At 46.6% G+C, this 71,427-nt stretch overlaps 3 protein-coding genes across 3 annotated transcripts in view; 2 read left to right on the top strand and 1 right to left on the bottom strand.

Moving 5' to 3' along the window:
- Positions 1–15,146: 15,146 nt before the first annotated feature.
- LOC149341988 (arylsulfatase B-like) lies at positions 15,147–45,115 on the bottom strand. The gene is made up of 10 exons (XM_089542060.1): positions 45,031–45,115; positions 30,995–31,103; positions 28,468–28,627; positions 26,464–26,576; positions 26,113–26,223; positions 24,802–24,927; positions 22,788–22,914; positions 22,041–22,334; positions 16,240–16,676; positions 15,147–15,284 (listed from the first exon to the last, which is right to left on the bottom strand). The coding sequence occupies exons 2-10, from the start codon at positions 31,085–31,087 to the stop codon at positions 15,147–15,149; spliced, it is 1,599 nt and encodes a 532-aa protein (XP_089398186.1). The 5' UTR covers positions 31,088–31,103; positions 45,031–45,115.
- A 2,533-nt stretch (positions 45,116–47,648) lies between these two features.
- LOC149341987 (arylsulfatase B-like) lies at positions 47,649–61,434 on the top strand. The gene is made up of 9 exons (XM_089542059.1): positions 47,649–47,744; positions 51,290–51,449; positions 53,780–53,892; positions 54,786–54,896; positions 56,239–56,364; positions 56,522–56,648; positions 58,546–58,839; positions 59,188–59,615; positions 61,300–61,434. Exons 1-9 carry the CDS (start codon positions 47,652–47,654, stop codon positions 61,432–61,434), a joined length of 1,587 nt encoding a protein of 528 aa, XP_089398185.1. The 5' UTR covers positions 47,649–47,651.
- Positions 61,435–68,259: 6,825 nt separating this feature from the next.
- Positions 68,260–71,427, top strand: part of LOC149341986 (arylsulfatase B-like) — a 16,075-nt gene continuing 12,907 nt past the window's right edge. Inside the window, exons 1-3 of the mRNA XM_089542058.1 lie at positions 68,260–68,361; positions 69,375–69,534; positions 71,147–71,259. Of these exons, the coding sequence (XP_089398184.1) occupies positions 68,266–68,361; positions 69,375–69,534; positions 71,147–71,259 (369 nt within the window). The 5' untranslated portion in view covers positions 68,260–68,265. The remainder of the gene's footprint in view (positions 68,362–69,374; positions 69,535–71,146; positions 71,260–71,427) is intronic.

The raw sequence follows: 71,427 nt of genomic DNA, 5'->3' as shown, positions 1-71,427 counted from the left end.
ACCTATCATTTTTTCTTTCCATAGCTCGCTGCGTTGTCCTTAACTTAAGCTGAACCCTCTTTGTTAGCCTCCACGTTTTTGCCCCATAGGTACGTAGCTACGCAGCTTATTGTAAACAATGTTTTCACAGGCCAAATCTAAAACTGCAGAAAGTACAAAAGCCGCAACAGTCTAGCATCTTCTTGCATTCCATTCAAAAGGTGGAACACGCTCCAGCTCCCTGCAAAAGAAAAATGCTTGCGATTAAGGGCGCCAGCTGTTATTATTAATGCGAAGTGATATAGAAGCACAGTGATTCACATTCACATTCACTTTACTTCACATTTCTGCCTGTACAGAAAAAAATGCGAGGACAAGGACTGAAAGCTGCTGTGTAAGCAACTTGAATGAGGCCCTTGCCCCCTTTGATGGCAGCAGACAGCGGTTACAATCATAAAGTGAAAAGTAAATGCAAGCAATGTTTTCACATAATATCAATACTCGTTATATTGTATTAGCTCCTATTTAAAGATCATAAATATTGTTGCGGGAAAGAATATATTTACAGTTATTTACAAATAGACAAGAACAGCTGCGAGCGGCACCGAGAACACAGTCCGAACTTCGTTGTCCTCTTCTACTCTTCCCACTCGTGCCATCGCTCTTTGTCGTCGTCGTCTACCCGCATCAGGACCCCCGGCTGCTGAAACGCCGTCTCGGCGTTAGGGCGGCGACGTATGGGCGTCGTGATAAGGTTTAAGGCGACAGACGTGGACGATGTCGGTGGTGGCGCCAGAGGACGATGGCGAGGTTTCAAGGGGAGCAATTTCATAGTTCACGTCGGTAACACGGCGCACGACACGGTAAGGGCCACGGTAGTGCGAAAGGAGCTTCTCGGAGAGACCGACGCTGCGAGAGGGCGTCCAGAGAAGGACGAGTGATCCCGGGGTAAATTCGACGGCCTGGTGACGGCGGTCGTAGGCTGACTTCTGGGAAACTTGAGAGGCTTGGAGCCTACTACGTGCTATTTGGCGCTATTTTACGTGGAGATGGCGTCCCGAGCGTAAGCAGTGGTGGGGGCTGAAGAAGGCGGCAAGAGTGTGTCCAAAGGCAAGGTGGGATGCCTACCAAACAAAAGGTAGAAAGGAGAATAGCCTGTTCTGTCATGAAGGGAAGAGTTATATGCAAATGTCACATAAGGCAAGGCTGCGTCCCAATCTCGGTGGTCTGGCGATACGTACATGGCTAACATGTCGGTGAGCGTGCGGTTGAACCTTTCCGTAAGCCCATTGGTTTGGGGGTGGTAAGCTGTCGCGAGCTGGTGCTGCGTGTCACACGAACGAAAAATGTCGTGAACTACTCTGGATAGAAAATAACGACCGCGGTCGGTGAGCAGTTGACGAGGGGCGCCGTGGTGAAGGATGACGTCTTGCAGAAGAAAATCGGCAACATCGGTAGCGCAGCTGGACGGCAAAGCACGCGTGATGGCGTACCGAGTCGCATAATCAGTTGCGACAGCGATCCACTTGTTGCCGGAGAGGGACGTCGGAAAAGGGCCAAGAAGGTCGTGGCCAACACGGTGAAAAGGTTCCGGAGGTATGTCGATGGGTTGCAGAAGACCGGCAGGCAAAGTGGAGGGCCTTTTCCGACGTTGACACAGGTCGCAAGCGGCCACGTAACGCTTGACGGAACGATAGAGACCAGGCCAAAAGAAGCGACCCCGCACCCGAGCGTACGTGCGGGACACGCCAAGGTGACCGGCTGTCGGTAGGTCGTGCAGTTCTTCAAGGACAGAAGAGCGTAGATGTTGGGGTATCACGAGCAGGAGCGGAGGGCCATCGGAGCGTAGGTTTCGGCGATACAAAATGCCGTTCTGGAGCACATAAAGGTTCAGAGACGGAGATCGGTTTGCAGAACGGATGCCATCAAAGATAGGACGTAAAGATGAGTCGTGACGCTGTTCGTTGGCAATATCGGCAAGATCGGAGATAGCTAAGAGGCAGGGCAGGGTCTCAGCGTCCTCTAGGTCAGGTGGTTCCACAGGGTATCGGGATAAACAGTCAGCGTCCTGGTGATGGCGCCCTGACTTGTACACGACGGAGTATGAGTATTCTTGGAGGCGCAATGCCCAGCGACCAAGGCGACCGGTGGGATCTTTTAGTGAAGACAGCCAACAGAGAGCGTGGTGATCAGTGACAACAGCGAATGAACGGCCGAACAGGTAGGGTCTGAATTTAGCCACTGCCCAGACAAGGGCAAGACACTCGCGCTCAGTAATGGTGTAATTTTGCTCTGCGGCTGAAAGTAGGCGGCTGGCATAAGCGATGACTCGATCTTGACCCTGTTGACGTTGGGCAAGTACGGCGCCGATGCCATATCCAGAGGCGTCCGTGCGAACCTCTGTGGGAGACGACGGGTCAAAATGTGCTAAGATGGGCGGAGTGGTCAGCAAATGGACGAGGGATGAAAATGAGTTCTCTTGAGCAGGGCCCCAGGTAAAGGGGGTGTCGTTCTTCAGAAGATCGGTGAGGGGACGAGCGATACCGGCGAAATCTTTGATAAAACGGCGAAAATACGAGCACAAGCCGACAAAGCTGCGCACATCTTTCGACGACCTTGGAACAGGAAAGTCCTTCACAGCTTGAATTTTGATGGGATCTGGGCGTACACCAGAAGCGTCAACGAGGTGTCCGAGAATAGTGAGTTGTCGACGACCGAACTTACATTTCGATGAATTCAGCTGAAGGCCGGCGTTACGAAACACTGTCAGAATATTGGAGAGGCGCTCGAGGCGCGTGGCAAAAGTAGGCGAGAAAACCACAACATCGTCTAGGTAACAGAGGCAAGTGGACCATTTAAAGCCACGAAGAAGGGAGTCCATCATTCGTTCGAAGGTAGCCGGGGCGTTACAGAGGCCGAACGGCATGACTTTAAACTGGTATAAGCCATCAGGCGTCACGAAGGCGGTCTTCTCGCGGTCCTTTTCATCAACGGCAATTTGCCAGTACCCCGATCGAAGATCAATTGAAGAGAAATATTTGGCGCCGTGGAGGCAGTCTAATGCATCATCGATCCTTGGGAGTGGATATACGTCTTTTTTTGTGATGCGGTTGAGGTGCCGATAATCAACGCAGAAGCGCCAGCTGCCGTCCTTCTTTTTCACCAGGACGACTGGTGAAGCCCAAGGACTTGACGAGGGCTCGATGATGTCTTTTGCGAGCATCTTGTCCACCTTTTGATTTATGACGGTGCGTTCGGCGCTGGACACTCGGTACGGACGTCTGCGGAGAGGAGCGGAATCACCGGTGTTTATGTGATGCGTCACCACAGAGGTCCGAGCCAAAACACGGCTATCAAAGTCGAAGATGTCGCGGAAAGATGATAAGAGACACCTAAGATCGCGAGCTTGCATTGGCGGTAGGTCAGAAGCGATCATGTCGGCGTAGTCGTCGGTTGGGTTCTCAGTTGATGGGGCCGCAGGCAGCCGGCATTGCTGAGTGGAAGGTAAGCAGGTGTCCACCACTGATATCACACATTCGGCAGCAGGGCACAGCGTGGCGAGTGAGATGCCTTGCGGGAGCGGTTGGATGGATGAACCAAAGTTCCGGACCGGAAGGTACGCTCGGTTGGCCGACATTGTAACTACAATGTGTGGAAGCGCAATGCTGCGCGTCAGGGCGACGTCAAGTTCCGGAGTGACTACGTAGTGACCATCAGGTACAGGGGGAACAGATGAGAAAGAAATGTAAGTTGCGGCTTGAGGCGGTAGACGGACAAAGTCGACAGCACAAAGACGGTGTATAACTGGGGACGGCGTCTCAGCAGAAAGAGGAAGGTCAAGCTGAACAACATTAGTGGCGCAGTCAATGAGGGCTGAATGCTCAGACAAGAAGTCGAGGCCAAGAATGACTTCATGAGGGCACTGGTCCAGAACAGAGAACAGAACGGATGTATGGCGGCCGGATATGGTCACACGGGCTGTGCATAGTCCAACAACATGAGGCGTTCCGCCGTCGGCAACGCGGAGAACGGCTTTGGGTGCAGGGGTCAGTACTTTTCGGAGGCGGCGTCGTAGGGCTGAACTCATGACGGATACGTGCGCGCCTGTATCGATCAGGGCTCGCACAGGCACTCCATCGACATGAATGGCGAGCAAATTATGGTGTGCGCGAAGGGCTAATCGAGGATTTTGGGACTGGGGCTGTACTGCAGCATCACCTCCAGACACTGCAGCGTCTAGTTTTCCGCTTGCGAGCGTCCGTAGGGGCCAGGAGAGGAGCGACGGCGTTGGGGCGAACGAGACTGTCGACGCAGGGGGGACGGGGAGCGGCTGGAGCGGGGAATCTGGCCGTCGACTGAAGCACTGTGCTGGGCTGGAGGGGGCGTGTAGTGGCTGGGCTGTTCGTCGTCGCGGTGGGAGCTGAGAGGACGGTATGTGCTGCGACGGGACCAATAATTTCGACAGTGGCGGGAGATGTGGCCAATGCGGTGGCAATGGAAACAAATGGGCCTGTCGTCGGTTGTCCGCCAATCGTTAGGGTTTCGCCGACGTGGAGTGAAGTACGAAGGTCGTCCAGGAGCAATCGCAGTGATTTCGGGTGGTGGTGAAGACCGTACAGGGCTGACGGGCTGGAAACCAAGGTTTGCAAGCTCTTGGCGGACGACAGCCTGTACCAGAGAGATGGTAGGCAAGCGGTTGTCGCCATCATGTAGATGCAGGGGAGCAGGGGACATAGCTTCGAGCTCGCGTCGGATGATGCGGGTCACATTTTCTGGGGGCGCTGGAGTTTCCCGGTGTCGCAGGTCTTCACATGAAGAAGTCGCAGCCGTGTTGGGGAGGCGTGTGTACGGCTGGCTAATACGCCTGCTTTTGGCTTCCTCGAAGCGTCGACATTCCTTAATAATTCCGTCGACTGTAGTGCAGTTCTTGTATACGAGCAAGTTGAAGGCATCGTCGGCGATTCCCTTCAACACGTGGCCGACTTTGTCAGACTCGGGCATGTTGGCGTCAACTTTGTGACAGAGGGCCAGCACATCTTGAATGTACGACACATAGGACTCCGTAGATGTTTGAGCTCGGGAGGCGAGGTCCTTCTTAGCGGCAAGCGTTCGGCCGAGCGGCCGTCCAAACAATTCGCGGAGTTTCTCTTTGCACACGTCCCAGCTGGTCAGATGGTCTTCGTGCGTCTCATACCAGGCCCGGGCGGTGTCTTTTGATAGAATATTACATTTGCGAGCATGAGGGTCGGATCCCAGCGGTTGTAGGTACTCACTCGCTCGTACATGTTGATCCAGTCGTCGACGTCAGTGTTGTCGGTACCAGAAAAGGTCCCAGGGTCACGAGGGGGAGAAAGAACGAGTGATGTCATGGCCGGGGCTGAGGTTTGCTGAGCGGCGTCTTGGGTCATGATGAGGGAAGGCAACTGGCGGCCGCTGCGGAGCTCCGTCGTCGGTAGACGTAGGGGAAAGCCGCACCTCCACCAAATATGTTGCGGGAAAGAATATATTTACAGTTATTTACAAATAGACAAGAACAGCTGCGAGCGGCACCGAGAACACAGTCCGAACTTCGTTGTCCTCTTCTACTCTTCCCACTCGTGCCATCGCTCTTTGTCGTCGTCGTCTACCCGCATCAATATTCATATTATTTTGTTGCTGAAATTGCCGCACTGCAGCGCAAAAATACAGGCAAATCATACTCCATACACATACACACTAAAGCATTGTCCCCAGTCAGTACACACATACATATAAAAAAATATATACACTATACAAAGAAAACCTATGCAGCATGCACACACTCCAAAAATGAAAACAAATAGAATGAGAAACAAACAAATACATTTGTACATTTTTTTTCAAAATTCTGGAATGCACATCCCTAATCTATTACTTCATAGTGTTAAGTTTTTAAAATATTTAGCGAGTGCGGGTCTTGATGCTGTTTTTATGTCTGTGTCCATGGCTTTAAATCTGTTTAATAATACTGGAAAGCCATGGTCTACTCTATTGAAACCGTTATTAGTACGCGGAAAGGGGACTAGTCAAGTATGTTTATGTCCCGTGTGCAGGGAACTTCCAAAGAGTGTCTGAGGTTGCATATCGAGAGAAAACATGTATTTGATTTTGTCAGCGAGTTTTTGTTTTTCATACTTAGGTTGAGCTCGTATATATGTAGTGCAGGGAGTATATTAAATGTTGAATACATGTCTGTTGTGTGGCCATCATACGGTAAGCCTACAATTTGACGGATTGCTTTTGCTTTTTGCATTAAATGTAGAAGCTGTATGTTCGGCTTTGAAGTCGTTGCCCAAACTAGGCTGCAGTAACTTATATGTGGAGTTAATAAGGCATTATATAAACATTAGTTTAATCCTAGGTGGAATAAAATAACGAAGTCTGCACAGAATGCCACAGGCTTGCGCCAAGTTGAGAAGCACGTGTGTTACACGCGCATTTCAATTTAAATGATCATTAAACACTGCACCTAAGGTTTTCACCTCCGGCACTGTATATTATTTCACAGCCTACTTTTAAACTAATACTGTAATCAAGAGTCTTCTGCACAGGTCGAAATAGGACAACCTTGGTTTTTTTCGTATTTATTTCCAATGAATTACCTTTGCCCCATTCTAACAATTTGCTAAATGTGATGTTACTTAAGGATGATAGTTCCTTAACGTCGTCTGAACGAAACTCCTGCCATCGGCATAGACTACAAAGAATGCGTGGTCGTATATTCTTACTATGTCATTTATGTAAAGTATAAAAATAATAGGTCCCAATATATTACCTTGGGGCAGTCCATAAGATATTTTCACAGATTAGAAAGAAGAATGGTTTTAAGATGCAGCTTATTGCGCGCTGCAGTGACGCAAAGAACCAGTACCTAGCAGCTATAAATCGGCCACTGGCTGCTGAGTTTCATATTTTCTACTCGGCAGCGCATTGTCCTTGCGTTCAGTTCTGAATAGTGGGGTATAATGCCCCAATGGTACATAAGGGCAAAAAGGGACGTCACGGTGGAATGATCCGTGTTAATTTAGACTACCTGGAGGTTTTTAACGTCCGGCTACGTGCCATAGCACCCGGGAGCATTTTGCGTTTCGCTTCCATCACAACGCGGCCGCCGCTACCGCAAACCGCAAGTACGTTGTCAGGTTATTGGCCGGCTTGGTCGGAAACCCTTATGCAGCTGCTGATACACGCCATCTGCCAGTCATGTTAGCCAAAGTAATTGTATTTCTAGCTTGGCCAACTAGCAATTTTCCGGGCAGGGTCAGTTCAGTGACCAAAAAGGCATCTGTAGCATTATGCGTATTTAGAGGGTTGAACAAGGGAACATAATGCAAGAAAAACTTTTTAGCTCCTGTGGGCGTTAGTTTATGTCTAGCGAAGTGCCAAAGAGAAACAATTTCTTAACATTATCGACCAGCGCCCGCTAAGTATTATCTGCGTTCTTTTCACCACTATGAAATAAGGAATGCATACTGTGCGATGTCAGTGCACGTTAAAGAACCCCAGGTGGTCGATATTTCCGGAGCCCTCCACTACGGCGTCTCTCATAGCCTTAGTCGCTTTGGGACGTTCAACCCCATAAACCAACCGACCGACCGACCGACCGACCGACCGACCGACCGACCGACCGACCGACCGACCGACCGACCGACCGACCGACCGACCGACCGACCGACCGACCGACCGACCAACCATTGCCTTGCACTTTCGTTTATAATTCTACAGTGGGCGTACGTCGCGGAAGCGGCATCACACAGAAGATGTCTTGCTAAGTAGAACGAATTCAACGAACGAATTCCTAATTTTCAGCAGTCATAGAGAACTTATCCAGGCCCGGTCATTGGATATTCAAGCCTTGTATGTGGACGTTGCCGTACTCATCGCTGCGTCACCGGCCGTGGTGACACAGCGACTACTTAGCCCCACTACGCGAGATGAAGTCCTGGCACACACCTCATCCACGCTGTAAGAGAAGGGAGCAAGATGGGAGTGAAAAAAGAAAGAGAGAAAGAGGTGTTGTGGTGGAGGGCTTAGAAACAATTTCGACCGCTTGGGGATGTTTAACGTGATCGCACACCACGCGGGCGCCTTTGCGTTTCGATTTCATCGAAACGCGGCCGCCGCGGCCGGATTACAGCCCGGGAGCTCCGGCTCAGAAGCCGGACGTCTAACCACCGCCTTAACAACTGCCTTAACGTAAGCGTACTTTCATTTTTCCCAAGCACTACAACCCACTGACCACACGATGGCGCTTAATCCCGGTAGTACTGTACTCTCTCTAACATCCAACATGTGGCCGTAGCTCACTTCACAAAAAAGTTTGAGCCCCCAGTGCTTGAAATGACCTCAATAAGGAGGCGCCAGTGTATTTATTTCCTGCACTTGAACATGGATACCGCTCAGGGAAGGACGACAGCATGGCCCTTGTTTGACGCCTACTGCCGTTGTGACCCCGTGCTGCTGCCTTGTCACGATGGCAAAAGTGATTGAAGGCTATGGATTCGCGTCAAGTCAAAAGCGTTGGAGTACTACAACAGAAAGCGCTGCAAACCGTAATAGTGCCCCTGAGGGGCTAATGCAGTGTTTGGCAGCGCTTTCATTTGCTTTAAAGGGCCAATGCCTGCGCGTTACGAGACATATCTAACGTAACTCTAGCATGTTTAGCGAAATTTTGCCGCCAACGCCTCCATGGTCAAGATGGGGTGGCAGTTGTTTCATGGCTAAACACATGCCTCAGCATTAATTTCATGGCTAAACATTCGGGCCTGCGAAGCGACAACTGCAGCTTACTGCCCTTGCAAGCCTGCGCTTAATAAGACATCCCGTTTCGACTCCCCAAAACCTCCCTCCTCCTTCTGTATTGACGTGTTTGTCATTCAAGAGGCGCTTTACTCTGTGGCCGCCATTTCGATGCTCCCAACGGGAGCGTCGCCCTTAAAGCAACACGCCCACTTCGACGCGTCAGTCGTAGTCCAGGAATTTGCCAGAACATCCATCGTCTGTCAGCACGCATCCCACAGCCAATTCGTATCGAGTGGATCCCACGTGACCTCGTGAGCTCCTAAAGCCGTGCAGACTCTGCGGCACCCAGGGCGACGTCAAGTACGTCATTGCCTCGGCTCCTAAACCTGGATGACGCCATCCTCCTTTTAACGAGAAAGGAGCACCTCCGGCGTCGCACACGTGCTCTCATCCCTCCGTCTGTGGTAACCCTCACCGCGGTCTTACCCGTTAAGAGGAAGTTGAGCTCACCGGGTCGGGGTTGCCTTCACTCCTGCCTTAACTAGAAAGTGTCCTCAATTTCAAGGCATATCCCTGCCCCGGTTTTCCTGCATGCAACTCGCAAAATACTGAGACCAATATGCACCACCTGTTGTGGATTTGCCCGGCGCTGAAGCCGCCAAGAATTCGGCACCTGGCGGCAGCATGTCTCTCGCCGAACAATCCTCCATCATACATGTATATCGCTTAGATGCAGGGACAGCATCATTATTCGCTCCTCGACTTCATCAGATCGGCCAACTTTTTTGTTTATTCATCTAGTATCATTTTTCTTTCAACCATCATTACATTTCCTTTTTGGGGAAAAAATATCGCATTAAAACAAAATCTGTACTTTGCAACTTTACCGTGAGAGCAGGTTTGGTTCAAGACAGAGTTTACGGTAAGCGAACGAGTGCCAACATACTTTAAATCTAGTGCAACTCTGCATTTGTTCGAGCGCTCATACATCGATCTTTCTCCAGTCACCTGACCTTTCACTTAATGAAATAGTCAATGATCACTCACTATTCATGGGCCACTGCCTCACAATTTAGTTCAGTGCCGTTTTGTACTAGAACTGGTATTTGCACACAGCCTTAATGTATTCAGTGTTTGTATTAGCTTCATCCACGGCCGTTTGTTCAATTTATGCAATGTTTCAAAGTGTAATTTTTCTGTTCGAGATTATTCCAACTTGTGCATGTTATTCTAAGTTTTCTACCATTTTTCTTTAGTATATACATGTCATCTAGCGTTATTTCATTTCTTTTATTCTATTATATCCAATCAATACAATACTCCGTAAATCCCCGTAACCCTCGTAACAATACGTTAGCCAGTAAATATATTACACCCAGTTACCCAGCAAATATGTTATACCACATTTTAGATATTTCAAGATACATTATTTCAAGATATATTATTTTATATATTTCAAGATTTCGCTGAGAGCCGTTGCCTAGCAACCGCCGCTCGTCGCAGCGCCGCTCGCCGCGCCATTTGGCATGGCGTCAGAGGAGGAGCCGATGAAACCCCGTTGCAACAACAGAGGAGGAGCCGGCGATGCATCGTATATACAGAAGGGGCGGCTTGATGGGATCCGTCGGCAGATATGGAAAGTGAGTCGAGAGAGACTGAAAGAAGACAGGCTTCGTCGTCCGAATGAAACCAAGAGGAGGCAGCGAGCCGAGGAGACGGAAGAAGAACGAGCCGCACGCCTCGAGAAGTGTCGTCAGGACGAAGCGACCAGGCCAGTGGATTCAGATGAGGATGGTTCGTCGTCTAGTTCGCCACGTCGTGCCAGGGCTGACGACAGTACTGTGTTGGAGCCATTGAGACAGCTGCTTGCTACTTCACCGACCATCAGGTCGTCCTTGTGGCAATTGAGAAACAACAAGATGAAGACTGAAAATAAATGCGTTACACTTTAAAAATGTCTTGTCTTTAATGTAACCATAGCGATAGGTAACAACATAACCTAAACAGTGAGACGTACCAAGCTAAACGATACAGATGAAACCGTAGAGATAAGAAAGCTAAACAATAAGATTAACCATACCTCTCTCTGCGCACATCCAGGCGTAACTGAGTTAAGGCACAGCCAATTTTTTTTGTATGCTTTTCTATTCACACAGTGCCTGCCGTTGATTGGTCAACTGACTCGTCGGCAAAATTTTGAAAAAGTTGATTTAGGAATATGGTTAAGGAAAAACGGGGGTAAAGTAGGGGGCAGGTAAGGCTGACGAAGGTCTCTAAGGACTCCTGCCTCCTGTGTAGCAGGAGGCAGACTGCCTGATCATGCGAGCCTCGGACCTCCAACTGCCCACCTAGTTTTTGCAATTTGTCTAATGCCACATCTCAGGACAATGCTGTAAATAAATGACTACTGTCAAACAGAGAACATCGCATCTCCGCCCCACAGCGTGTCGCTGAGTCGCGAGCTTGGAAGTATACTCACCAACACCACCAAGAGCAGGGGAAGGAATGAGAAGAAAACGAATTTATACTCCCGTGGTGTGCACTGCGACGGTTCGATTAAGATGCTCTGTACGGCGAAGCCATGAGCTCACGCTGTGCACACGTGCGCAGTATGCCCCCTGTTTCGAAGTACGGCCGTTTCCGGCCTCGCTAAAATACAGGCTTGTGGTTCGTTTCATGAATGTTCCCTGAAACAGCTAATCATCTCGCATGCACAGCCTTATAACCTGAATGTGAAGCTTAAAATAGAACGAGAATTTTCCTGTACTTTAAATATTTACTGCAGTTTTACGTACCAAAGGTACATCCGCGTTATTTAACAATACGTTTTGCTGGATAAGTTGGAAGTAATTCATATTGTGGACCAGCGCAAAATGGACAATGGACCAAGGAAAGAGAAGCGCCCGTGTCGTCTTCTCTTTCCTTGGTCCATTGTCCGTTTTGCGCTGGTCCACAATATGGTTCCGCGTTATAATAAGCTAACCGTACTGGTGGGTTCCGTTGTAACTCAAGCGGCTTCGGATTTTAACCTCTTCGCAAATATTAGTTCTCTTTTTTATTACTTTCCGCCTTCCTTCGGATGCGGCTGCTACAGACAAGAGTCAATCCCCCGGTCGCGTTCTCAGCCCCAGAAGGCATAGCCCCCAAACAACAGCGATATGAGGTCCCTGCATAGTTTTGCGACCGAGTTTATCACACTGAGAAAGAAGTCAGTCAAGCATGCTGATCAAGGGTGGATGAATGCTAGACCATCAGCTTGAGCAAGCAGTGCGTGGACGAAAGGCTTCAGTGATCAGGATTACCTGGGGTGCACATCCATCGCGTTCTAATTGGGTGGAAGTTCGTTTGTACTAGCTTTTCCATTTCTTCATGTGGCAGATCTATGCATTCATTTCGAGTGTTATTCGTTCATTCCAAACAGAAAAAAAGTTAATGGCCTAGGACACGTGCTGTTTCGTGCGTAAAAAAAAAAAAGAAAAGTAGCAATACGTCGAGGCTGACGTGTAGAGCGAATGATATTTTATATTCTCGCTTTCCGGCCAGATGCGGTGTCAGGAACTTTCACGAGATTTTCGGGCATCCTGAAAAAAAATAGTGGACGAGAGCAGAGTCGTGACACATACTCTGCGCACTGAAGACCGACCTTACGGAATGTGGGATGAGGGCTCTGTTCGGCGTCAGCCGTTCGGCCCAATATCAGCAGAGGTCACGATTCCGGAAGGTGGGCGTGCAGGCCCACTGCTACGTCATGCTGTTAGCCTTTGCGTTTCGGCTAACCCTTGTATGCGGGTTAGTTAAGTAGTGGGCTCCGTGCAGTAAAAGTCAGTTGGGAGTGCACGCTGTGTTTGGGCCCTTTCTGCAGTCTCGCTGTGGTGCAGCATCTTTTACAAAATGTTAGGTTGGTTTATGGTTTATGGTGTTTAACGTCCCAAACCGACTATTGCTATGGGGGACGTGTAGTGGAGGGCTCCGGTACTTAGACGACCTGGGGCCCTTTAGCGTTCACGGACATCGCACAGTGCACGGGCCTCAATTTAGTCCTCTCAGCAGACATGCACCATAGCCATTGATATAAAATGTTAGTCGGATCGGGCCACACTGATTGCGAATGACACACTGATACCTCATTTTCCTTCCTCAGTAATACTAAAGACAGTTGGTTTGCTCTGAATACATTCTGGTTTCCGCAACAATCCGTGGTTTGTTTACGATATTGAGGTTATTACTTTCCTTATTCTGAACTGGAATGTACTGCTCTGGCTTGCAGTGTCTGCTAGAGATGTATATTTCCCGCCTTTCGCAAGTTTGTCTCGCGTATTCATCAGCGCTAACACATTCCTTTATTGGGCAGTAGTAAAACTGCCCATGTAAGAGGGCAGTCACTGCGACCTTGTGCATGGCGTCGTTGTTCCTCTCGCAATGTGAGACACAGATCCTTGTTCCAGGAAGGCTGTGTTAAGCCACCTCGGCTACCACACCTTTTATGGGATGAACGAGTAGGGTCGCTATGGGGCAGCGTTCCGCACAGCAAAACGCAGTTTGCGACAGTGGAGCGAAGACCACGAGGTAACGAACAGAACTGGCGTGTGTTTGAGGTATCCGCTATCCTTATGCGTCATGCTTCCTCCTCTAGACAATCGTTGCAGTAGAGGGTGGCTTAGTTCGCCCGGTTTCCAGGACTGTTGTGCCTTTCGTAGGGAGTGCTATTGCTTGAAGCGTGAGGTGAGTATTGCTCTTAGGGCGTGTTTACAAATTGTGAATGCATGCTGCCAATCTTTAGCCATTGCTAGGCGTTCAAGCAGTGACTGGAGATCTTTCCACTGAAGTTGCGTGAGAAATTTTGAGCTAAGAGAAAGTGAGCTTTGGGCTGCTACTGGCACGGATGGCATCGGCTAGAACCCTACACTGACAACACCTCCGTGGATGTGAGGGGCAGCGTAACTTTTTTATTGATAGCTACTTGCAGTTCCCACGGCAGATTGGGTCCGCAGTTGTGGAATGGTTTCTAGATTGTGTTGGCGTCGCAGTGCTATGGCCAAGTGTTGTGCACAGGGCCGTTTTCTCGAGTGTGGCTTAATCTTTACTGCAGTATTTTTGTTGCTGTTCATATTTTAATTCTACGTACTCATTTTTGAGCGCCATATTCTGAACCTTTGTTTGACAAGAAAGTTGCATGTGGCTACGCTTTTTTTTTTCAGCTTGTTGCTGCTAGAAGCAGCGCTGTAGCAGAGAGGTGGTTGCTCGGATAGACATATCATCTTTTTCACCCTCTGCCCATATTTGCGGCGACACCAGCGTGCTTCTGAAGACAGAAATCTGTCTGATACATATGACTGCTGTCATTTTGTGCATCTGCTTTGTAGAGTTAATTGCATTTTCATTTACACTCACGCAGGGAAGGAATGAATGACGGCAGAGAGAAAGGCGCTGTAGTGGAGTATAAGAGAGTCAGGAAAAGACAGTGGAGATGAGAAAAGTGGAAAGGAGGGTGCAGCTACAATGCTCTAGCGTTAGGAGGGTTATTGTGGGCCAAACTTGGCGTCGTTGGGGGCTTGACGCCTTGTTGGGAAAGAGTCAAAAGCTCGAAAACACCCCCGAAGACGAAAGTTGGTGAGTACTGGAAATCTGATTTCAACTAATTGAACAACAAGTAGAGAAATGAATTCTCAAAGCGAAGCTTTAATTATCATTTGTGACTACAAATCAGCCACGCAATCGGAGTCGCAATGCTGGCTCATACCATTCCACATCAAACGCAAGATTGCCTGTGAATTTTTTTATCTTTTGTGCTCATTGTGGGTTGAACATTCGACAGAAAAACTGAAGATGTTAGTCTCGACTAATGACTACAGCCGCCCTCACTTCCCTCGCAGGAATCGCAGCCATAAGCCCCCTTATTTTATTCTTCAGGTTGCGAAGCTATTCATCTTCGGAGTCATATATTCACCACCGGTGACAATAATTTGGCGGCCATTAAAACTAGATGCGACGGTGCCTTTCAAATCAACACAACGGCCTCTACTATGACGAGGTGGTTGTGACTTCACACACTTCGCCTTGCGTTTGATGACACTGCTTAGCGTATGCTTACTGAATATGAAAAATAAAATCACCCACTAAAAAACGCGCTAAGTAATGCCTGTATCCAAGTATAATCGCACACTATAAGAGCTTACTTCTAGCGTTTTCCCCAATTGTTCAAATTTTGCTTCAGTGGCTCCTAAAAACGGAGAAATTAAACATTTTCTTGCGGAAGTAGTAGTTGTTCCGGATGCTTCCACATTCAGCTCATTTCATTGTCATCATGTGCGGTTACCGAGGGAGCGAATAACTTAGAAGAAAAAAAAAAGAACCTTCTTTAATCGTTCGTACCGCGACGACGTATTGGCATAACAAAATGGCCGCTGTCAAAGAGGTACATCCAGCCAGGGCGCCCAGGTTCCATTGTGATACCCAGGAAAGCCAGCGGGATCCCTCGGTTCGATCAGAGGTCGTGGTGCATCAGCGGCATAAGCATAGAGGCGCTTCATCAAGTTCGCCACAACCTGTTAGAATGGGAAGCCAAAATTGAAATGTGTACAGCACGCAGGGAAAAATGGTGATCTGAAGAGCGTGAATGCCGTGAACGTGAACGTGAATAGAATGCGGCTATTATATGCATGATGGCAGCAACTGCGGATCAACCAAGCTTCTACCAAGCACCATCAAAGTCATGTTTTAAACACTGGTGCTGAACATATTTCTAAAGAGCCCGTGTATAACTTGGTTTCCTCGTTACTCTTTAGAAATTATTTGTAAGTGCCAATGTTTTATAACTTTAGGTCTTCTGAAAGTGTTCGGGCATGGTTGTACTTCATGAAACGTCCCCTACTTCAACGCTTCTAAAAGATAGCTTTCAAGAAGTCTAGTTGCCGCATTAACCTTTGAAAACCACGCTTCTTTGGATTGAATATCTGGGATATCTTAGCAATTATTTCAGTCTACATGTGCTCATAACCATTTTCTCCGCTGCTTTTAAGATGTAAAAGGCATTGAGCAGGCAACTTGTTTACAGGCCCTCAGCACTATAAAGAGTGTAGTTAGGTTTATGGGGGTATAAAGCCCCTAAGCAGCTAAAGCTATGAGAGGCGTCGTAGTGAAGGGCTCCGAAAATTTCGGACACCTCAGTTTCTTGAACAAGACCTCACGTCGCACAGTACACAGGCTTTCAGAATTTGGCCTCAATCAAATTTCGACCTCCGTGGACAGGATCGAAGACGCGTATTTGGGGTCACTTCTTCAGCAGAGGGCATTAAGCACTGAACCACCGCGGCCGCTAAACTGTGTAGTTAATAAACCGCCAGCCTACAGACTGCAGTTGTCTGCGTCTGTAGGCTGTCGTTTTATTAGCTTATTTGGGTAGGCTGTCGTTTTAGAAGTGCAGCCATTGCCGCGTATGATTCTGTCGACCCGTCATTTTCTCCTCATTAAACATTACAAAAGAGTGTACTGCCCACAGACCTCAGGGTAAGAACTGGCCAAGTTGTTCAGCTCGCAGGGATCTTTGACGACATCAAACAGATAAAGAGTGTTGTTCGTCGAAAAGTTCTCGTCTTCATTCTTGCCGCAGTTCACCGCTGCTCTTTCCCTCCATCCTTCGGGAATATTCAGTTGGCTCGTTTTGTACAGGTCCCGCAAAACATTCGCCACCTTGGATTGGGCCAGGAGTTCATCTAGGTCGTTGCTGGGTCGACTTCCTCCGGGTACGGGGTAGCGCAGGTTATGAGATCCGGTGCCATCCAGCAGCAACTTGTATCTCGAATCACGCACCGCCGCTGAATGCAGGATCCACCTGTCGTAGTTGTACAGCATCTCGACGCGAGGCGAACTCAGCCCTCGAGACAGGGCGCGCCACATGTCCTTTCCGTCCAGTTCGCCCAGGTTCGCTACGTCGCCTCCTGAAAGCAAACGCAAGGGCCTTGTGAAGGTTCGCGACAAAATGTAGGGGGTAACGCTTGACGTGGTGTGACACCACCCGTATTGTCCTCACAGGAAAGCCTGGGTGGGGCGTTTTTTATTTTACTGCCTCATCTAATCGAAGCTGTAGGCGCTAACGGCCAATGCTGATCTACGCCTCTGCAGTTTAAAAAATGTGTCAGCCGTTTATCTTCCGATAAGTTTTCTGCCCGCCGTGCGACGACTATCAAGTGGAGTTTTAGTTTTCGTACAAAAGTTAGCGCAAAACACGACACTCACAAGAAAGGTGGACAGGACAGCGCTTTGTCTTGCCCACCTTTCTTGTGAGTGTCGTGTTTTGCGCTAAGTTTTGTACGAAGAATAATGCACCAACTAGCCCAGCAACAAGTGTTAATCAAGTGGCGGCTGGTCTCTTGCTAACGGAGTTGGACCTCACAATGAGCGCATTCTATCGGAGTCTAAAAGCGCTCTTTAAAAGCTTGGGTAATTGATGAAATGACACTGACAAACGAAGCCACAAAATGTTTAGCTTTGATTATTTGTTTTCCGCTACACCCTTAGCCAGAAAAGCACAAATGATAGTAAGTGGCTTCTCCCCTAATGCACACACATTAGGAGGTTTTATTTACACCATTCATATGGAGTATTGTATTTACTCTCCCATGCAAGGTAGGTAGTTAGGAATTCAGGGGAAAACTTTTACCACCCACAGAAATGAAACGATAACATGGCGCCATGTCTATGTATGCATATTCAGGTTCATTCTCACAGCAGCGCCAGTGGCGGAAACAGAAAGGAAACTGCAAGGGCAGGTGACAGCCGAGTTTGGGCAACTGCGCTGCTTTCATGTTACCCCGAGTCACGCGTTGTTTGCGCCGTTAGCAAGTCCAGTGGCGGCAGCAGTCATCTGCTTGTTGTCTGACTGTTTTTTGCGAGTTCATTTGGTGGCTTATTATTGTAGGTAAAGCGACGTGAGCTCACAATCAATGCTCCGGAGCTGAAAAGGGTTTTCATAGAAATTTTCATCAACATGCACCCCATTAAGCTGAACAAGAACCAGAGCAGAATGAGTTGAAAGTGGGAACACCATTGGAGGTAATCTTGCATGACAGTGTTTGCTTTCATCTTCATGTCTTTAAAGTTTGATTTCTCACTATGATTGAGGAACACTGCAGCTCATCAGCTTCATCAAATTTTTGGCTTTAAAACTGTGTTCCATTGCAGTTCCATTTTTGTGTACCACACTACGCTAACCACGCTGATAAAATCTGTCACAATGAGGGCTAAGTCGGTGCTCTAACGGGTGGCTGCACGAACACATGAAGATCAGGCATGGCGGGAGCGCTCTGGAGAATTCAAAGGAGCAGTTCAATAGAGCTTACTGTAGTTTAAAAGGTGAAAATTCGACCTATGTACCGCGGAAAGCGCCCGTGAGGCACAGAAGCAAGTAGATACCCAGCCACTATGGTATACAAGGGGGCGCCACTCACCACCATCATTACACGATTAACCAGAAGTAGACGAGACGTTAGGTGGCAGTGCTGGCAGTGCAAACTTGTGTTTTCTTTTAGTTTATTGGGGACTTGAGGAGCGTTGAGGCCAAGAAACTCCATTTCAAAATGAGAGTTATAAAGAGAAGAACCTTTGCTTTTACTCCATTACCGACTGTAGGAAATAAAGTAGGTCATTTACCACATTTTTCTCCATACGAAAAGTAGATGTTTCGACAGATGGAGCTTAAATAGCTACGCCAACCATTTAAACTCTCATTTAGGTTCACTCTTGTTTACAGGTAGACTGTGCGTGTCTTTGAAAAACGATCGTGGCGTCGGAGAGCATGACATCTTCTGACATTAAACACTCCCAAAATAATTTTTTTTATGAGTCAAAACGCCGCAAAGAACAGGTGGAATACAACAGAAAAATTATATTATTTACGTAAGACCTGGTAACTAAAACTGATCTGCTTTTTCGAGGGAAGGCTCCATACCCTCTAAACACGAATACACCTATATGGGAGTAAAAAGACAGCGTGCACGCAAAAACTACCGACGTAATGGAGCGAGGACAGCAACAGCCGACTTATCTGACGTGATCCGGCGTAGATGTGTATCTGTGCGGTGCCTACGCTCTACGGCTGAGTAAACAACCTAGTAACGTGTCATATCGGCCTTAAGTGAGCAAGCTATCATGACCAATTGCTCCGCGAACTATTTTACACCAACCTTGAAGCGCCGTGGTACTAGGAAAAGTGTTGGTCAAATGTTAAGGGGAATCCTCCAAGGTGTAGCAGATTTGTAATAGGGGAGGAATTACACATTGACATCCACTCAAGCGCAGCCGTAGGGCTACAAGGAATGCTAAACAGCTTTCTCAGAAATAAGGATGGAGAACTGAGCGAGTCAGTGGGGATTCATGGTTTAAAATTTTTATTCACGGAAAGGTACCTATATATGCTATTTCATAACCCGCGTCTTAACAAGCACTAACAAAACAAAAACGAAACCAATATCGCAATCCTCTTTTTCTCATTCTGTGGAGCCACTGTCATACTAGTAGTAGTAGTAGTAGTAGTAGAAGACGTTTATTCGGCCAAAATTTACAGGCCGAGCATGTCGACCGCCTGGGCGACCAGAAGTCGCTGTTCTTCCTCCCCTTCAGCGCCAAGCCAGTCGAGCCAGGTGGTGATGGATAAAGAAGGTGGGGGGTAGGAACCCGACTGCTGAGCAGCCGGGCAATAGAAGAGGCAATGGGCAAGGTCCGCATAGATACAGGGGCAGTTGGGACAGGAAGGGTCCGATCTATAGCGATAGAGAAAGAGGCGAGACGGGGTGATGATTGCATTCATTTGAACGTGCCGAAGAAGGCGAGCCTCCGGCACTGTGAGTGATGGATGAGGGGGAGGGTAAAGGCGTTTGTCGAGGCGGAGCTCGAGGTAGACCTCTTTTATGGTGCGGCGAAGGGTGAGTCTCCCACCGTCCTCCGAGGGCTTGGGCCAGGGGATCAACGGTGCCCGGAAAAGTGTGTCACGGGCGAGCTGATGAGCCAGCTCATTGCCGTCAATCCCTGAATGCCCAGGGACCCAGCGGAGGAAAACGATGGAAGGCTGCAATGCGGAGACCGCTCGTTCGACCTCCTGTTGAAGAGAAGGGGTTAGGGTGCGTTTCTGTATGTGGTGTATAGCGGCTTGTGAGTCTGAATAGACTGTGTACTCTTGAAGAGAGGGAAGGAGGGCAAATGACTGGAGTGCATGCGCAATGGCGAGGACCTCGAGGGACAATGCATCTGGAGGGCGTAGAAACGGCCCGCTGGTGTGAGTTTCAGGAGCGGGGAGGTGGGGGTGGTACAGGGCGTAGCCGCAGGAACCTCGAGGAGCCACGAAGGAGGCATCCGTGTAAGCTACACCCTGGGTATCAAAGAGAGGGGAATGGTGCTGTGCGGCCGCATGACGACGGCCGGCGTGGAGAACGGGGGACATGTTGGACGGAAGGGGGAGGATGCGAAGATTGGGAGCCGGGGTGGGAATAGGAGAGGTAATCGGGGCGCAGGGAAGGGGCGAGATACCCGCTTGAGTCAGTAACCACTGACCCTGACGGGTAAGGGAAAGCCGGGCAATCTGCGAGTCATGATGGAGAGAGAGCAGAGAACGGAGAGGATGAAAGAGGCCTGTTGCAAAGATCTTTGCAGTAGAGGTAGTGATAGGGAGGTTGAGAGCTGCCTTGTAGAGGCCCACAAGGGCAGTCTCAAGAGCGTTAAGTTGAGTCTATAACCACATTACAGCGCCAAAGAAAAAAACCGAAAGGCCGGATGAAAAAAAATCAGGCCAACCCTCCATATTGTCGACTCGCACTGAGATATTTGCGCAAAAATTCTATCTCCCGATCGAGCAAGCCGACAGATGGTGATGCGACACACGTGTTCTCTTCCTTCTTAATCAGTGTAAAAGCAAAGGCGCCGAAAACCATTGCTGTAGGACTGCTGTACCTGCGGTACTGTGGCTTGAAGCTGTCGCAAGAAATGGCGGGAGCGATCACTGGAGTGTCTGGACTGGAAGTCACGTTATCCACAACATGGCGAGAGGGGATACCAATGTTCGCAGTCTCCTGTTGAACAGCCACATGGATAAGGAAGGTAGCGGCCAGGATGTTTTCCGCCATCTGCTGTGCGGGGACAGCGGGAGTCATGGCCTCTAGTTCCCAGCGGACGATGCCTGTCAAGTTACCTTGGTTGGAAGGCTGCCGGAATTTGCCTCGCACATGTATTTGTCGACTTTCCTGCGCAATGCCAGAGCGTCCGGATGTGAGAGATGTAAGACTCGGAAGATGTTTGGCGGCGAGATGCAATCTCCTTGTTGGCGGCGAGTTGGGGTCCGATAGGCTTTCCGAACGGTTCGCGGAGCTTCTGTTTGCACACGATCGAAAAATTCCCATCGTTTTCGTCTGTTTCAAACCAAATCCAGGTGGGATCAGTCATAAAAGAGATCACATTGCCAAGCATCAGCGTGAAATCCCGCCTCCTGTGCTTAACAATCCCGCGTGCTTTGCTTAACAAAACACGTTGCCGGGCTAGTTGGCTACGCGTTCATAAAAGACGAGCCAGTGTTCCAGATCAACGACAGCAGTCCCGCAGGATGTTCCATGGTCTCGGGGGTGGGTCAAGCAGACGGCTGGCGTGCTTGGCGAGGATGGGGCGGGCAGCTTTTGTAGGCATTGCGAAGGTGCCTAGGTGGCGGCCGCAGAGAAACCTTAGTGTGTGGCCCAGGATCTAATTCAGGCACCCCCACCAAAACACGTTATGGAAAGGGATTTACAATCAAGTGTGCCCCGAAATTTGGAGTACAACGGTCGAGACTTGATAGCAGCTGAAATGCGAGCCCTCAGCGTGGTCGCCGTGAAGAACATTGATAGCCACTTTAACGTCGAGTGGCCCAGTACCCGCACGTAACACTAGTAACAGTATTATTGTTTTTTTCTTCAAATTTTGCGACTCTCGATTAGCGATACGGCAACAGGAATAGTTTTTCGGTGGAACGGCACCGATGACCACGCTGGCATGGCGGGCTGGACGGTGCAAAAATGTGCCATGCTCCATTACTGTACCCAGCAGAGGAGCAATGGCAAGGCGGAAGCTTGCAGTGAGCCAGCGAGCATTCAAATGATTAGTGACGCAAGCCGATCCCGGTCAACGACGGAAATATTTTGCAAATCCAGAACCTAGCAGCAGGGCAAGCTACACGGGCAAAAGTGTTCGCACCACGGTCCAGCTTTAGCTCGCCCATTGCTTTACCGTGAAACTCCAGTTTCTACATAAAGTGGGAATTTCAGTGGAATGGCTGGGACACCCACCGCCTATTGAGTACAGCGTGGGCACCCAGTCCGTGATGTGCATCAGTTGATCAGACACAGTGCGGTTGCGGTCCAGCAGGGGACTCCAGATGAAGGCGGCCACCCGCGTGCCTCCTTCGTACAGTGTGGCCTTCGTGCCGCGTAGTGGCCAGTTTATACCGCGGGAGGCATGCGGGCCGAAGGGGGCACCACCGTTGTCGCTGCTGAAGACGATGACGATGTTGTCCAGCATTCCAGCATCACTTAGCATCTGAAACACCTCGCCTACAGACTGATCAAGTGCGTCCAGCATGCCTGCGATAGAAAAAAAGCGGCACACTGATTAGAGTTTTCACATGTAACTTCGCCCACTCAGCCACTGGATAGGCACAGATAAAGAGATGTTTATATGTTTGTTCATGATGACGGGTGGTGGTAGTGCTGTTTTCAAAATTTGTGGGATTAGATTTCGTCTCCATCGAAATTCGACCGCCGCGGCCGGGGTCGAACCCGGTCGAATTTCAATGGAGGCGAAATTCTAGAGGCCCGTGTACTGTGCGATGTCATTGCACGTTAAATAACTCCAGGTGGTCGAAATTTCCGGAGCCCTTCATTACGTCGTCCCTCATACCTTGAGTCGCTTTGCGACGTTAAATCCCATAAACCGACCAAACTAGCACCCCCTTATCTGGAAAAATTGTCCGGCGTCAGCATCGACGTTAGCGACCGGGTAACCGGGTAGCCGGGGGAAGAGAAACTCAAGCTTACCAGCAAATATCGTCCTATTCCGCTCTCCTATGTATGGAAACTTAGCTACATTTTCCTCTGGCGCCTGCAGTGGTGAGTTTTTTCCTCCAGAGTGAACTGCCTGATGGCTGAGTAGGAGGAACAGTGGCTGCGAGGAGAAAAAGCACAAGGAACTGCGATAACTGGTCGTCCGCTCAGCGACTGTGGCGCACTGAAACTGGGCATGTGATTGGTCGCAGGATTTATAGAAGCCGCGGCGGCCGCCATTGGGCCACAGCAAAATAGAAAGCGCGCTCGTGTATCAGATTTCTGGCAGTGTTGAATGGGCACTGAAGACAGCTATATCTAATCATTGTTCCTGAAAAATTTACAATTTCGTTATTTCTGGCTATGCTGGCGTTTGCCTGGTAGCAAAAAGCTTATTTATGGGCAAGAAAATTGGAATGCCGCCACTCGACTCGTGACGTCCTTATCGAAAAGGATGTTTTGCCGTCGTTCTGAAGCAATACCGGTGTAGCGAAGCCTCTGGAATCCGCGCACAAAAGTCGGTGTGGGCTCGCGCATTTTACTTGCGGATCGCCCTCGTACTGCATGATTTCTGTTTAGTTTTGGTTTAGTTTTTTCTAGCTTTTAAAAGCCCCCTGTTACGCAACAGTGCTCTCTTAGTGTTTACAATGTGGTACGTATAGATACACGCCAGCTCCTGTTTATCCTCATTTTTCCTTCGAAAGGATACTGAAGAAAATTGCATTCAGTTGTGGTCCTTAGCGAAAATTTATTCCCTGGATTTTTCTGGATATTATAATGCTTGTCCGCCAGCAAAAGACGGAGTTATCGGCGAGAAAACGGGTTTAAAAATCTTCCTGCCTCTCGGTCCAAATTATTGGCGTCCTTACGAAAAAAAGGACGGGCTGCCATAGCTTTGAAGCGAATGCTCGTGTACCACAGCCAATGGAATGCGCATCCAAAAATTGGTGTTAACGCGCATACATGTGTTCCAATTGTAAAATCTTCCTATGATGGCGCCGCCTGTATTTTGCTTTTTCTTCTTCATTTCTAAGTTTTTATTCGCTTAGTTTTCGGCTGTATTGGCCTCTGATTTCGATACAGTGCCTTGTCGGTGCAGGCAAACATTTATTTCTATTCAATGTCCCTTTAGGAAACCAATACGGCTCGAAATAATACAAAGCCTTCAACTTTGTACTTCGTTGCAGAGAATGTTGCTCAGAATAAATAATAATAATAATAATAATAATAATAATAATAATAATAATAATAATAATAATAATAATAATAATAATAATAATAATAATAATAATAATAATAATAATAATAATAATAATAATAATAATAATAATAATAATAATCCTAATGAACAAACCGTCATAGCATATCAATTTACAAGGCGGAAGTATATGAAGCCTTCACGGGATGTCCCGGGCGCCATTTGCGGTCAGCGCGTAATTTCAGCACTGCAAATCGTATTAAGAGGGAATGATGTCTTGTTACGTATCGCCGGCCTTTCGCAGTACTCCACTGGCAAGAAAATCGCGGCCACTATGATGGTGAGAGAGAGGGAGAGCTCTTCAATGAAAAACAGGCATTTTAACAGGCGTGAATATTCGCTGAAATGCTACTCTGTGTAGGGGTGGGAATAGGGGAGTAAAGTAGGAAGAAGGGTGCTGGAAAAGAGTGCGGTCATTGAAGAGGGTTGTAACGCAATAGTTCACTGTATGATGGCGCCTTTGGATAAGTCCGAAGTCATGTTCTGTGCTTGGACAGTGGGGTGATCGAGTGTTCGCGTAATTAAGAATTTGTTTGAAACACCAATAGCGTCAAAATAGGCAAATTGAAATATCGTTGCGCGTCGCTGCTGTCTGTAGCAGCCTAAAGGACCTAGTATAGAGTCCTCTTATGGCTTTGGTGAATAGATATATAAAGCATCCCTCACTACATAGGCTGCATGTGCTACTTTTTATACGTTTTTCAGTATGCCAGCATATTCTACGCAAGATGCTACTTCCTGTAACATTACCTTTGACTTGTTTCTGTTGGCGATGATGTGTTGCGCCCTTTCCGTGAACAAGGAGGTTGAATATTTTCCCACCTCCGACCACAGTGGCTCAGAGTTGAGCCAAAAATCAAGGCCCGTGTGATTTTTCTGGAATAAATACGATACAAGAGCGCAGCTTTGTCTACCTTAATTATATAAGAAAAAAAAAATGCTTGTTTTTCATTCCTCACACAAGCTGCCGTATATGTAGCCCGCAGTGAAACATTGGAGAAGAAAAGAGGTGAGAGGAGAGCATTTAATGAGTGTACTGTTTTCCCATGCCTCAGAAGTAAGTATAGCACTGGCCATGATTTCCTCATCCTTGTCCGTGTATGACAAAGCGACTCATAAAATTGTGCTTGATGTACCGCAACGGTTGTAGATAGTTTAAACCAGGGTCATGCGATATAATTGTCACATGCACCGTGTTTTGTGAACGAGTGTGTGACAGCTAGGTAGTATTTCCAGTATGATAGTCAGCGTGATACTGACTTTTACGTACCATTAAAGGTCATGGCGGAAAGGCGTTAGGTTCCGGCTAATCGCTAAAGCAAAAAAGCGTCCCGGGCCCTATACGGGAGACTCGTGCAAAGCGAACAAAAGCCCCCTTAGAAAGCCGAAACGTCGTTTTGTTTTAGCAATATGACAGCGCCATATATATTTCCGCCGCGTCTTGTCCTGTGCTCTCCTCTCTTCGTCCTGCGTCGTTTTGCGCGGTTGCAATATGCATTCCATTGTCAACCACCAACTAGCCCGCCTTCACTTGTTACTTGTTACTTACTCCCGGGCAGACTGGTGTTCGTCAAACCTTGGATTTTACCTTTATTGGCCATTGAACACCTTGCACCGAAACGCCCAAGTGGTGCTTGGTATGTTCCGCAGCGGAACGTAATTCACGCAACAATTCTTTTTTTTATCCGGAATTCGTGAAGGAAGTACTTAGTGTACACTACTACGTCATCACACCTGTACATGAAGTGTTTCCTTCGTATACAAGTTGCAATAACCATCTGTGCGTCACTTCGCTTCATTACGGCGACTTTGAGCAGAAGTCATTTGAAGCCATTTTCTGTTTGTCAGGCATTCGACGCTAAATAATATTAACTTCGGAATGCGTAGACTGCTTTCTTGAATGGCCGCCTCTGACAAGGTCTTTTTTAGCAAAGTGATCTGAATAAAACAACCAAATGATATGCAGCAATGCGAAGTGTTCAATGGCTGCAATCCTAGACATTAAACCTCCCTAAACCAAAAATGAAATTCTCACCAAAAAAGCTCTTTCCACATACGTACGTATGAAACCATGTGGCTGTAGTAGTCCTCCATTCCGTTGTAGTAGCCGTAAAAACTGTCGAAGCCCCGAAACGTCGGAGTCATACTTTTAGTGCAATAGCCAATGTTCCACTGCACAAAGAAAAAAAGGACTGTAACTCTTCTAACATTGCCAATCAGACAAAAAGATTGGCTGACGGGAAAAATAGCATTGGCGGCACTGTAAAAAATTTATAGCGGTCTTCTTTTCTTGCTCTGGCCCCACTGGATCCGTCACCCGTAGCAGCGAAGTAGTTTCAGTGACAAATGTGACAGCCAATCAGAAGCGCCTGCAATGACTGTTGTGACAAGGCACAGCGAACACGGGCATACCTTCCCAATTAGGTGAGACTCGTATCCCAGTTCGTTCATGTACTGAGGCAGGATCCGTAAGTCAAGAGGCAGTCCCCATGGACTGGCTGCGCTGATGGATAGGCCTTGAACGCCTACATGGCGGAGCCAAGAAGGCAATTGAGTTTCACTGTAATAATCGAAGCTAGTGTATTAAGTTGTTAGCAGTGAAAACAAAAGACATGTACCAGACATAGACGTAAGAAGGCAGCGTGACGGAAAATACTCTTCGTTGTTGTTCTTGGTCTCTGGTGGAGTGGCACATATATACCCACAGTGTGCCCGCCCCCCCTCCCCGCCCCATACCCATGTGGGTATGCGGGGGCAAATGCTCAAGTATTCAAACAGTAGTGACATTTTAACTCAATTAAGGTAGATGTGGGTGAAATTGTGTGTGTATGTAAAGAAGTTTGGAAATTGTAACTAACAGAGTAAACTCCCTGAAGCGACGATGTATTATGAATATAATCGCACACTGGCATCAGGACAAATTCCCTGGCGCTTGCCCAAAAGGAGAGAATAACCGGAATAGGAAGAGGAAGCCCTAAACGAGCGAGGCGAATCTCTAGATAAGCTCCTGGTCGTTGTGCTTGTTTCTTCTTTGTAGCTGCTCTAAACGTGTTAGAGATTAAGCTTGGCGTTCCCGTAGCTTCTTGACAGTAATTCGGTGAAAGCTTTGACTCCGTAGTTACTGAAGTATCTTTTATGTTGCCCCGAAGAAGACGAAGCTGGCAGTGGTGCGGAGAATGAGAGTTCGTTGCCTTTTCTTTTCCGTTTTTTGTTTCGGTTTTTTTTGTACAAATTTTACACTAAGATAAAAAATTATCCAAGTACGCCACTCCTTGTACGTGAGTGTGTTTGTATCCGGTATGCACCCTCGCAAGTCTCCGCCGTGTACCTATGCTGTTAAGCCTAAGGTCATCATGATCATCACTGTGAGCTTTGTCAAGCTCACAGTGAACAATTTTATTCCGCACCTCTGTTATTAAGCATGAAATGATGGCGGAATGAAGACCGTTTTTGTTAAACCGCGATGACGGCTACCGCTAAGAAATAGTAACGACATTCAAAGTGCTGGCGCAACTAATGATGTTCATGTTTGTTCCTCTTCATTAACAAAGTCAGTTTAGCTACTTATTTGTGACCGACTGCTCACGAAACCGGCCGACAGACGACGCCTGCGCTGACATATGTCGCAGGCTGAACATGCGAGGTCATTTCTAATTGACCGATCCGATTCAGAGCTGTCCGCAAGAATGTAAAAGGGGTCTGTCCCGGTGCCTTTCATGTTGGACATATCAGTAAATTGTCAAAGTGGCGGATGTGCCCAAGGCACTCGTGATTTTGCTCTGAGCAGAGGTAACTGCATAATTTAAACGTCCGGTTGGTGGCTTGATAGAGCGGCAGTATCTGTCTACTGGTTGGGCCACACCTATCGAAACATTGCAAAGGTCGGACGTGTACATTGTTTACTAGGTGGATTTACTGAGCTCTGATTCAGGAAGAAGATTCCATTATGGACATTGGCAGATGTGTCAGTGGCACAATCAACGCGCGAGGCTATTTTGAAGCGAGCATATTTCTTTAGCGGCGTTTTGACAGACGTCACTTCAAATGATTGCAGCCAGGCATTCCTAATACTGATTCACAGTAAGTATTTATTAAAAGCAATGAACGGCTGTCATTCCCAGTCTGAGTATGTAATATTCGGAGTATTGAACTCACGCCAGCGCAAAAATGCGATTGTATTACATGCCTCTAAATTCTGTGCAAGCGCATTTTTCGACGATAAATTGCTTGTGAACGTAATTTCTTTATATATCGTAATATTTCTCTTTCAAAGATGTTATTTCTCTTTGAAGGTGCTTAACTAAGGAGCAACTGCACCACCCTCACGTTCTTGCATTTGTTCACATTGTTTCCTTTTCAAAACAAAGGAAACTAAATAAGGTGGGGCCTCTGCTTATGTATCCCTGAAAGCAGCACCTAAACGCATCGGGTAAATGCCAGTCATGAGTGCCGCCCTCGAAGGTGTGCAGGCAGGCTGGGTGTAGAAGTTGTTGAGTATGATGCCGTCCGCAGCCAGGGCGTCCAGGTTCGGCGTTGGAATCTGGGAAGAGCCGTGAAAGCTCACGTCGGCCCATCCCTGCGAGAGATAGCGATGCACGCTCAACGTGCGGAAGCAGCCAAGTAGCTCCAAACTTGTCATTAAATTCTTATTCACTCACCACTTGTGCCCTCTGAGCATAAAGTCATAAAGTCATGCCTGTGGGCATGGACACAGCAATGAAGGTGTTAAATGGCGCAGAAGTAAGTATCTGTGTCTAAACTAGCAGTCTTGCGCATGGCACTAGCACCGGCTGCCTGCAGCTTTTTAATGTCAGACAGGGAAGTTCATGCAACCATCTCCTAATAACTAATGAAAAAGAGCCGACTGGAAGAGGAGTTTAGTACAACGAGTGAAGAGCACGTTGAGATTTATGCAAGTCTCTGCATTGTAAACTAAAATACCTAAAGAGAAAATGGTGGATGCTTTTGCGCGGTTAGGCCAAATGCGAATCTGGTGCGCCAGCACTTCGGTTTCGGTTCCAGGCTCGGCTTTCAAGGTCGAGCAGGAATCAATCAAAGATCGGCGAAATCGGACTTGAGCACCGTCTTAAGGGCGTGGCGTGATAGCGCCAATGAATGACCATTATGCTGCGTCGGTAATTCTGTACTTTGCATTCTTAGATCCCTGATAGTCCCCATACAAGTAGTGGTGCAATGGTGCTGCGGTTAAGCTATGCTCCACTGTCCTGCAATGACAGGTACTGCCACCTGTGGGGCTTATGAGGCGCAGGTTTCTCTTCCCGACGAACACTTTGTTATTCTTGGTTTTACTGCGAGACCAGGCTTGATACAAGCAACCACACTACGGCTAAGTTCGGGGAATAGCCAGTGTAGGTGCTAACACACTAAAATAAAGCCAAGTTATCTAACCATGGAAAGATCTAAGTGCATGCAGACTGTCTCAATGCCCAGCTCTGGCGTCAGAAAAAACATAGCAGAACACCTTATAACCTAATTCTTTCATATGATAGTCTAGACAGCATGTATTGGAAACAGTGGGCGCAACATTAACAGAGACGCATAAAGTTTGCTAAGTTAGAGTCGGGAGCACTAAGGTGGGTTTAAAAATGACATCAATAAAATAATGCTGTTTATATATACAAAAGATACAAGCAGCCGCTTTTGTTGACATCAGCGCTGCCGTTGGCAGCGTCACTAACAGCATAGCGGCTGCCTGGCTTTCTGAAAAAATTAGGAGAGACGACGAGAAGCACGGTTGAAATGTGCGAGAAAGTGTGCCACATTGCAGGAGAAAACAAATTGCAGTGCCCGAAGTTTCTTCCAGTGAAATAACAAAAATATCGCTCTTAATAGCACTCGGTCCTATTCATAAAGTACAGTAGATAAACTCCAGGCGGCGTAGCCATCTTAGCCTAATTACTTCGAGAGCGGTGAAGTTTCAACACATCACGGTTCAAAGCTGTCGGCTCTGGGCTGACTTTCGTTGCCAATTAAAAATATTAATTCCTACCAAAGCCTCGAGTTCTGGCCTCGCTAGTGTCATCCCAGAGAAAGATTTACAAGAATATGCCGACATTTTTATGCTCGTCTGATGTAAAAATATGAACTTCCAGCGGGTACAACATGCAACGCCCAGACTACAGCTACAGTGAGCAGACACTCACAAAATGAAACACTTTATTCCATTGCTTTAAATATTGCGGCACGCTAGCTAAGCTTTGTAGCGTGATCAGTACCATGCACTATGATAGCTGAGCTTCTGTAAATCGAACTTTCTTAATTCGAATTTCTTTTTAACGGAACCAGCTCTTTGATTTCAACAATTTGAAGGGGACCGAATGGCTCACTTTAACTCTCCAACTCCACGCGATTTAAGCCAGTTTTTTTTATTCACTTTCCAACTGGGCAATGTATCCAATTGAAATTTAAAAAGAAAATATAATAGCTCTTCGATGAGTTACCGCCGCAGCAGCCGGGTGGTTTGAGCATGCGCCTCGTATTTCCGGGAGGTACGCGGTTTGTTTTCCATTGCTACCTGCTAGGTACCCGTTTTCCGGTGGGTACAGTCTTTATAGTAGCCTAGTGCTTCGCTTTTCGTAGGGCGAAATGCTTTGTAGAAGCGGTCTCTGACCACGCCTCGGGCATTCCAAACGCACTATCCACGGCGCTCTTCTTCCAAGTTATGCTTGAGCCATTAAAATTTCAATCGTAATCATCAGCACTTTGATGAGTTTACTTCTTGATCACTCGCTTTGTGTACGACTAAATTTAAGGTTGCGTGACTTTTTAGTGTTATATTACAGAAAATAAAGAAGTTATTCAAAGCGAGAGAAAAACCGTCTCAACCTACTCGACTGTGTAGTCCTACTGGAGATATCGCGTTTTGAAAGTGGGCACTCGCCACCCAGCAAAATAAGGCAGGAATACAGAATGGCCCGCTCACCAGATCGTCGGCTAGGATGAACACAATGTCAGGCGCTCTTTTGATACATTGTACCAGTGGCAGCAGTAAAAGCAGAAGTCCCGGGTAAGACATGCCTACTGTCGAAGCGCTGGGAGGAAAAAAATGTGCCCCAGGCAAATAACTTTCTCATTAAGCATTTTGTCACTTAATTGAAAGGACATGATAGTCCGAGTTATCAAGTTTTCCAAAACTTGCCGCACGACTGCTTAGCTGCAGTGAAATATTAAGTTGTGGATTAAGTACGGAGAGAGTAAGACACGCAATGGCATGAACAGTGATACCTTCTGAAGATAAATACGCGAAAAAAGATACCTGCAGGTATGTTAACACCTTTCAGAAAATAGTGATAGATTTTGATCTTAAAATTTTTATGTGTATCTGCCTTCTGAGGGGCAGTTTCGAAGATTTCTTTCAATGTATTAGGCTATCAAGAATTATTAGAATTTTTTTTAACCGTACAGTAGCCCTAAATATGTATATAAGATTAACATTCATGAATTTCGATTGGAGAATGTCAATAGAAAATGGAGGGTTGGTAATATAGGTTTTCATGATCAGCCTGCGCAATGAACGAGGATATTCGCTTTGTGATGACTGCGAAGTGTTTTATCGCTAAAAAATTGCACAACTTTATATGGAGCTGTTCCAGTTGAGGCTCGTTAACTTCATACCTTATTCATGGTTCTCAATTATCCTTGTCATCCAAATAGCATATCAAGTTTCATTCAAATATTACCATATCTAAGAAAGTTACGACCGTTCCCTTAACGATGAGCATAAAAAAAAATCCGCGAAAAATAAAAATCAAGTTTTGCAGTTTGCAGTCACTCTACTGGCTTGTGTGCAAAGTCGTACAGATCTGTCCTGAAAGTAATGAGGCGCGCATGCACTAGAGTGAGAAAGCGCTTTTGGGGGAAGGAGGGGGGCCTTCAGCTTCACAATGCTACCAGATTAGTTCGCTCCGAGCAGGCGAAGCGAGTGGACGTCTTCGAGCGTGTACCCCGGCCTGTTTCGTCGCTGCGTCGAGGGAACCATGGAGCGAACGTTGAACAGCGCTACGCGGTGTAGCTTTGCAACAAACTGAGTAATACCCCTGCTACACGGGCGTTTCGAATGCCTTCCAACCGAATGTCATCCGACACGAATACCAAACCAGCGCTGCTACACGAAGTTTTTCAACGGCATTCGGTTCAGATGACATTCGAGTCGACGGAGCTACGCGGAGACATTCCAGATTTTGGAATGCCTTCGAGCCCGAATCGACCAATAGCCGTCGACGCTGCCGTCGCTTCGCCCCGCCCACAGCCGAGCGACTGCTTTCGGCTCTGTGGCTGTCCATTTCGATACCCGCTGCTCGCTTTTTTCTGCTGTTTGTTTAGGAAATAGCTCGTGCTCTGTCTGAGGGAATGCTTGAAGATAATATTACACCAACGAACATTAACCGCGTCAGCATGAAATTTCCACAGGAGTGCGCCGATGAGGACGACTGTACTCATACTGTTTACATTGTTGCGTACGAACAGCTAGAGCTCTTTTCATTACATAAAACGTAATCAGTGTTTTAGTTCTATTCAACAACCTGTTTTCTTTTTTACCAGTTGTACCCGTGCTTGTTTACGCAGTGCGACAATGTGTGGGAAGCGATGATGCGATCGCACGCTTGAGAAACACGACAGCCGGGTTGTTGACATCGAGCAGTACCGGCGCTTCTCGCTTCTTGTCCCGGCTTCCTCCGACGTGACCAGTACTTTATTTCAAACTACTTCATGCAGAAGTATGTTTGGCGACCATTCGCTTTAACTGGAACGGCCTAACTTGTTATCCACAAGCTAGCGACGACGACGACTGCTGCTGGCCGTAAAGCCCGACTCGGCAGTCTGGGTCACATCGGCGTTTGCCGTTCATCGTATACGTGCCCTGCGATGTAAGCAATAGTTGATTTCAGGTCGCTGTTGCCAAAACTACACTCGGTGACCATTTGCATTCGCCAAAGCTTGTGATTCGCTCTTCACAACCACCGCAATCACAGATCCAACCCGGCGGACTCGCTAGGCCTAGTCGTCGCGGAAGGGAAGGGAGCCGTAATTTGCCAAGCGCTTATCGCAGGTGAGCGTTCAGGTGTGCACATGTGAAATGTAGCCGTTCGTATCGCTCATTTAGAAGCGCGAACATATTCACACGGCCCCCTCATCATCGTGCTTTCGCTCAGCCGCCGTCAAGGCTGACCGTCCGCCGATCGGATTCGTCGGTGTCGTTGGCCTGACAAATCTGTCCCATTACAATGATATTATAGTAAACTAGATATTTCGCTATAATGACATGCTGCTGTTGAGCGTGATATATAGTGTCGTTGTCGTACTAGTGTGACCGCCGCCGTCGTCGTCGCTGTACACTGAAAACGAGCTGAGGCTTTCGAATGCGTTTGGAAAGTGTCGTGTAGCACCGCGGGAGTCCGTCGAGTCCGAATGTCATTCCAATTCTCGAATGTCATTCGAACGTTGTCGTGTAGCACAGGTATAAGTCACCTACCGAGTCATTCGACGTGATCAAGACCGCATGCGGGAACGATGCGCTGTCCAGGTCTGGTGTTCTAATGGCACAAAACATTTACAAACGGCCGTGAAGACGTTCACGACGGGCAACAGTCCGGACGCCCGTCGATGTCGATTGCGGACGGTAATGTTTATTGTGTGGTCCTGAACGTCTTCACGGCCATTTGTAAATGTTTTGTGCCATTGGAACCCTTGCGACCTGGACACTGCATCATTTCCACATGCTGTCAAATGTCTCAATAGGTGATTTACTCAGTTTATTGCAAAGCTACACCGCGTAGCGCTGTTCAACGTTCGCTCCATGGTTCCCTCGATGCAGCGACGAAACAGGGGTACACTTTCGAACAAGTCCACTCGCTTGACCTGCTCGAAGCCAACTGAGGTCTTTGCAGTGTGAAGCTGAAGGTTCTCCCTCCTTCCTCAAAAAGCAGTTTCCCTATCTAGCGCATGCACGTGCCACGCCGCGACTTGTCTCATTACGTTCAGGACAGACCCTGTATGTGGCTAAAACCCGCCGAGGTCGTAACAGGGCCTCTACACTTCCTCTCCTAACTTTTACGACCTCTAGTCTCTAGCTTTCACGAGTTGTATTTTTTGCTCGTTTTGCAGCTCTTCTTTTTTTTTCGAATTTGATTTTGAATACCAGTTGACTGATGGTCTGCCCTCTTCCCATGTTGCCGATGTGTGTTCACATAAGGTGTGATAGTTTTAGCTCCGGCTTTCCTTAGGATACCTGCTGTGCCTATGTTTTCATCAATGGTGTGACATACAGCATCATAGAGTCCGAAGAAAAGAATGGGCAGACTGAGGCACATTTCAGAATATGATGCCAAATAATCCCTTTGGCATACGTGCTGGCATTATGGGGTTTTCTATGCTGACGTTTGATTAAAGATTGGGCTGAGCAGAGGTCACTATACACTGGCTTCACTTTGTTGAAGATGCCATTTGGAAGGCCGCCTCTGCCCTGCAAGCGTCCCAGTGCTTTCAGTTACTTGAACGAGCACCAAAAGGTGGTACCGAGAAGTCACAGGTTGTGTCTAAGAGTTTCTTTAATTCATCGGTAGTGAAACGGGCTTGCTAGTGCGCTTTCTTCATCGCTTGTAAGTTTCCCACATTTTCCCTGATGACGGTGCCATAGGAATTCTGCAGTCTGTCTATCAGCACATCCGTCAACTTTCCTTTCGATCGAAGTCAGCGAACAGTCTTCAATTCTCTCAATCGCTATCCAACGTCCTTTTTAAAGTTGGGAGGAATGTGATAGGAAACGAACGTTTTACAGAAAACAGTGGTCAATTTTGTGGTCAGATCTTCATTTAATCATAGATATGGTTTCTGATCAAAGACGCTGAGCGGAAAACTTGTTAAAGAACCGCTTGTCACTCACATTTATGGAGTAATCAATAAATAAATTTTTAAACTGTGCTCCCTCTGTAGCGGACTGTACATACGATGCAGCCCGGTCCCACACCTCCAGCACTATATGTGTGATTTGCATGATACTGTGTATAATCTGCCTTCAATTCTTAGATGTCAGCGTTTGTGGTGCACAACTTTTTTGCAGCTTCACATGACCTGCATTTGCTGAAGATTACTTCTACATCAGTCACCTTTCCTGTGTCAACAGAAATCAGAGACAAAGCCGTTCACAGAGGAGATCCAAGTTTATGACAAGTATCTTTGCCTTACACACCGCACTCGTTACTGCCCACTACCTGACACACTTAAGCAGCGATATCGATCATTGATTTTAATAAAACATTAACTGCAGCTTTGTAGAGGCTGGATGGTACCCTGTCGTTGTGAGAATGCCAAACAGAATAAGGCATATTCATCTAACTTTCCATAACTATCTTGAGAATAGTATCAGCTTCCTGCCGGTACTGTGGAACCTGAAGCCAAAAATGTCTTTCGGGTTCAAATCAGTTAGTACACAGGTTTGGATTAACAATTAAATCTCCACCAAAGGACAGCTTGAATTGGCCAGTGCAGACATACACATACCGATCTCCTCTTCCTCTCTCCAGTCCGGGCATAAAATGCTTGAAGTTTTGCATTGATATTTATATCCGGGCGGTCAAGAAGGTTTTGAAAACATCCGTGTAGGTTAAGGCGTATTACGGTTACACACTAAGGTCGAAATGAATGAAGACAAACTCAACAACGCGCTTACCGGAAACGAGGCTACCCGAGAAGTACGAGCTAATGAAAAGGTCTTGATCGCCTCTTCCATAAAGTGAACAGTCACATGCTCTATACTTCCATCATAGCTTTCCAGTTTTCATAGTTTTCAGGGAAGTACTTGATCTTTCTTTTTCGTATCTCTGCCTCCCTGTGGATAAGCCTTGGTAGCATTTGTAGTACTGCACTCGTATCAGAATTTTCGCTGCATCATCCACTCGAGAAAAAAAAAAAACGATAGACGTGGTGTATCTCGCCGAAACTAGCGGTATACGCCCAGACAAAAGCAGGTCCGTTTGGTAGACCGAGGGGCCTCTTCGTCAAATTGAAATTTAGTGCCTGGTCACACATTTCGCAAAAATAGAATAAATACAGCCTTGGTTCAGTTGGGGTCACATTGCCTTGATCACACTGCAGTCATAGAAGCACAAAAAGCTTTCGCTGTGACGTTTCTCAGCAATTTTGGCGGTAGTGTAAGCCTGTACAGCTGCAGCATTTTATTACATGCTCATCCGTTGTGCGTCCGCCACTCCTGCTCATATAATGTCGCTCTTTTAGCGCATGTGCATGGGGGTATGGCTGACGCTTTAAAAGATATGCGGAGGAAATACCTTACATTTTAGCTGTGCAGTTATAATCATGTCGTCGATCGAAACATTTGTGTGGAAAGTAGAAAAACATTGAGGAGTGATGACAACCTCGCCTTTGCTAAACAACAAGAATTCCACGACCTTGCCTGATGCACAGCGTTAATACTACCTGACGAAAGAGATCATCCTCACTCAGCACATTCAACGACTCACAACGAATTTTTTCAAAGCTCATCCCAAATCTGCTTGAAGACAGGAGTGAGGGCGAATTGTGTAAGAGCTTGAGCAGAGGAGCAGTCCGATAATCTCTCTCCGGATGCTTGCCAAAAAAGTGTGCAGGCTGTCCTGCGGTCGTCCAAATAACCAAAAAAGTGCAATGTAGTATTCTGCGCGGCTATCGAGACCAAATACTGGTGCCGACAAAAGTTTTCGGTACACGAAAATTGCAAAAAAGCCTAATTACCGGACAGCCTAAGCAAACAACCATGACTGAATTGTGTGCTTTGTAGTTCCCAGCGCGACCTGCACGGTGAGTCCCTCAGTTCTTGACTGCGCTTGTCAGCGACGAAATCGACGTTTTTCACGATTTCGGCGTACGGAAAACTTTTGTGATTCTTGTACAACGTGGACGGAAAGAACGACAGCTTTCTCTGTGCGTTCTCTCTCTGGCGTCCCTATAAAATTTCCATTCATTCATTCATTCATTCATTCATTCATTCATTCATTCATTCATTCATTCATTCATTCATTCATTCATTCATTCATTCATTCATTCATTCATTCATTCATTCATTCATTCATTCTCTCGTCTTAGAAGGCGGGAAAGCATATCACCTCCGAAGGTTACAGAGGAAGCTGCTCATTCTCTCATCTTTTCCACTCATGAGACATCTCGCGGTGAGAGCATGGCCGAAGGATGTGAATTCTGCTAATTCTAGAATTGGCCTTCGTGTGTCTCACAGATGTTTTTGGACTCCGCACAGAAATCAAGGAATAAAAAGGTACACAGTTACCCTTCGAATGTAAATTATGCCGCCAGGGGTATATAGAGGCCTTCTACTTACCGCAGCCAGCCAAGAAGAAGGAGTACTCGCAGAAAGACTTTTCTAGTAGCTCGACTTGAACTTGTGAATATCTCCGTAAAGCGAACAGTGCTAAAATGACGTTCGTTAGCGATGCATAAGACAACTCTCGCCCGAAGAAGGTTACACGTTGTATCTCAATATTTATCGACCTTCGTTCCTTGTTGACAATTCACCCACAGGCCTGACGACCCTGAGAACTCTGAGTGCACTGGCAGCTATGACAGTCGGGACAAAGAACCATAGGCGGCGACAATAAAACTGCGTCACTTCCTTCGCACCTGGTTGTGGGAAGTACAGAAAAATGGCTTCCATAAAGGGGAAAACTTGCAAGATACTTTTTAGAATATTTCGTTTCCTAACAGCAAAAAAGCTGAGGAAACCGACATCAATCAATCAGATTAAAAATGTAATACTGACCGGAACGGTCATTAAACAAGTATAACGCTGCAGTTTGGTCCTTCTGCACCGCTAGCAAAATGTTCGACAACTGTCGGTTGCCGCCACACCCGCTCACCGGAACGACATCAAATAAAAGTTTTAAACCATATATTACTCGGAAGATAACTCATCCTCAAAAAGCGATCGTTCATGCCATATAATACCCAGGTTTCGGAATTGTCGGCTTCGACGCAGAGCTTTGTAGAGCCCTGTTCTATATGTTTGGAGCTGCAACACTTACCTGAAGCTGCTTCCATTAAAAACTAAATGAACTACTAATGCATCCTTGAGGCTTCTGAACGCACATGATTCCTCGTGGCAGGCGCTAAACAGGTTTATGAGCGCTCAGTTTATTGCGTTACCTTTCTAATGCCCTCGATGCCAATAAAAGAACTGAAATAAATGAATAAATCAAAGTGGAAGCTTAATTTTACTTTCCACGTTGCGATTTTCCCTGGATCTGGTTGATTTATGTTGGCAGTTTCTTGCGCACATTTATTTTTTTTTGGAGCGTAGCTCTTAGGCGCCCGTTTATGCGTTTCGCGGCGTAGTCATCACCGTCGCCGTTGTCCGTTGTAACCAGCAGTGGGCGCCCTTGAAGCTGCGAAAGCAATGGAGCGGGAGCTTGGAAAGGAGAAAGTAAAAGCGCAACCTCCTCCCCTCCTTAGCAACCGGCGCGCCAGTGGTGGGCGCAGCTGTACATAGCAACCATGACGTCACACAGCAGGGGTAGAACGAGCACGCGTGCGTCGGCGGTGGCAGCTACACCGCCGCTCCGGGGAAGCGATAGTGGGCTGACCACAAGGCTTTCGCCAAGCATACTTTAGAATTTCCAAAATCTCTTCGGTATTTTTTTTGAGGAAAGGAAATGCGCAGTATCTGCCTCCCACAACTGCGAAACCAATAAAGGGGGGGGGGGGGCTTGGAAAGAAGAGGGTAAAATTTGTGGAGGAAAGGAAATGCACAGTATCTGTCTCACACATCTCGGTGGACACCTGAACCAGAGGGAAGGCGTACAACTGCCCTATTGGAACAGTGGACATCTCAATCGCGCTTTAAGCTACATGGCGGTAGAGAAAGATGTGATTCACAACGTTGTGCCAGAAACGCTGCCACCTGCCAGGGTGTCAGGTTTGGTGGGGACTTTAATGTCGATATAAAGAAAAGCGAGAATTTCTTACCACTTTTGCGGGAGAGCATCCAGTTCCTCTCGCTCGAAACGACTCCCACAGCTGACAACGTCGCGAATACTTGCGCAGACCTCCATTACGAAGTAACGTAATCGTCGGTAATTTTTTTTTCACATTTCGCCTCGCGACGGAATTGATAAACCCCTGAGACTGAACCTCGAAATTGTGCCTAGTCGCAGTTGGCCGTCAATGTCGTCAGTAATGATAGTTGCATGGTCCTCACAAACAAAATGAAATGTTGATAAGCACGACGCACAAAAAAATGGCTGAGGCTTAACTTGGTTAAGCCTGGAGAATGCGAAGCATCATCGTGTCGCGTAATTTGGAGGCGCACAACCACAGCGACGGCGCGAGGTGGGCGCCCGTTTCTCCACTGTCGTGACGTCATCGTGTCACGTGGTGTGACGTCATGTATCACGTGATTTGGAGGCGCACGACCACAGCGACGGCGCGAGGTGGGCCCCCGTTTCTCCACTGTCGTGACGTCATCGTGTCGCGTGGTGCGACGTCATGTATCACGTGATTTGGAGGCGCACAACCACAGCGACGGCGCGAGGTGGGCGCCCGTTTCTCCACTGTCGTGACGTCATCGTGTCACGTGGTGTGACGTCATGCATCACGTGATTTGGAGGCGCACAACCACAGCGACGGCGCGAGGTGGCCACCCGTTTCTATACTGTCGTGACGTCATCGTGTCACGTGGTGTGACGTCATGTATCACGTGATTTGGAGGCGCATAACCACGGTGAAGGGCTGAAGTGGTAGCTAAAGTAGTATGCTTCGCATAATAAGAAGTAAGGCTGTCTATATAACAGTCCGTCCTACACTCTACATAAACGATTTCACTTTTTTTTTTATTCGAAAGCCTCCTCAAAAAGGCAGTCTGCACCAGGATCAACTTACGTTTTGGTGAACCAAACTATCCATGGGTTAAATACTAGTGTTTTAGCATAGAAGAGAACTAGACCAGAAAACCGGACGTCTTCTGCGCACGCGCAACGTCATCACGGGGCCACGTGGGACCACTGCGCGTGCGCAGCCAGCGCCCGATAGACCGGCATGCGTCAACCCCAGCACGTCTCCGCTACGATAAAACTCTGCACTGTAAGGTAGCCAAATTGCGTCGCCGTCCGCAAGCTCCAGCTTATACAATAACTACTGATCACAATACACATCATCAGCATCATCATCATCAACCTGACTACGCCCACTCCTGGGCAAAGGCCTCTCCCATGTCTCTCCAATTAACCCTGTCCTTCGCGAGTTGCGGCCACCGTATCCCCGCAAATTTCTGAATCTCATCCGCCCACTGCTACGCTTGCCTTCTCTTGGAATCCACTCCGTTTCCTTTAAGGACCAGCGGTTATCTTGCCTTCCCATTACATGCCCTGCCCAAGCCTACCTCTCCCTCCAGACACGTCCCCAGAGGCTGCAGAGGAAGCCGCCATTGCACTTGCTATAACCCGCACGGAAGCCCGGTATATTTTAACTGACTCTAAAACTGCGATTCTAAATTTTGCTCGAGGCCGAGTTCATGTCCCTGCTTTTGACATACTGGACTCGCCCGATGCACCCCCGCCCCGCCAAGTGGAGCTGATATGGGTGCCTGCGCACTCCGGGAATCCCGGAAACGAGGCCGCCAACCTTTTAGCCCGAGGTTCTTTAAACCGGGCTCAGGTGGCCTCGGATCGGGGATTCACGAAGGATCGCATGCACTCATTCAGTGAGCTGACCCAGGCATACAGAGCCTCTCGCCAGCTCTACCCACCGCCCCACCCCTCCCTAGATAACATACACGCAACACTCTGGCGCAGATTACAAACACATACTCTACCCTCGCCCCTTACCCTAACCCACTATCATCCCTCCTTCCCCACTCCTGCTTGCGCCCTATGCCCAGAACCCTTCGCTTCTTCCCTCCACATACTTTCCCTCTGCCCGGCGGACCCTCCCCCGCGGGACCTAGAGAACCTCAAGACCTGGGAGGACTGGGAGACCCTGCTGCGCTCGGAGGACCCGGCCGTGCAGACCATCGCCACCGGCCGTGCTGCCAGTGTTATGAACCTTAGGAACATAAACACTTGAGTGCGGTGGGGTCGTGCGGGGACCCTGGGGCGTGCCCCGAATTCCTGTTAAATTAAAGTTTTTCTCTCTCTGCCCAAGCCCATTTCTTCCTCTTGATTTTAACTAGGATATAATTAACGCGCGTCTGTTCTCTCACCCACTCCGCCCGCTTCCGATCTCTTAACGTTACACCTATCATTTTTCTTTCCATAGCTTGCTGCGTTGTCCTTAACTTAAGCTGAACCCTCTTTGTTAGCCTCAATGTTTCTGCCCTTAGGTGAGTACCGGTACGATACAGCTGTTGTATACTTTTCTCCTGAGGGATACTGGTAAACTGCCATTAATGGTCTTAAAGAACCAGCCATATGCGCTCCACCACATTTTTATTCTTCTAGTTATTTCCCTCTCATGATCCGGATCAGCTGTCACTACATGCCCTAAATAGACACAGTACTCCCGGTACCTGGCTACCAATTGAGAACACCTGTTCTCTTGCTAGGCTGTTGAACATTACTTTGATTTTCTGCATGTTAATTTTTAGGCCCACCGTTCTGCTCTGCCTGTCTAATTCATTGATCAAGCTTTGCAGTTCATGCCCTGAGTCACTTAGGAAGGCAATGTCATCAGCGAATCTCAAATTACTTAGGTATTCTCCGTTAAGTCTTACCCACAACTGTTCCCATTTCAGGCCCCGGAATACCTCCTGTAAACAGACGGTGAATAGCACAGGTGAGACCGTGTCTCCCTGCCTGACACCTTTCCTTATTGGAATTTTATTGCTGACTTTATGGAGAACTGTGGTAGGTGCGCAGTCGTTATAAATATCTTGCGATATTTTCACATAACACTCTTCTACACCCTAATTCCGCTATGTCTGCATGACTGCTGAAGTTTCTACTGAGTCGAATGCTTTCTCGTAATCAATGAACGCTATATATAGGGGCTGGTTATATTCTGCGGATTTCTCTATCACCTGACTGAATGAGTGAATATGGTCTATTGTCGAGTACTCTTTACGATAGCCTGCATGATCATTTGGTTGATTAAAGTCTATGATTGTCCTAACCCTATTAGCGATTACCTTAGTAAATACCTTGTAGGCAACAGACAATAAGCTGATCGGTATGTAATTCTTCAAGTCCCTGATGACTCCTTTCTTATTAATTAAGATAATGTAATCGTTTTACCAAGCTCGAGGTTATAAATCATTGCGTATACAGGATGGCTAGTTTTTCGAGCACAATCTCTCCTCCATCCTTCAACAAATATGCTGTTATATGATCCTCACCAGCTCCTTTCACCTTCTGCATTGCTCCTAAGGCTTTCTTTACTTCTTCCCTTACTAAAATATTATAAACTATGTAGTTCGCAAGTTTCTTCATGAATCGCATATGCGGCAAAACAAAAGGAGCAGAATTTGCGGACAGCAACGTGTCGACATTATGCACACGAAAAAAAAGCTGTTAGTTTTGAAACCCTAGAGAGAGAGAGAGAGAAAACTTTATTTACACATGATTCGGGGCACGCCCCAGGGTCCCCGCACGACCCCACTGCACTCAAGTGTTTATGTTCCGAAGGTCCATAACACTGGCAGCACGGCCGGTGGCGATGGTCTGCACGGCCGGGTCCTCCGAGCGCAGCAGGGTCTCCCAGTCCTCCCAGGTCTTGAGGTTCTCTAGGTCCCGCGGGAGAGGGTCCGCAGGGCAGAGGGAAAGGATGTGGAGGGTAGAGGCGAAGGGTTCTGGGCATAGAGTGCATGCCGGAGTGGGGAAGGAGGGATGATAGTGGGCTAGGTTAAGGGGTGAGGGGAGAGTGTGTGTTTGTAGTCTGCGCCAGAGTGTTGCGTGTTTGTTATCTAGGGAGGGGTGGGGCGGGGGGTAGAGCTGGCGTAAGGCTCTGTACGCCTGGGTCAGCTCACTGAATGAGTGCATGCGCTCCTTCGTGAATCCCCGATCAGAGGCCACCTGAGCCCGGTTTAAAGAACCTCGGGTTAAAAGGTTGGCGGCCTCGTTTCCGTGATTCCCGGAGTGCGCGGGCACCCATATCAGCTCCACCTGGCGGGGCGGGGGTGCATCGGACGAGTCCAGTATGTCAAAAGCAGGGACATGGACTTGGCCTCGAGCAAAATGTAGACTCTTATCTGAGTAAACTTCATATGTGGTTTCAAATTATTAACTTAACATTAAATCTGACAAAAACTAACAATATCTTCAGACAAGTTAATGCACCTATATCTAAATTTGTAAATATATAGCATGCAAATAGAATAATAAGTAGGGTTAGTAATCAAAAATTTCTTGGCGTCAGGTTCAACGGAACCCTTTCTTGAAATGGTCATGTCTCGAAGCTCTCTAAAGATTTAAGTAAACCTCTTTGATATCTCTATAACTCTGCACCGCTAATACGTGTCTTATACTTCCTATATATTGTGCTCGTTTCTTTTTGAGGTTTTACTACTGCATTCTAGTCTCGGGAGCCACGAAGAATGGTAAAACTGGAAAACATAACTTGCTCTAGAAAAAGAGCCGTGGCCAATTGAAGGATATTATGTGACATCGTTAAATTTGCGAACCCTTCCATTTTTCAGAAAACATATTTGCTAAAAGCAAAGCAGATATACAGCTTTTATCTTGCTGCAATGTGCACACAAAAATCGATTATATGACACCCCCAAAGATACCTCGACAATGAGATGCCCCTTCCGCAAAACAAAAAAAAAAAAACAGTTCCAAACATTCGTACGAACTACGGCAAATAGTGCTTTAAGTATCAGGTACCACAGACTGTGTATTTCATTTTGAAACTTAATATAGCCTCTCTGCGAAATCTTTCAAGAAAAAAATTAAGAGATATTTCATTGATACTGACCGTCATGTACCATGTTCATTTCTCAACGTTTTTTTATCCTTTGGCATACATTTGTCATTATTCTTTAATGTAATTTTACCTTCTTCATCTGTTAAGTTCCTACTCTGGACTGTAGGTGATTATCCATTTTTTTTGTTTCCAATGAAATGCTTGCTCATTAGCCATGACTTCGTTATGCTCGTAGTTTAGCGTGTGTGGTGCCTCATTCTCAATGTACATATTGTAGTGCTTCTTCCCTTGCTTTTGTGTAAATACTCTCACCATCTCCTTCATAATTTTCCATCTGTTGTATACCACTGCCACTGTTATGGGTGCCGGGACCTCGTCAGGCAAACTGGGCCTCTCTCTCGGCTCCCTCTTTCCATGTTAAAAGAAAATAAACTCCGAATATACAAACTTATAAAATAGCGGACCGCTTTATGGTCTTATGTCGTTTAACGTCCTAAAACGACCTAGGCTTTGAGGGACACCATAGGGGAGGACTCTAGAAAATTCAGACCACCTGAAGTTTTTGAATGTGCTCTGGCACCGCACAATGCACTGGCTTCTAGCATTTCGCCTCGATCGAAATGCGACCGCGAAAGCCAGGATCGAACCACGTCTTTCGGTTCGGCAGCCGAGCTCCATAATCACTGAGTAGCCGCAGTAATTATCCACGACAACATTGCTATTAAACAGCTATTTCGTGAAACGATTATTTTGCCCTGCGTCTTTCAAAATCATACCTGTGCCACAAGAAGCGGTGAATGAGTGCTCACTAATTAGCAGAGATTGTGGAACACGTGACTGTACGTGCCAATATTAAACTGGGAAAATACTCCACTCCTTATAATGCAAGGCCTGTGGTGCAGTGCTTCAAGTTTTTTTGATTTCAAGATATATTCTTCTGTCCTTCAACCACTAGTAGATACCAGTCAGAGACAATTACTAGCTTGCGATGTCAGCCGCTCGCTATGGGGGTAAAAGTAGCAATGATCAGTAGCAAAAAGGCAGAAGTAAAAACAGCTGAAGAGTGCCGAAGAGTCTTCAGCGCTTTGTTTAGCTTACTTGCTTTGACCGGTCTTTCCCTCCTCTCAGACATACCGCGAGCAGGGTGGTGGTAAGTCTACTTCTGTAGTGCAGAACAAACCTGTAACCGGAAACTTTTTTCAGAAACTTTACTTACTTGTCCCCAGTCAACTGAAGCCGGGCCTCTAGCATGGTGCCTCATATAGCCACTGAAGCGTTTCTGAATGTCTGCAACTGACACTGTCGTATCGGGCAAGTAGTAACATGGCGGTGATACGTTCTCCGACCTGATTTACGAAAGCGTACCGACATAACGACCGCGACATGGATAGAACGATTCCGTCCATAAAATGAAGACAAACACATTCAAGCTTTTCGGTGAGGCTTTTTCACCACCACGGTTATGTTTCCTATTTGTGACGTACTTCATCCCGCAGGATATGGCCTGCGACAACGGCCTCTTTGCGTATTCGTTAAATAGCCGGACGTTGCTGTTTAGCAGAAGACAATGCTGGATCGTGCTTTCGCCACACGTGTTCTGCCGGACACGAAGGATTTGCTTTGTGTTTTGCTTGCATTGTTTCCTTTATATTGCTGCCTTCCCTGTCGCAGTATTTCATTTGACTTGAATGCTAGTCAGGGCATGTGCCTGTGTGTCTCTTCCGTCCTCTCTTTTAGCGCTGTTCAGTCGTTTCCATAAGAGGTGAAGTAACTTACAAAGCCCATTTTGCTCCTATTTGGCTGAAGTACCTTACAAAGTCCATTTTCCTCCTATGTGACTAAAAACTAGCGTTTTTAATCAACGTTTGCGCTTGACAGCACTTCTAAAGAGAGAGTCGATAAAAGCAAATCTCATTCCTTACTTGCCTTGTTACGCAGCGAAATAACAATGAGCACTAATGATACGGCTGCATTCCCTTGGCCTATTACTGACTTTCCAATGCTTTTTTGAGTCTGCTGCGTTCGGGTTTGCTGTTTGGCATCCTGCTCTTTCCTCTTCCCAGCCGCTGCCAGCGTAGCGTGATGTTCTTCACTTTCCTTTTCTCCCACCTCAGGTAATGAAGAGGTGGTTGGGTGAGCAATAACTGTCATTCGGCTACTGCTCTGCCCCGGGCGCTTAATGTGCTTTGGCCATGGAGCATTTGGCGAGATCTTGGGACTCGTTGTGGCGGCCCAGCACTGCATGACCGCCTGAGCGGCGTCCAAGAGAAGCTGCATCCAACGCAGTGAAAGGTGCGTACGCTACTGTTCCTATCTGCCGGTCCCTATGCTTTTGGACCAGTGCATAGTCATGCTCGCCAGCACATGGTCCTGTGCCTACAGCCGCTCGAGCCTCTCTAGCGGGGTTCAGTGGCCTCCGACAAGCTTGTCCACACACTCTCTCTAGATTGCTCGCTATCTCTCTCGAACAGGCCCACTGGTTACCGCGACAGCCTTTACTCCTGCAGCGCCGTGCTAGCGCCGCAATTGCTCTTGTCGCTTCGTGCTAGCATCGGATCCTTGCTACTGAGCTTCCTTGGGATGGGGCGACTGTGAGAGTGTGTGCGTGTCGCTGGAGGATGGCGTGAGTAATCATCTCGTTTGTAACCTTGCGGACTGTCTGGGGAAGAAGGTACACGAAAGAGACTGATTAGTGGAATGGAGTTTATGCAGGAAAGACGGCAAAAGGGAATACAGATTTCAAAGACTACGATGTTTTCTTAAAATGTGCAAAACCAAAGCGTGCCAAACACTACCAAATGCCCCTCTGAAGTCCAGAGAAATTAGAAGCACAGGAATTTTGTGTTGTTTATAACTAAGTAACTACTCCCGCAAAATATAGAGAGACTGAACTGAACTTCGGCCGTGAGTAAAACCATACTGATTTGTGTGGATCAAGTTTTTTTGGAACTGGAAGTAATACAGCCGACCATGTAGTAAACGCTCGAGCACTTGACCAAAAGATATACCGATCGGTCGGTAAGGTGCTTTGGTCTATTCCGTTCGGGAATAAAAATAATCCTGCCACTTCTTCATGTCTGAGGAAAGTAAACCAAATGCAAGGCAGAATTAAAGATGGAGACAAAAAACAAAAAATGAGCGTTAAACAAGGCGACAACAAAACGAGGAGAAATAAGATCAGGCCCCGGAGAAGGCGACAAATATATTGACTTGATTACAGCTTCGATCTCCGCAGCAGTTAACAGTAAATCTTGAACTGAGTTATTGTAAGGCTGCGCAGTAATGTCCCGAACGTGAGTATGGAAAGGGCGGTCAAGGTAAGACCGCAGATTTTAACTGAATCAGGTTCTCCACGTTTCTCTCGGATCTCAGGACGGCGATATTTACATTTCGCCTTTGTAGGAATGCGCCCGCCACCGCAGGGTGCCGCGTCCACGAGCACATTCTCGGCAGCCGCGGTAGCCACTGATTTACCACCGGGGATCACACAGAGTAAAACGAGAAGCCAGCAGCAGCTTTGTTTCTCTACGCTAGGAAAGGATAGGACCTCTTCATCTTAACGATAGCCGACATGTTGCCAACATAAATCTTGACGCCGCATTTTTCTGCTTGTTTCATGTCATCTAGCAGCGCAGCTGAAGGAACGACATGCTGGTGATGGGAAGGCTGGTTTGTTGAGCTGTTCTGTTCATTCCACCTCCAGAGCTGCAGTAGGGAGGATGCTGTGTCTCCGGCTTCTGCTTTCGATTCTTCCGGTGGCTCTGTGCTCTCCGGCTCAGCCTCACATCGTGTTCCTCCTAGCAGACGATATGGTAAGTGCCTGATTTTCATGCGGTGCCTCGCCTGCTCTATCCATCACTCTATCACTCTCCAGCGCGTATGACGGATGCGAAGAACCGAGAGGCCCGTGTACTGTGCGATGTCAGTGCACGTTAAATAACCCCAGGTGGTCGAAATTTCCGGAGCCCTCCACTACGGCGTCTCTCATAGCCTGAGTCGCTTTGGGACGTTAAACCCCATAAACCAAACCAAACCAGCCTCTGCTCTCAATGTATGATATGCCATAGCTTTCCGTCCACGAACGAAAAACTTCGGCAATTAACGTTTGTCATACTTTCGTAGTGAGGACAGATAGTTTTTTGAGACAGAGCTGCCGTGGCTGGAGCAAATCTAGATCGCTAAGAAAAAAAATTAACTCGGTTGATGCGACTGCTATCATGTCGTAATCGGTGTATCTAGCCTAGCTGAAACAGAAGAACCGCAAGGAACGTCTCAAATCATTTCTTCGAAAATAAGTGATTGCTATGTAAAAGAAAGTTAAGCGAAGTGGTCGTCTCAATGATGATTCGCGCTAGCCTCGGGCGGAAGGCTGCTTTAAACGTAATTCGAAATCGATTGCATCTTTTCTCGCGCTGCCGCCGCGGTGGCTCAGCGGTTATGGTGCTCGGCTGCTGACCCAAAAGACGCGGGTTCGATCCCGGCCGCGGCGGCTAGAATTTCTTTGGAGGAGAAATTCTGGAGGCCCGTGTACTGTGCGATGTCAGTGCACGTTAAAGAACCCCAGGTGGTCGAAATTTCCGGAGCCCTCCACTGCGGCGTCTCTCATAGCCTTAGTCGCTTTGGGACGTTAAACCCCAAAGCGACTAAGGCTATGAGAGACGCCGTAGTGGAGGGCTCCGGAATAAACCAAACCAAACCTTTTCTCGCGCTGCGGCAGAGTGGAATGTTGCTGAGTGCACTGTTATGGGGCTCGCGTTTCCTGGAAGGCAGCCAAACATCGATACACGCACCACCGCGATGCAAAAAGCAGGGCGACATTTAAGCTCCGCCTTTAAGCGCATGACGCGACAGTGGTAATGAATCCCATCAGCGGTTCCTTTTGCCAGCACAGACACGAACACTCTTTCATTTTTCAGAATCGCAATCATTATGCAAAGGACTACGTATATTGTTATTGGCGTGACATCGACTACTCCGGAAGTAGGAGCGAAACGAGGAGGAAGTAACGCATGTTGGTTTTTCGTGGGCTAGAGTCTTGTAGCTCCTGTCTGTGCGCGCCTATGTTTAATTGTAACGTTACAGACGTTACAATATAGAACCCCGCTTTAACCAAGACGTAACAAAATCCTGCTAGGTCTAGTGATATCGTGTCTAACTCGCAACCGGAAGGTTAGGGTTCTATTCCCAACCAATTACCCCAATTTTCTTTCTAGCGCAGTTCATTTATATGCTTACCTGCCCTAATGACGTTCGTGTTAAGTTGCGCCATTCTGATCATCAGTTTTCTGATGGTCAATTTTCAAATCCACCGCTCCTCGTGTGACGTGGACATCTTTTCGACCAATCGAGAACTTTCGCTCACGGCGACGCGACGACGAGCGTCGCCGTGAGCGACGCGACGACGAGGACACCGTACATCCTGCAGAGCGTGATTTTACGCTGTGGCGGAAAATAGCAAGACACCATAACAATATTCACTATAGGCATGAAAAAATAGGAAAATTTAGAGTCGAAACAGATTGCAATATCGAACGAACAACTCCTAAGCGAATAGCTGAGATATTTAAACCATGTACCATGAAGTGTTGTGTTCAAAAGGAAAAATGAATGTCTTGGCGTGACGGGTTAAAGTTTATTGTAATGAAGAGTACGGCAAATGCAATATTTGTTGCAGTTTAAATGGCAACATCTATGACTGCCTTAATTGCGGTTACAGTTGTCGAGTAAAACAGTTGAACTGTGCCCGTGCACACAATACCATTGCTTTATATAAGACTAGAAAACAATGGTTATCAAGGCTAATTCATTTTTAATATGGGCTCCGGACGTCTTATGTCGAAAAGTGATATCAGTTAATCGTTCTCATAAAGAAAGTGAGAGACGATCAATGCGTTCGGTGCTGAGGGGTATGCTAATGCATACCTTGACGCAGCAGCCGCCGTTAACGAGTTATGCAGAGGGTTCAAAATCAGGTTTTACATAGTCAAAAAAGCACGCACGGCAGCTAGTACACAACAGTGATTATTGTAATTTGGTTATGCGCCCAGGCGGACACAAAGAGTGTAATCGTAGCTCGAGCCGTTAACTGAAATTCCTTAAATCCTTTTTATTCACTGCAGTTAGCGTGCATATTTATACTGACAACTTAGAGGCACTGCCATTCAATGACTATTCTATTCTTTGCAATTCTAGTAACGCGCCTCGGCCCTGAGAGATGGACGGCAAAAATTTCACCCCAAACTGTCTAATTACGCACCCGAGACCAAAACGCTCGGCATGAAGCTCATCCCTGATGAGATGTAACTGTTGCGAATGGCGCTTCGCCCCGATATTCGCGAGCCTTAAGAAGACGCTGTTAACTATGAGCTATTTTGACTGCTCGTACACTACGTGGCCCGTAGCATGGGCACCGTGGCATGGGCACCGTGGCATGGGCGCCAGCGGACAGAGTATCACCAACTTCCGGCCGTTCAGGGTATTCGACAGAAACAGTATATAAAACTGCATTTCAAAACCTATCAATTATTTTGAGACAGATGGCGTACGACATTGTCTCGAGCGTTGAAGCCCTACAGAGGCAGAAATATTCGCGTGGTGATAAATATCAGGAGGATAATAATAATATTAACGAAAATAAAAATAGGAAGAAATGGGCTTGCCCTGCCCAAGCCCATTTTTTCCTCTTGACGTCCTAGTCGAAATCAAGACGAAGAAATGGGCTTGGGCAGGGCATGTGATGCGAAGGTAGGATAACCGATGGTTCTTAAGGGTCAAAGACTGGATTCCAAGGGAGGGAAACATAGCAGGGGGCGGCATTAGAAAGTCAAGTTGACAGATGAGATTAATAAGAAGTTTGCGGGGATAGGGTGGCCGCAGCTGGCACAGGACAGGGTTAATTGGAAAGACATGGGAGACGTCTTTGCCCTGCAGGGAGCGTAGTCAGGCTGATGATGATGATGACGATGAAAGATGAAACCACATCGTGTGCTCACAGCAGCATGAGCTGCTAGCGTTTCTACCAAGGTTTTATATACAATATCTTTTGTGGGAGGGTAGACGCAACTTTAGAACGCTCAGCTCTTAACACAAAACAATTGTAGCTAGTGCAAATGGCTTTGGACACGTTCGTGAAAAGCAAGAAAACCTTCAAGACGATGCTCCTTCATACTTATTGGCTGCAGCAACACAGGGCAGGCGCCACAATCGCAAAACGCGCCTTGACAGCCAAAAATGGTTCCGTTCGTCGGAATAAACTGAATCTAGCTGTATAGATATCGAATGCGAAAGCATTTTAAACGAAGACTGTTTTATTTTTGCGCTCGTCGGAGCTCTAATTGTATAATTTTTTTTTTTGCAGGGGTGGGACGATGTGAGCTTCCACGGCTCCTCTCAGATCCCCACGCCCAACCTGGACGCCCTGGCTGCTGATGGAGTTATCCTGAACGCCTTATACGCCCAGCCTTCCTGCACCCCTTCAAGAGCCGCTTTCATGGCCGGCCTTTACCCGATACGCACAGGTGATCTGTAAAGAAAGAAACAGAACGAATGCTGAAGGCGCTGAAAAGGCTCAGGAGTATGAAAGAGCCCTCTGTAATGCTGCGAATCAGAAGTAAGGTACAGACTTGAGTAATGTGAACAAGACAGTTCACACACATCCCTAGATTTAATTTTGGTCGTCTATCAAATTCGCAAAAGTAATGAAGAATTGTTCGGCTGGAGCAAAACTTGCAAAAAGAAAACAGAAGGTATAATCAATCCTCCAAATTGGGAAAAAATGATGAACTGCAGCGAACTGTAAATGTGTAACGATCGCCCTCTGTTGTCTTTACCTTCATTTCATTGATTGCATATGCTTGCTTTAGTTGGTTGTTCGTTTTGTGTAATATCTACTATGCATATATAAATGTACACATTTTTTTATGTTGACGCCTGGGTACGCTATTTCATGCACTTATTGCATGTGCCCGCACTAGCAGCTTGCTAAGGGCCCAGATGCTTTTATCACTCTCTTTTGTATAGCCCTCACCCAAAATGAATAAACTGAAACTAAACTGCATCCTAATAAAACATTTGCTTTCTAATTGCTTCGATCGATATCAGGTGTGGGACACTTGTAAAAATATAGCTAACGATTGGAAGCCTACAGTAACTTTCAGAGTGGCATGCACTGTCAGATATGTCTTGCTGTGGTCTTCGGTGTTAACGCTTGATAAATGCTCTCTATTAATAAATCAATAAACCAGACTCAGTAAATTAGTAATAATGAACCGAATTTGTAGTTTCTGCCAAGGTAAAAGTGATTTTCTAATTCCTTTGCTGCTGCGTCATAGTGCTTATGCGAGTGGTAGACTAGGATGCTTGCATTAATCGCATTATAAACATCGCCAGCTCCGTGTGTCTTTGTCAGTCTAGCTCCGACATGTTTCAGTGTCTCGACTCCTTCAATTGTACCATGAAGAAAGTATAGAGGAACATTTTTAAGTTACCATCGCGAGGACACGGAAACACCGATGATGGCTAAGATAAGGCGCACTGCGCGAAAGAATGCGTTATTATTAAAGGCTTTCTGCGACCTCGCTTACTCCTTGTCCCATGTTTATGGAGTAATTCGCTCGGAAGGGTGCATCAATGCCACGTGCTTGAAGAAATGCTTGACGTTCTTTCCAGTGAGGAATCCGAAACTACGCTCAGCCTGCGCTTGCAGGTATGTTTGTCATAAAGTATTCGCTACACACTCGGAGCGATAGCAGTTGTAATGGAGGGTTCAGGACTCGCGGCGAAGACTAACCGCTGCCTTCTGCATGCTGTTCTCCCCATACGTCGCATCATGAGCTCAGGGGAAGGATACCTAATAAACTATAGTTCGTGTATTGCTAGAAAATCTTGCTTTTCTAGGTTTCTTGGAACTTAGATTACCCAGACCCCCAAAATCCAGTCTTCCAATAATCTGTACGTAATCTGCTAATTAGCTTTCGTGGTATCGCGTGAACCCCTATCGCGGGGTGAGATAGGAGTCCCGACTTCAGGTGTGATTAATATTTTCTGTACTTCTTACTTTTGTGTGGATAAGACTGCAGTTTCTCGTCGTGAATGCAAAAGTGGCAAAGCAGTGACGCGAACGCTGATGAAAGCGTATAGTAAAATACTCTTTGCAGCGTCATCTTCCTAGCTTTAGAAAGAACGGCGTGATTCTAAAACAACTACCAGTCGCACACAAGCATACACTGTCCGCAGTGAACAGACAGGAAAGACGTGTCATGCTTGTGCCAGTTATATGGTCGCCAAATGATGAAGGTCTTTTTGCCGGAATCCTTGAACGTTCACTGCAAAGTTTATCCGTAATCACGAAGTTTATTATTATATCTGGTTGTTAGTATTTTTAAAATCTCACCATTTTTTACACTTTAGTGTACGTTCTATAATTCGATCATGATGTATGACCAGGCTTACATGTACGCTTCGTTTCATACGTATATCTCACTGTCACTTTATGACCGGGCTGCGAATTTCTGTAAAGCCTCTTCTTAGCGTTTTGCTGGTTCTTTGAAGATTATTATTGTTATCACATATTTATTTTTTGTCGTGTTGAAATAAAGTGACGATCACGGACGCGATGGAGTTTAGAAGCATGCCATTGAGAATGTGCAATTGATATGGCATTCTGGAGTTTTAGTGAAAAAAGCTATAAATGTCTTTAACATACGAAAGACATGACACGCATAAATAAAGTTTCGTAACCGAAATTAGGAACCTCTGCTTAAGTCAATCTGCGTGTTGCTAAAGAGCATTTTCGCAATCCGGTTCAGCGCCAAAAAGTGAATATTGTCTCTTAGACTATCGTTTTCAGGCATGCAGGGCATCCCTCTTCAATTAAGTGAACCCTGGGGACTGCCACTGGACGTGCGGATCCTGCCTCAGTATCTTAAGGATCTTGGTTACGAAACTCACTTGGTCGGAAAGGTAATATACTGTATATGCTATTATATATGTTCTGAAATGTGAACGGAACAGTTCCGTATCCTTAAGTTCTTGTTTTGCAAGTTGAAATCATTTTATTATTATAATACAGCAGCGATGTCGACAAACTTAGATAAACTATATCAACTAATCACTACAATGTCAAGCTTAAGATGTTTGGATTTATTAAAGTTTGCAAGTAACCGAAACCGTTCAGACGATAATCCGGTATGTCTTCGTTCAATTTTCTTCTCTCTAAGCAAAACTTTCTGTGAGACTTTAGGTTGGCTAACATACCCTGTTTTTCTTATTACTTGGATGTCTTTATCATGCGCAGCAACACAGTATCCATCAGGTCATGTCAATTATCTATGTAAAGCTGTAACTTCTTCAACTTTCGTTAGTCATGGGTCATCTTTAGTAGGATACACTTTAAAAAATAGCAGTCGGTAACACTTGCCGCGGACCGTGGCGTCCTGTATTACTCCGCTGAGCAGTTGCAAGTGGGAACGAATACAGCTTTTAATGACTGACTCTGTCAAATTAGTCCGGGAAATCTAAATTATTGAGCTGATAGTTTCGTCTCATAATTAGCTTCTCGTTTATGTAACAAGAAAGCCTGAACTTTGGTCGACTTTTTGTCATGAAGGAATTTGGTAGGTTTGAATAATTGCTTTCGTCTCTTTTTAGTATTTCGACGCATAACTTGTCATTTATTGGCTAGCCTTTTATCACTAACGCCCTTGAATTAATTCTGCTTATGCCCTAATCCTAACAGGCATCTTTTCCTTGCGTTCCTACCCGATGTAAAAAGAAAGCCTTGACGGTTTTCGAATAAATAGACTTGTTGCCTCTCTCACATATTTCTTTCTTTATGAGCGTTGGCCTCCTTACAGTGGCACCTTGGCCATTACATGGAAACTCTTACGCCAACGTTTCGGGGCTTCGACAGTTTCTACGGTTTCTACAGCGGGGAAGAGGACTACTACACTCACACAGCGACTTACGTGCGTATGTAGAACGCCACAAGAAACGTTGGCCCACATTTTGAGTTCGGTCTTCGCGAAGGTTGCCTCTCGACGATGCGCGCGATCAAGTCAAAACAGGCGCAGCTGTTGCAGCGTCCAGTTGCGGTATGAAGCGTTGTTGGGACAGCCATCAATGGAGCGATGCAAGCTGAACACTAAAGCCATAATGCTCACTCTGTGGGCATCCAAGACTGTAGGCCACAGTGACAGCAACTTAAAATATCCGAGGGACGTCACTTTTATAAAATTAATTCATTACTCTTTGTTCGAGCATGCCAAAGCGGTGTTAATCTTTACGTTTGTTGCAGAGCCCACAAAATGCGGCCTATGCAGTGTGAGCCCGCTCTGTGCATTTTACTGCCTAGGGGATCGAACGCAGAAGTGCCGGCTGAACCGCTGCCGTTGCTTCGGGCAACGGGGCCCTAGAAAAGATCTCGCAGGGATCGAAGTCAGTATCTGCTCGGCGCTCCAATCTAATGCCGACTTCATTGTGTTGTTTTTGACCAAGATGGTGCAGTATCTGCTACTCGGAGCAACTACTATCCTGAACGATGATGGACTCTAAGTTTAAAAGCACGGTGCCCCCTAAAATGACCTGAACGGCACAGCTTTTTGCACTACAAGACGATGAAAACAGAGAAGAGGGAAGCATGTCGAGAAATTGTAGACAAGCGCATTTTTTTTTTAACGGGAAGTTGTTTGCAAACGTATTTTTTGCACAGGTAAGAAAATTGTACCATAACAAACAATATCCACCCTCGGGACGATTGTAGTGTCCTGATATTTACTGTCAAAAACTCACCTCAGTGGTTTTTTGTGGCAGTGCTGTTAACTGGATGCGAGTGCAGGGCAAATTTTAGTGGGAGATTTTTCTGCGCATCGAAAGCTTAAATCACTGCCATCAATATCTTTATAACAGTGTCTTCTAATATTCAGCATTTGTCTCACAATTAAAAGCGATGTCTAAGAAAACCGGACTTGGCATGCCACAGAAGCTACGGAACTTTATATACTAATTCTTGGAATTATGTGTCTATTGCTCTCACAAGCAAAATTATACAATTGTGCTTAAACGTATACAGCATGCAGTCTTTAGAGGGTAATTTTGTACATTTGGAGCATTTTGTGCTGTGAAGTTGGTTCTAACTGCTCCTCGCATGAATTACAAGAATCGGCCTTCATCTGCAATGAATTCTTTCCCCTTGTTTGATGAAATCATTGGAGCAACCTGCTGCATTTGAAGAAACGAACAACTCCCTGTGTTAGCGATGAAAATATATCTCTGAGCGAAATATTTTGACTGCTGATTATCGGTGCGCAGGCAAACCGCACGGGCCTTGATTTCTGGCTAAACGCGGAACCTCGCTGGGCTGACAATGGGACTTACTCTACAACGCTTTACACACAGAGAGCTCAGTATCTCATTCGCAACAGGCAAAAGGAGAAGGTGAGCCACTCGAATGACTGTTTTGCAGCAGGCGATTTCTTCCTGTCTTTGGAGCAGCTGCCGACTGTAAGCAGCCTACAGACCCTGGTTCAATCTGTGATATGTTTCTCTTTGCCTTTGGATACTGCAGGCTCTTCCTTTTTTTTTCATCCTGCAGCCACTGTTTCTTTTTGTGAGCTACCAAGCCCCCCATGGAACCGGAGGCGATATACCTCTTCAGGCACCGCAGGAGAACACTCACAAGTTTCCATATATAGGAGAGCAAAGCAGAACTATTTTTGCAGGTCAGTGAGCTGTAATGTACGTTGTTATGCGTTACTACCCGGTCCATTAATCTACTGACTGTACCCTGCAGGCTGCAAGACGTCCCAATGATTAAATGAGCACATAAAGAGAAAAGGCCACAAAACAAATACACGCTATTACAAAATACTAGATCCTAAAACCGCTAAATGCAAGAAGCCCAAGACAAAAAAATTCGAATAAAAAATTTCAATACCAACACAGAGTTCAAACACGAAACAAAAAAAAACTCCAACACGACGCAATGCATTCAGTGTGCGTACATTTTTTCAGTTTTTTTTTCTTCTCGCAACGACGCACGGTCAACTATAGCAGTGATAGTGTCGGGAGAACTCGATAGTTAAATGGCACTTGGGAGTGCACATGAACTGAATGGCAGTGTCTTGCTAGAATGAACATGATCTTGGGCTATGTAAGTAATTTTTAAAGATTCACAAAATGGGGTGTTGTCTATGAACCTCTAATGACAAAGTAAAATCTCCTCTTTAGTTATTGTTATGCTTGAGCTGCGGGTATAATTAACTGATAAGAATTGAGCGGCTCTAGAGAGAAGATTCTAGTTGACAGGCTTAATAGTTTCCACCGCGAAGCACATTCTAGCTGTGGGCGTACGACACCAGGTTAGACACCAGAGATTATGAACGCTAGGCGTACACTTTATTAAATTACAGCCAATGTACCCTAGTAACTTGGATACTTTGCCGCAAATGGTGGCAGTGCGCAAGGACAATGAAAAGCTTTGGTGTATTTGTAAGATGAAGCCCCGAATACAAATATCATTTAATAAGTAATTGAAGTTATAAACAGTTTGCATATGGTGAATGCTATGTTCTTTCACTTCTGCGGTACGAATCATGTGCCTACTTCTTCACCCGTTAAGAATTTGCGTAAGGTCCGCCTGCAGTGCTACATGATCGTCGACGCCCTTAATTGTGCAATAGCTAATGTTGTCATCAGCATAAGGTTTCAGCTAGGAAATCATTAGTATGTATTAAAAAAGAGAAGGCCAAGTGCACTGCCCTGTGGGAAATCGAGAGTTACTTCAGACAGAGGTAAGGAAATAGCAATTAACAATGATAAACTGCTGAGGCAGCGTTAATGAGGAGCAGAGCCATGATAGAGTAAGGGTGTCGAATTGTAAAGTGGATTATTTTTCTAATATTCGGCAGTACGAAACTTCAAAATAATGTTTCGAAATATCAGGAAAAGAGCAAATTGCTTGCTGGTTACTATTCATAGTAAAGTAAATGATTAGTGAATTTCAATGCGCGTTAAGACACGAATGTCCCTTTGTAAACCCATGCTGATTACCGAGGAAAAAGTTATTTGATTCGAGGTGACAGAACACGTGGGATGCAATTTAATGTCCAAGTAAGTTACAGCAAAGGCGTGTAAGTGAGATTGGTTGGTAGTTATCGGGTGAATGTCTACTACAGCGCTTAAATACGGAGATTACCTTGGAGATTTCTCAGTGCAAAGCTAGCTAAACAACGTATAAGGATAGGCGAAATATGTGACACATAATGAGACTTTAGGTCTTCGTAGCGTTTTTAATACTTTTGAGTTGATGCTGTCGATACGGGATTAGGATACATTAAGTTTAGTAGTGAGACGTGAGACTCCTTCTGCGTTAATTATCATCCATGTAAGCCATATTAGCGAGCGTTGCTATGCAGACGTAGAATAATTGTCGAAAAATTTTCGCACGCATGCCCTTCATACATTTCTGCATTAAAAGATGCCCGGGGTACCACCAATGCATTATTGACAGAAAATGGTTCTTCATTTTTGTAAAATAACAGTCCATCACCCGCGTCTATGAGAACTGGATGAGCAAACATAGGGGCTTAATCTGCGTTTGCACCGTCTTTACTGCAGGCATGATGGACGCAATGGACCAGTCTGTAGGCGAGCTGTTCCAGACACTCAGCGAAGCTGGAATGCTAGACAACACCGTCATCATCTTCAGCAGCGACAACGGTGGTACACCGTTTGGCAGCCACTCCAGCCGCAGCTTCAACTGGCCGTTGAGAGGGACGAAAATGTCTGTGTGGGAAGGATCCACCAGGGTGCCGGCCTTTGTATGGAGTTCCCTGCTTGCTAGGCGACGGAGGGTATCCCATCAGCTGATGCACTTCACGGACTGGTTACCCACACTCTACAAGATAGCCGGTTGGTAATCGGGCATCTAGCTCATCTTATACGCGAGAGCATTTTTTGGGATGTCACCTCGTCTTCTTGGCATATTTTCAAAGGCATCTTTGCAGGGAAGATCGCTCATAACAGTGTCCTTGTAATGATTACTTTTTGTTGCTGAATATGATCTACTCATTACTTCATTTACCCAGGAAAAAAGTCCCCTTTAATTGCTTTTTTGCCATTCATATTTCCAGTGTTTTTTCCGTGTTTGATTTCGGAGATAGATAAATTGAAGCCATAAATGCACTCTCATGCAGGTGTGAAGATTTACAAACTTGAATGAATGTTATTGTATACGTTCCCTCTTATTTTCGGATTCAGGAGGCGATGTAGCGAGCTTGAGAGACGTGGACGGTCTCGACATGTGGCGGCACCTGTCGACTGGCGCGCCGTCACCTCGCAAGGAGATGCTTTACAACATTGACTCCTCGTCGGCAGCGATTCGTAACTCGCGGTACAAGTTGGTACTGGACACGACAGAAGAAGATAATGGCCGCTACCCAACAGCTGGGGGCCATCGCCCTTACAACGACCTCGACCAGCTGCTTTCCCAGTCGACAGCGGCAGCTGTGCTGAGGGACCTGTACAAGACTGACCAGCTGACTTTACCACGAGGCTGGAGACAACGGGCCACGCTCGCATGCGGCCATATGACCAGGAAAAACTTTTCTCCGAGTGATGGCGTATACCTGTTCGATATCATCAAAGATCCGTGTGAACTAAACAACCTGGCTGACTCGCTTGCGGAGGTTCGTATACAACATCTGTCATGTGATATGCTGCATCTGAGTTTTCTTATCAATATCAGGTCGTGGTAATTATTATGTGACTAGTTACTCTCTACACCCCTTAATATGTGTCCTCCGTACCCCTCGCTTTGGAGGAGTTTCAAAATGTCACTAGGTACATCTTTTCCTGCGCAAATTCACACATACTTCTTATACAAATGTTGAAGCAGTGTAGAAATAAGTTATAGACCATTCTGCAGCTCCATGAAATGGCGTTCTTTTTGGTTCAAGGTACCAACCATGTTTGTGGCAAAATTTGTGGGTCTCTAAAGTGATCAATTATTTGTTACAAGATACTTTTTTTCTCAGTGGACCTTTTACTGCAAAGCTGTGCGGTTCACTCTGCCAGAATAGACTCGTGTCTCTGAAAATTCACTAAAATAATTTGAACACTGCCGTTTGAAATTCCGAAGGTATATAAAATAAAGTAGAAAAAATTAAAATTGCAGCCTCGGGTAAAAATAGTGCAAAATGTGAACTCGCGAAAATTGCAGATTTGCAGGCTTTATAGGCGCGTGACTGCGACGTCACTGCGTGTCACGGATGAAATGCGGTTGCTGGAAGTGTGGTTGATTGCGGGAGCAGTTTAGACTATACTTCTAGCGTTGGTCAAATGTTTAGGGGAATCCCCCAAGGTGGAGTAAATTGTAATAAGGGAGTAATTACTCATTGGCATCCACCTAAGCGCAGCCATACGGCTACAAAGGAAAGCTATACAGCTTTCTCAGAAACTTCGTAGTTAAAGAAAAATTCGTCCTGGTCCGGGGTTCGAACCCGCGACCATCGCTACACCGGAGCAGTCGCTCTACCCAATGAGCTAACCGGGACGGCAAGCTTATGGTAGGGCGAGAGCGAATTGATCAATAACTCGAAGTGGGAACAGTGTTGGTCAGTTTTGACAATAATTTGGCAATAATTTTGCTGTACATCAGGTTCTATCTGAATGCAGAAGGAATGTCCCTCAAAAGTGAAATCGCTGGTAGCTTCCTATTGGCGTCGGGCCTTTGAGTTGAGAAGCTTCAGTGTATCACTTTAGTTTTTAACTTTCATTTTCTTTTGTGGTACCAATACACACAAAGGTGCCTGGACCCATAGTCTTTATGGCTAGCGACAAGCCCTAATGCTACATAATCACTAGGAAAGGCAGACCTTCAAATACGATACAAACGGGCAAAAAACACTTCAGTCATAAGAGTGCAAATTCTTCACATGGTAACCGCAAAAAAAAAAAAAAAACACAAATGAGTGAACACATCCAAAAATTGTAACACACAAATAGGTCCACTCCCACTTTTCCGCGGATTAAAAGAAAAAAAAACGTTTAATGACACTACGAAATTGAGTTTATGTCAGCGTCATCGGAGGTTTCAATCCCTATCAGTGCATAGTTACATTCTAGAGTCTTTGAGCACAAGCATAATAGCTCTTAATGCGAAGAATCTGAACATCTCCAACAATTATATCTCACTTTTTAATACGTAAAAATCGGTTCTGCAAATTTATCGTACACAAACCGTAAACATATTCAGTGGCGGCTGCCGAATCAGAGCGCAAAAAAAAAAAAAAAAAACATGGGCTCGTAATCCTTCAGTTCTACGTATTGTGTGTTCTTAGCGGTACGTTGTTTTGATTTTTCATTTCACAGGTTGTGTCTGCGTTGAAGAAGCGCATAGACGCATACCGAGCTATCGCTGTACCCGTGGGGAACAAGCCAAGTGATCCTGCAAGTTTTCCTGAAAACCACAATGGCACATGGGCACCTTGGGTGAAGCCATCCTAGCAGAAAAATGTATTCTAAAAAACCAAAGAAAAGTATTTCGATGAACGCGTCGGGTACTCCACAATATACCTTTACGTGTATATTACAATGTGTGTATTGCAATGTCTACATTGTGTGTATTGTAATCAACGGCGGTGTGTGTTCTGAACGATTAAATTTGTCGGCTGACGTCGCACTAGTAAACTGCACCTGCAGAACGTATGCAAAGTAGTAAATGAGAACTGCGCGATGAGCTCTGACATACGTGTGCACATTATATAATTTACTTTCCCTTTATGCATATACATTATTCTTCAGCTAGAGCAGCCAACTGAAAGTCGTGGTTAATTTCACTGCCTTTGGCTGTTCTTCAATCTTGCTCAACTTAAAGACTTACTTTTTGTTATTACAACCCATTTTATGTTACGTCTTAAATTAGTCCCAACCTTTGAAGCCGCAGAGGCAGCGGTTGAGTTCATGGCATTGATATCCGCAGCTTGAAGGGTGTCACAGCTCGAGAGGAATCACAAAACAAACAAAATTTTTAGCGTTTCTGTCTTGCGAACGAGTTAAGATCCCATCTCTGCTAGCCTGGAATTGATTAGGATGTTGGTGCTTGAAAAAAAGATTTAACCACAGAATCGGCTTGCCTGCAGCATTCGAGGCTAACGAGAAGGATGGAGCTTAAGTTAAGGACAACGCAGCGATCTATGGAAAGAAAAATGATAGGTGTAACGTTAACAAACCGGAAGCGGGCACAGTGGGTGAGGGAACAAACGCGTATTAATGAACCCTAGTCGAAATTAAGTGGAAGAAATGGGCTTGGGAAGACATGTAATGCTAAGGAAAGATAACCCCTGATCCTTAAACATCGCACCTAGGACTGTTTATAACATTTTCCGACTGGTAGTATTACTTGCAAGGCATTTGTGCAGCGCATGCATTTCGTGGAGCTCAGCGCGCGGCAAAATCAAAACTTGCAGAGAAATTTTAAGCGCAACAAGGGGATGCTATTTCTGACATGCGATATTGTGGCGGCATGAAAGGTGGCTCTTTCGGCTTAAAATAGCACAATGTCAAGATTTTGCGAACTGGCTATATACAGTACATCCTTGTTAAACTTGAAGCCATAGCGGTTACGGCCAAATACCGCGTCCTATGTTGTACGGGGGCTCTTCAGTTTGAGCTTTCTTTGTCGAATGCAAAAGGGAAGCGGCTATCAAAAAGGCGCTGGTGAAGGCTTCGCTCCAGTGTGGCAATGCAACGAACTAATACGCGCGCAGCGAGTATGCAAAGGCTTGGCACAACTCTATGCGGCCAGAAAGTCCAAAGTGGTGACCACTCGAGAACGCGCATTTCACGGTTGTCTTCTGTAAACGCTGCAATTTCTGAAGTGATATGTGTGGCTGAATGCCGCGGATTGTCACTCGAATAGTCTCGAGTAACATACGCAAGGCTTTAAGGTCATACTTTGGGTCCATTCCAACGCGTGGGCAATGCTAGGTGCGGTATTTCATGGTATTAAAGATGAGGTAGCATGGTCGTGCCGGAGAGGGAATGAAGGAAGTCGCAGACGAGGGTGCGGGAAACAAGGAGAGAAAACTTTATACAATTAAATTTACGTTATTTACAAGGGAGCTCGGTAACGAGACGCTCAATGCTGGAACGCTGCATGAGGAGAGCACATGACGAGACCAACTGATGAAAAGCCCCTCGGCCGTACCGCTGCCGAGGTATTAAAGTGTTCCCTTTCCCTAGGTTCCCTAGATGGGGGCCGGGCCTGCCGAGGAAGGAAGTTCTCTGTGGCACGAGCGGCGTTCTCGCGCATTTCATGCGTTAGAACGTGCGTTCGCACGCAGTCTAGGGGAGACGCTCGCTCAAAACTTCATCCGGGCAGACGGACGCGGCTTCCGTGGGCAATCCAGGCGCTCACCCAACGCGCGTTTCGGGATCAGTCGGCGTTCCGCTGCAGCCATGCCGTTTTCTTCCCCACGACGAAGGCGAAACGTAACAATGGGCAAAGTTGCAGTTTCAATCGCAAATAAAGTGCATTTGCCACTGACCTAGCTTTTGTGGAACGGTTTGCGCCGTTTAGTTTGTGAATGTGGGTAGAAAACAATATAACAGTAATTAAAAGATTCCCGCAAGCAATTTATTTCCACTTTGTGTGGGCGTCCACCTCATACGCGTATACGCAAGCTGCAAACCGAAGTAGCATGTCTTTGTTAACGGCAGTAACCCTGGCTTATTTTCTGTGCGCAGTAATGTTTATAGAATTAATGCACACAAGCTATAAAACAGAAATTCGAGCCCAGCATTCCTCCTCTTTTTCCTGGTCATGGTGAAACGACCGCTTCACTGGCCCACATCTACTTTACTTGAAGGTGACCGCTTGGTGACGCTTCATTATGTTACAGAACTCGCGTTCTTCATTTTTGCATCCCCATATATAATCTATGTTTTAAAGCGGCCACAAAATAGTGTCTACTGCGTTTCTATCACTCGCTCGACATTGGCGTATACGGCTATCGTTTATTATCAACTTCGTTGACTTAATTCATAGCGACATTGGACTCATGCTGTGCGCTGCTTGTGCGAGTCGTATGTGGAGATATTCGCTCAGCCTTGTTTTATGAAGGACAGGTGTGCATTCTGTCACATTCTCTCCCGTCAATGTTTCCCTCCCCTCCATGCGCCTAAACTCCGTCCCAAATAGTCACAGTATCGCTCACTGACAACCGGTGCTCTTTCCTCGATGCCCATACCCGACGGATAGCTCCGCGGCGCAGCAACACCTGCAAGCGTACAAACCCATCCCATAGCGTTCCGGCAAAGCTTCATGATCATTAGAAGCAATTTCGAAAGATGATCGAAATTTCTGGAGCCCGTCACTACGGCGTCCTTGATATCCCGAGTCGCTTTGCGACATTGAACTTCAATAAACCAATAAACCATGACAACTGAGGGACTCTGGTGTAATTGAGAAATTTAGAAACGTTAATAGGAAAGCGAAAGTCTTTTCCACGTGCGACTATTGGACAAAGGTCTGGAAGTGTTGGTTTGGTTTGGTTTATGGTTTATGGGGTTTTAACGTCCCAAAGCGACTAAGGCTATGAGAGACGCCGTAGTGAAGGGCTCCGGAAATTTCGACCACCTGGGGTTCTTTAACGTGCACTGACATCGCACAGTACACGGGCCTCTAGAATTTCTCCTCCAAAGAAATTCTAGCCGCCGCGGCCGGGATCGAACCCGCGTCTTTCGGGCCAGCAGCCGAGCACCATAACCACTCAGCCACCGCGGCGGCAAGTGTTGGTGTTCCCGCCCAGGGTCCGACGAGTCAGTCCCAAGGCGCAACACATTCTTATCTGAGATGACCATTGGCCTCTACCAGAGCTTCTTCACATCGTCACTTGAGGAAAACACCTAGAAACAGAAAGTGAGCACCTTTTCTGATATAAAAGTTGACTGTCATAAGCCATATTATTTACGTGGCGAGCAGCGGAGAACGTCCAAGGGTGGCGTCCTGCGAATGCTGACGTCGTATCATTCTGTTACCACGGTGAAGTAAATCTCACATTTGACACTTTTGCAGCTAAAGCAAAAAGCAGAAACCGTGGTTTCAGCAGCTGCAAGTGTTTTGTGCAAACCCACCGGCTCTCTGAGGATGCTGGAAAGACTACCGTTAGGATAAGATCTAAGAGTGTATCTAACTCCTTTCAAAACATTTCCATACAGCAGATTAAAACAATTTTGTCACTTCTGAGCATGGAGTAGGAAGTAGTTAAATTTGTTTTCGAAGCCGAACGGGCTGTGCACTCTAGAGGAATCACTGGCGGAAATGTGCCGGCGAAAAAGAGACAAGAAAATGTTGAAATCTACCTCCACGCATGCATAAGGAAGATGAGTCAAGCTTCACAATCAGACATATAGAGGAAAGCGCGAATTATTTTGCTTCAAGAAATTAACCTAAGTACTTACATGCTTAAGTAATTCCTTAAAATGCTACTTAATTTCTCTCATTGTGACCACGGCCCTTGAGAGCTACTGGGATCGACATCTAGAGCCTCCACCAAAAATGTTACAAACACAGAGAAAATTTCAGCAGCAAAGAATATGGCTGCGTTCCGACAGGAAGTCATTGTCTTCAGGGGATAAATGGCGTATGCCCACTGTGGGGGTAAGGCCAAGACAAAGGCGGCGACAGAAAGATGCTGCCTGTGTACTGGCCAATGGCCGCAGCCGCACTCATAACTCTACTCCATCTTTCTCTTCTCCTCGCCCGAATTAAAAGAAGAGTGGGCGCTTCCGCCAACGTGCCCAGCAGCATGCGACTTTTTCTATCCCGAAGCTTTCCTTTTTTCTGTGCTCAGCCATTCCTAGGAGGCTCACAGTTCCTCTGTCAGCTCTTCAAAACATCGGGGACGAGTGCGGTCAGCGCGAACAGCGCTTTCTCCAGTGATACCAATATTTCAGTCAGTGTAGTCAAGCACATTCAACATGGTTCAGCATGATAGCAGTGCGACCACTGCCTTTCCAGTGGAACGTCAGGGATTCTCGCCAAGCGCTTGTGGTCCCGGTAAAAAAAAAAAGGTGGATGATTTAGCGCGGTTAGGCCAAATGCGAATTAGATGAGCTAGCACTTGGCATTTCACTTCGGTTCCGGCTCGAGGCTCGACTTTTAAGGTCAAGCAGACTTCAGACAAACACTGGCGAAATCTTCGCTGGCAATCCTCATACCAATTCTGGCTCAGTGAATCGCTGTTATGCGATGCACAATGGTTTTGCGATGGCAGGTGCTGCCACTGGTGAGGCTTGCCAGATCCAGATAGAGCTACCTCTTGCGGCGACTTATGAATTGAGCTGCTACCTGACTCGGTGGGAGCGGACAGAGAAGCATCGGCGAATCGAAGAAGGGGGGAGGGGGGCTAGTAATAATGCACTAAAATCAGTGAAAAAAAATTCACAGGGTTTGCCTATTTCTCCTAAGTCGATGGAAACTGCGCCGTTTAACATCGCACCCAGAAGAGCTGGAAGAGACACGAATGATTGCCGAAGACCGGAAATTACTTTGTCATTAAGGGCAATCGGGCTCACAGTGATATTTTCCCGCAGCAGGGATGTTTCCGACCTGCCTCTCAAATGTTTTGCCGGTATAACACTCGCGACCTTTGAAGTGACGACCTCATCCAATTTATTGGGCAAGAATCAATTTAGGTTTCTCAGTGCGACCTTTTGAGCAGCATAGCTTTATTTTCTAATTGTGACGGGCTTCATCCCGCGGTATGAAGGACACTGCAATGGGCGCTTCATGTCGCAATAAAATAGGCTGACATCTATCTCCTACCAGCAAGCAGTGGTGGATCGTGGGTCGAGCAACGCGTGTAGTGCTGGATGCCGTTGGCAGTAAGAAGGGCACGCTTGCCATACGAGACCGGTCAAGTTCCTTTTCTTGGAAGCGTGCAGCTTCTATTACTCAGGGCTCAAGCTTGACAGCGTTTCCCAAAGGTGAGTTGATCGAATATATTCCGGTTGTTTATCTTCAATTTACATTATCAATTTGGAATCAGTGCTATCGAAAACTTTTGCATCCGTTTCACTGCGGCTTGAACATAACTAATTTCGCAACGTTTGGCATGTGTCGGCTATGTCTGTGCTCGGTGCGTGGAAGAGACTAGAATGGCAGGTAGTCTTGTTGATTATGACGATATTTCGCGTTTGAGCAACAGCTTGGCGTGAAAACAGTGAAATGAGGAAAAGTATGGCGGGAATATGTGAGCAGGTTGAAACAAATTTGCTTACCACAACAACCTTTCAGGAACACGAATTTGAAGACACGCTGCATTCTACCCTTCCAAGCAACGTAGAGGTTGCTTTCTTCGCCCCATACGTCGAGCAGGCGCAAACATCTCAACGTCCCTTGCCTTCAGGAGACCAGCAAATGATTTCAAGTTGACCTATTGTTAGGTGAGAATACGAAGAAAGGAAAGGTGCGGGAATTCTCACGCTGCGTAGACATCGTGCCGTGCATGCCGTGGAACCACGCCTGGAACAAAGGGGGTAAGAGGGCACAAAGCCATAGGGGCATATTGTAAACACCATGAACGATTTAGTGCATGTCTGGGTGGTCAGGAAAGGGGAGTGACCACTCAGCAGGAACGCGCGCACACTGTAAATTTTCTTGCGGACTTTGAAGTTATAGTTTAGAGACCCGGAGATATAAGAAAGAGTGACGATGGTGCATTTAGAACGTGGGTCAAGAGTTCCCATGCTAGAGTGTCTACTTTTCATCAGTTTATTCTGACATTTAAGACGCTTATGAAGCTACCAAGGATTCAGAGGGAGTCAAAACAGGAAGTTAAAATAGGTACGTAGTACTTGCTTGGGAAGAACCAGGACAGAGATCTGATGTATTTGAGAGTCACAGGAGCAAGACGAACTCGCAATGAAAATGTCAAATTAAGTTTCGTACACCCCTGTGCTTGAAGTTTTGAGGCGCAATGTCAATGCAGGGCGGTTCTCATATTTCTCCTCTGTCGAAATGCAACCGCTGAATGTGAGGGCTGTATCCCCGAGCAGCTTCTATATAGCGCACTGCAATAGCCTGATTCCGCCCAGAAAATAGGAAAGTCTGACAACAGAGGCAAGCCCCAGCTTTCAATACTCTACGTTAGGGCACACTGGCGCCTTTTGCAGTGGAACGATAAAAGATAAGTGGACAATGTGTAGGCTGACTTGTCGAGCTGTCCACTTCATTGTTTGTTCCTAGCTGCCAAAGTCACGGCATGTTGGCAATGTTAACACTGCCTCGTGGCATTATTTTGTAACAATTTCAGCGGCAGAGCTGTAGGAAGCATGATGGTATGTCCGGCAGTTCTCCTTTTGGTTCTACCCGCGGTTCTGTGCTCAAGATCGCAGCCGCACATAGTTTACCTGCTAGCAGATGATATGGTAAGTGCCTCCCTTTTCCACAATGCCCCATACTTATCGAAAAGCTCTGGCATAAGATGAAGTTACAAGGAACGAAAAGAAAAGAATGAAGTATTAACCACACATAAGGGTGGAATGCAGCAAATACTGAAATCAACAAGTTTAGTTGAAACCGCAGAATAATTATATAAAGGAAAAACTGAATACATATTGAAGCATCAGAATTCAATAGGAAAAAATAAAAACAAAAAAGGGATACAACAAATGCCGAATACGATAAATTAAAAATGCTACTGACTAAACCGGATGCGCGAAACAAATGAACGTGACTCGTATATCAAAGCATTCACAGCGCGTCATCATCAGCAGCAGCCCGACTATTCCCAATGCAGGACAAAGGCACCTCCCATATCTCTCCAATTAACCCAGTCCTGTATCCGCTGCGGCCTTCGTATCCCCGCATGCTTATTGATCTCAAATGCCCACCTAAATCTCTGCCGCCTCTTGCTACATTTGCCCTCTCTTGGAATCGAACCCGTTAAAAAACCACGACAAATAGCCATCAAATCTCAAATAATAAAGTGATAGCAAAAGACGCTTGAGGTTGCGTTTATTTTATTTTATTCGAGCTGTTTGCGATTAGGCATAATGAAAAAAGGAAAGTTATAAAAAGGAGTGCAAATAAGCCTCGCATAAAAAGCGGCAAAAGTTCGCGATAAAGCGATTATCTTGAGTCCACTTGCGATATTCGTATACATAATAAGATTATATTCAATCTTGATGTTGATTTTCATAAAAAGGCTAAAACCTCTGCAGCTTGCTGGCTTGGGAGTGTGGACGCGGATGTCAAGAAGGGAGCTTACCCGTAGCGCTAATGCAAGTGTGGCGACATAAACGCAACAAACATCCCTGAACCCTGCCCAGTCACCCAACACTCCGACTGGCACAAGTATTTCGCGCCAGATCAGATGCCACTGAACTTCGCATTACCGCACGCACAAACGTCCAGTTAATTTGCTTCTGTTCTCATTCAGGGATGGGACGACGTGAGCTTCCACGGGTCCCCTCAGATCCCCACGCCCAATTTGGACGCTCTGGCTGCGGACGGCGTCATCCTGAACAGCTTATACGCCCAGCCCGCCTGCTCTCCTTCGAGAGCCGCTCTCATGACCGGGCGCTACCCGATGCGCACAGGTGAGCCTAAAAAGCAAAACACAATAAAGAACGTGATGGCCACTGATGAAATTCAGAACATTAGTATCAACAGTCCGGACCCAAGAAGCGAAGATGGGAATGAGAAGAGCTGTAGAGGCGCGAGCAATATGAACGGAAAATCTCGATCAGCACTCAGGGACAAAACTTTAATCTTTCTTACGCATCGGATTTGCGAATATGTTGAAGAGCTTGTGTTTCTAGCAGAAAACTAATGAAAGTGAAAAAGGTAGGCTTCTTTCTCATTCCAGGGAAGGAATCTCAGACAGCTTGTTAAACACTGCACCTGTGTACGGCGTCAGGCGCATTTGAACGTGACCGCGTTAAGGAGCTCTTGTCGCAGAAAGCCCGACGTAGCCGTCGGCGCCGTTTACTGCGCGCGAATACTCCACAAAAAATCCCGAGAGAAGCAACCTACGGGGCAGGTGGGCCACTTAGGTCACGTGACCTTGCGGTGTCCTCCCAACATGCCCAGCGGATTACGAGCAAACGGCATACAACTACGGATTACGAGCAAACGGCATACAACTACAGGTGGCATTTAAATTAAAGATTGCTCGCGAGAGTTTGCTCGGTAAGAGCAGCCTGGCCACGTCAAGTCAGGCGGGACAGTGGCATCTCGTCCAGTACGTGCGGTGGAGGCGGGGAGACGGATGAGAGGCGTCACGTTTTCATCATTTTTCACGAAATTCAGCCGAGGCAGCCTCGTAAATCCGTCCCTGCGAACAGCGTACTGTCGCTACGGAATGGGTACGTCTAAATCGCGTACTGTCGCTCCATCTTATGAAACCTTTGAACGTAGGATAACGCCTCGCTTGAATGCCACTGAGAATGGTCGACCAGGTCCTAGAGGTATGACTCGCCGCGCAGCTGATAGACTGCAAAGAGGTTTCGTTCTTTCTCAGAGATGTTCAGTGCCATGGCCAAAAACGTTTGCCTATGTTGTTCCTGAAAATTTCTATCTTAGGCACTTTTTTCCTTCAGAAGTTTGGACAATTTGTTTGTTTTCCTTGCGTTACTTTATAGTATTTCTTTCCTTAATTATTGCGGCTCAGCGGGATTAATGAAGTCATAACTACAGGAACTTGCAAAGTGCTACTTGTGGCTCGTGTTTCTGTTGACTTCCCCCTACAACATCATTGGCATTGCATAATTGATTTTGTTGATCCTCAAACAAAATGAAATATACATTGCCAATGATGCTTCACGGTGCAAGCAATCATACAGTTTCTCAATATTACCTAGAAGGAAAGCTGGCGCCACCATCTACGTGAATTTCTTAAAGAGTTCTTCACCTACCTCAAGAATGCCAGGAATAATCTCGATGACGTGATTCGACCTGCAGATGGGATAAAACAAGAAAGCCATTCGGAATACGCAACAGCTGCCCCATACACGGGTTGTTTTTAATCAACCATAAAAAAGTACTTTCTTTCCCTTAGGGCCCAAACTATGCAAATGTGGTGAATAATAAAAATAATTACCGAATAAAAATCGGGCATTGCTGCAGTAAATGCGTGCGTCGCTGAAGAGCATGCATGCAACTGTTTCCACGTCATAAGCTACGCAATATATCCTTGCATGTTGCTGTTAGGCCTACAAGGCTTCCCTATTCAACCGAGTGAGCCTTGGGGGCTGCCACTAGACGAACGGATTCTACCCCAGTACCTCCAGGACCTTGGCTACGAAACACATCTGGTTGGAAAGGTAATCGCTCGATAACTTTTTAATTGAACGCAAAACTTTGCGGAGCGGCTCATATCAGTTCTTTAGCCGCTTTTTTTTTAGTGCCTTTGCTGTTTTTCGCGTAATATTTTCTTTGCTCTTGCTGCTTCATTTTCGGCGTCCGCGCTCACAGGGACGTGTATGCGTGCA

The sequence above is a fragment of the Amblyomma mixtum genome, chromosome 5 (assembly GCF_055824585.1).
Source record: "Amblyomma mixtum isolate Tamu chromosome 5, ASM5582458v1, whole genome shotgun sequence".
Classification (NCBI taxonomy): Eukaryota; Metazoa; Arthropoda; class Arachnida; order Ixodida; family Ixodidae; genus Amblyomma; species Amblyomma mixtum.
This window is presented reverse-complemented; position numbering and strand designations above follow the sequence as displayed.

What these genes read in the sequence shown, in the direction of transcription:
- LOC149341987 (XM_089542059.1), top strand. Translation starts at nt 47,652, where the DNA reads ATGCTGTGTCTCCGGCTTCTGCTTTCGATTCTTCCGGTGGCTCTGTGC. An exon ending in CCTTTACCCGATACGCACAG is followed by an intron (nt 51,450 to 53,779) that starts GTGATCTGTAAA and finishes TATCGTTTTCAG; the next exon opens with GCATGCAGGGCATCCCTCTT. An exon ending in AAGCAGAACTATTTTTGCAG is followed by an intron (nt 56,649 to 58,545) that starts GTCAGTGAGCTG and finishes TCTTTACTGCAG; the next exon opens with GCATGATGGACGCAATGGAC.
- LOC149341988 (XM_089542060.1), bottom strand. Translation starts at nt 31,087, where the DNA reads ATGTCTTACCCGGGACTTCTGCTTTTACTGCTGCCACTGGTACAATGT. An exon ending in AGTCTCACCTAATTGGGAAG is followed by an intron (nt 26,224 to 26,463) that starts GTATGCCCGTGT and finishes TTCTTTGTGCAG; the next exon opens with TGGAACATTGGCTATTGCAC. An exon ending in CCAACAGAAACAAGTCAAAG is followed by an intron (nt 22,915 to 24,801) that starts GTAATGTTACAG and finishes TTCTCCTCGCAG; the next exon opens with CCACTGTTCCTCCTACTCAG.